The sequence below is a fragment of the Taudactylus pleione genome, unplaced genomic scaffold, assembly GCF_031769625.1.
Source record: "Taudactylus pleione unplaced genomic scaffold, aTauple2 ptg000066l, whole genome shotgun sequence".
NCBI classification, from domain to species: domain Eukaryota; kingdom Metazoa; phylum Chordata; class Amphibia; order Anura; family Myobatrachidae; genus Taudactylus; species Taudactylus pleione.
In genome coordinates this window covers 20,731,180-20,803,268 of record NW_028284468.1, presented here as the reverse complement: position 1 = coordinate 20,803,268, position 72,089 = coordinate 20,731,180, and the positions used below count along the sequence as shown (strand labels likewise).

Below are 72,089 nucleotides of genomic sequence, written 5' to 3'. Positions count from 1 at the left end.
AATACACCAAGACATACATCCCTAAGAAGTACAGGTGTGTATGCAGGGGCAGATTGGGCCACCGGGAAAACGGGATACTTCCTGCTGGGCCGGATCCCCGCTGGGCTGGAATGCCTGTGTCATTAGAAGCTGAGTCCCACTATCACTCAGCACCAGTGATGCGCCCGTGCTTAGGGCAGTGGGTACTGATTGCGGAGGCTGAGCTGTGTGGTCACATGTGTGAGCTGCTGCGGAGGATAATGATGAAGATCCATCTTAATTGGGCTGTGCAGCATCGCGGCACAGCCTGTATGGCCACAGCATCACATCCCCCACCTTGGCTGGCTCCTCCTCATGCTTAGCGCTCCTCTGAACCAGCCAAGAGGAGACATTGTGAGGCCACAGCACACCAGAGACCCCATGCTCAGTCTTAGACAGACAGAGAGTATGTTGTTTACTTTCACTTCCTGTCTGAGGCAGAGCAGCTGCAGAGAAATCAGACAGCCAAAGCACAAAGCTACATGAGTAGGAGGACCTGTCCCAGCCCAGCCACAAAGGATACAGGTAAGAACTTGAGGGGAGTGGCAGATAAATCTGAAGAGAGGGGGCTGATGACACTGCTACGGGGGGAGCAGAGACATGGATAGTGGGGGCTAAGGAGACTGCTGATATTGCTATGGGGAGGGGGCAGAGTAATGTGGCATTTGTGTTACATGATGTGTGGGGGACATGTGTTAAATGCCTCTGTTACATGTGGGGAGATCTGTTACATGCTTGTGGGAAGGCTTGTGGTGGCATTCCGAGTGATATACAGAGAGACATGAGAAAAGTGAGTGGGTGGGAGGTCTGAGTGGCATGTGGTATTCATCATCACTGGCCTATTCCCTTTCCAGTGTACAGTATGTTTATTGGAGTAAAAAATTGAAGAATTTGAAAGCACAGGTTTCAAGGGGCACTGTTTTTTTCAGCTGCCATGGGCGCCATCAACTGATTTGTGGTGTTATATGGAGTAGAGGTGACTGTATAGTGATACTAGCATTCCCGCTAGGCTGTTCTAGCAGGGCACGGCACCCTGCCCTCCTTCTGGAAGGCAAAAAGCGCCCTGCCCTCCAGAAGGAGGGCAAAAAGCGCCCTGCCCTAACAGCCTGTGGGAGCCGTCTTCACCTGTGGGTCGCAGTGTCCCGCGGGTGAAGAAATGTACGGTGACCGGGTCACTGCCGGAGAATAGACGCCGGGTGCATGCGCCCGGCATCTATTCTCCCTATCTGCAGGGCTTGGGTCAGCCCGGCGTGTCCGTAAGTGCCGGGCACGCCCCCAAGAGTGACGAAAAAGGGATGCGTCTTATAGACACGCCCCCTTTTCGATGACCACGCCCCCTTCTCAGCCCTGCCTCACGCCAGAGCTAGAGTGAACACTAGTGATACAGTATACTGTCTGAAGAGGATCCACTTCAGGCTTTGTACACTGACTCCATCAGTCACTGTCCAACGTCATGCCCTATTATCCACGTGGGCATAGAGGGTGAATATAATGTTGTAGCAAGCCACCAAGCCCAAAGCGTGGTGAGCAGACAACTTTCTTTTTTTGGTGGACTGTATGGGCAGGGAACTGCACTTCCACCCTCAATTCACGTCACTTCCAGGTACATAAACTCAAAGGGAAATATACCTTCCCCCCCTCAGTCCCTCTCTTTTCCTCTCTCTCTCTGTCCCTCATACATCTCTTTCTCCCCATGTCTCTCTCCCCACATGTTTCTCGTTCTCTCTCCCCACACATCTTTCTTCTCAACTTCCCTCTATCCCCCCACATCTTCACCTCCATTTCGCTCTCTCCCCACACATCTTTCTGCTCCATGTCCCTCTCTCTCCCCACATGCCTTTCTGCTCCATGTATCTCTCTCTCCCCCATATCTCTCTCTCCCCACTGTCTCGGTCTCCTGCCACCCAAGCAATAATGACGAAAGCACCCTGGTCCTCCACCAATTGCAAGGAGGCCCACTCTCTGCTCAGACCATGTATCTTAGACCTGCCCCCCCTCTGTGTCCATCACACAATCAAAGCAGGAGTGTGGCCCACTCCTGGGGATGAACTCTGAGTGAATGCACTGAGGTAACTTCAGTTACAGCTCTCCCCAGCTGCGGCTGCCAGTCAGACGATGGGGAATTAGAACATGGGCTCAGAGACTCCACTTTAGCATTTTGTGTTTAGGGTTCTTTTATGTCTTTGATTGGGCAATGAGCAAATGCCGGAGACTCCTATCCTATTGCGACAGCAGCACTGTGTATAGGTTGTTGAAAATCAAGACTATTGAGGTAAATTAATGGGAGGAACTTTGTATGTACTGCGCTTATAGCTGTGTAGCATGAACACCCATACAACTGTGGTTGGGTGTTGTACCAGCTTGGAACTCTCTTCTGGTGGGAAGTGGTGGATTTGGCATAATGGGGTAGATGTATAAAGCAGTGAAAAGAGTGGAGAAGTGAGCCAGTGGTTGCATTTATAAAATTCTTTCTAAAATAAAAATAAAGTTATAGGTAGAAGCTGATTGGTTTCCATGGGTTTTCCCTCATTAAAGGCTGCTTCAGAAATTTCCTGGGCTGGTTCTGCTTCCCAATCCGCCCCTATGTGTATGCATCCAACTCTCATTTGGTTGAATCTCCATGGGGGATGCCACACTTTTGTGAACACACCCATACTGTACTCAGCCTTCCCTATTCTGTCTCTCCAGAAGTAAGGAGACACAAGTCTCAGATACACGCAAATCTAGATACAGAGGCTTATACTGTAGGTACATATGCATAGAATGGAAATGTGTATAATTACACTAAAAAGATTGCCATATGTCCAATGTTAAATTAGTCCCACAGCAGCTGGAATTGCTCCTAACCCTACATATGTCCTTATATGTTGTATGGGGCTAATTCAGAGATATGCATTAATCCAATGGTCTGCACCAGCGCAAGACCCATACTGTGCATGTGCAGTACGGGTACAGCATATTTGATCGCAGACCAGCATCAGACTATTACAGATTGCCATTTCTGGGTGGGGAGGGGGTGGCAATAGCCTTAGATTCCCCAAACGGAGGTGTGACACCACTGTTGGGGGGGAGGGAAGAGACCAGGATTTCCGTCGGCTGACAGAGATTTCCTGGCCTCTTTTGAGCAACTGCGTTCGCCGGCTTTAGTGATCCCATGGTCACTCAATCCTTCAGTGGGTTACACAGATATTCTGATGCTGCATCCATGGATGCATCTCGGTACAGTAATGCATGCAGGAGACATGATGCCTCCTGCTGCCTTAGCATAATAGTACTATCGCAGCTGTTACCATGGTAGCAGCTGCGATAGTAATACCGTTGGACCTTGAATCACCCCCTATATGCCCTAATTCCTTTATATGGAGATTTCTTTCTTACAGAGTAAGCATTAAGAAAACGTCAAAACAAAATCAACAAAAGCAGACAACAATAGAAATCCCCATCTCATAAAACAGTTGTCTGCATTTGGACATCCCTCACTATGGTGGAGTGCGAGGTTCCGACAGAACCTTGTGGCTAATTGAATCAGCATTTCACAATACTACTGTACTGTAAATAAGGGATATGCAGTATGTTGTTTTCAAGCATAATATTTATTTGAGCACATATGGCCGCATTCAGAGATGTACTTAAACCCGATGGTTTGCGTATATCTACAATTTTAGAAGATTAGCGCATGTGCAGAATTTTCTACTGAAAGATTTCTCACAGTTTCCCAAAGCCCATTAGGGGGTGGTGAGTGGGTGGGGCCAGTAAGCATTCCCAGCAAAGGGGGTGTGTCACTCCATTTTCGGGACGTGACGGGGGCAAGGGTTTTTGAGTCTTCCAAAGCTGACTTCCTGACCCTAGCTTAAGCTTACTCAGATGAGTGATTACTGTGACCATCGCGACCATGCTACATCTTCGCCCACAGGTCGGATTTTTTCCTACACTTGCCTCCTGCTGCATTAGCATACGTTAGCATGGTTCCTACGTCCAAAGACACAGAAGTGATTCTAATTGCATCCATCTCTGAATCAGGCCCTTTATTCTTAATAATAACTTCAGTTTGTACTTTTCTAATCAAGTTTATTTTTCCAATAAAATGCTAGTGTGCAGTTTAAAATAATTGCACATATTGGGCACAGTTATATATAATAACTTTTACTCAAACGCATGACTTAAGTGACACTATTATGACACAAAATTAGATTAGTCATAGGAATATGTGGGTGGTAGATATTTAACACGTCACCCCTGCACTACTGGGTGGAAATCATTATCTTTGCAGAAAGCTAACAAAGTACGTGTTAGGTACAGTAAGTGTAGGAATTTAGGAATTAAAATAAAGAATGGAATATTAAACTTATTAAACTTTTCACGTATTGTAGATGGGATTTTTAATAAGTTTTTGAAGATTGTGAATATATTGATAATACATGGAAATGATGAAAGCTGATGGAATATTACTGCTAATTATTATAATGAAAAGTTGATGACATGATATTTATTACATTTAATCAATATGCATTGATCTGAAGAAAACCCTGCTAGAGATTCATTACAGAAAGATGTACTTTTAACCAATACATGTACAGTTCATATGTACTGATTATTTATGATATACCATGCGCATATGATTCAGAGGTTCACAAAGTAGCTGCTGTGTCTTTTTGCAGAGCTGCGGCATCGATAATATGCACATGCTAGTTTCCGCCTACCCCTTGTGTACTAGTGTACATCCAAATGACCAAGCCCCGAGACACCCACTTTTAGCATCCGTGTACACTGCAACACCGCCAGTGGTTCTTGACAATCCACCACCGGCACACAACCACGTGCACCATCAACATTTGCACCAGCCCTATGGCAGATGCAATGTCTCCATCTGAAAATGGTCTCTATGGCTGCTGCTCTGCATATGAGAATGCAACAGCTTTCAATGTCTCATCCGTGACATTCCCATAACACCTCCATGTGATGGATTTTTTGCTTGGATTTTTTTGCCACCCCCCAGTTAACTCCCAGGAATGCCCATGGTTTTCCCTCACCATTTCTGATACCAGCTGCCCCATACCAACAGCACATTTGTGCGTACACTCATTGTAACACATACACTGTATGGGTTCCCAGAATATTTTGTGCATGCTCAGTAGCAAATAATCACTCAACTACATGAACATCGGCATAGCGTTTACTTAGCGTGCACCTCTGAATCGGGCCCATAGTCTTCCAGGATATGCTATATAGATGTGCTACTGTACACTGACCTAAGGGCTTTTAAAACAGCCTGAGTCTATTAGACCCTATAGAGACCTAGATCACTTTCCAGACCCTATTGTACTTTACAAATGTCTGTTACAATAATACAGTAGTTTGAAGTTGGCTTTAATTACTTTTAGCTCCTATAATTATGTAAATACTATGCAGTAAACTCATCCCAGATTAATTCTTCATTTATCTTCTTTTTGTTCTTGTTTACTGGTTTCCTTCTTACTTTTAAGCTTACATTATCATGTGTGAGTTAATGATATTTTTATATAATAAAACAAAAAATAATATGAAAGTATTTTCAAATTCCACATTCAATTTCTCTCTCTTATGATCGTAGTTATCAGTTTTACATTTCCTAACCCAGGTCAGTCAACCAAACTTTCTAATTATAATAATAATAATAATAATAATAATAATAATAATAATAATAATAAAAAACAAAATCATAATAACAATAACAATTGAAATAAACTGTGAACAAAAAAGTGAGGGTTATATTTGCAGAATAAATAGAAAAGCCATTTTAAGTCATACATTTCAATGATTATTTATCCTACCCATGAAAGTAGCAGGCAAGACAAACATCTCGGATTCACTACATAGGTTGCACTGGGTGAATAGACAATGTCTGGACAAAATTACCCATATTGGGGGTACTAGAGAATACTAAAGTGAGATACATGACACAACTGACATACAATGACACAGAACAGAAGGTGTGATAGCCCTGTCTCAGTGAGCTTACAATCTAAAAGGTCTGGGGAACACTTGATGCATTAGGGGATAGAGTAACAAATATATTATCTTGTGGGGAGTTTTTACAGTAGGTGCTGGCGTCTATTGCGAACCAAGTGAAATCGACCCATGCCCTTCTGGGTGTCCCTTAGCCCATTGACCAGAACCGGCCAGCAAAGCTAAGGATACACTACACTCCAGGGACAAAGGTGACCACCTCAGAACTCAGGCCAATATAGTATCGGCAGTGGAACTCAGAACTCGGGCCAGTGATTGGAGTCTTATACTGTATATGCAGAGCCAAGCTTGAAGAAGCAAGTACTCTGGCACTGCTCTGACACAAGACCTGGAACCTGGTGAAAGAACTCAGGCACTGAGATTTCATGATAATAAATAGGGATCTGCCAATCACCCTGGTGTTAATACTGTATTCTACACACTGACAACAGCCCTGGAACCTGCACACCTTCCACAGCCCCAGCCAACAACACACATGTCATGGGAGAGCAAAAATGGCTGTTGAAAGCCATGTTTATTCAGTGCTTTTATGAATGTATCAGGCATTAGGTGGTCAGGCATTAGGTGGTACAAAAGAATTTGAAAACTAGACACGTCATATATCTACAAGGCGTTGTATTTTAGTATCCACGCATGCGTTACTTTGTTAAAGTTTTCTTATCAGTATTTAACAAAAAGTGTAGTTGGAAACAGATATATACCCATATTTATAGGTTGTGTTTGGAGCTCACTGGTAGGATGGTATAAAAGTTCAAGACAAAGCTAATTCATCAGCTTTTGCCTAAGACTGATCTGCAGACAGTGACATGGAATTGTTATCTTTTAATCCAGCTTCACGTATGGGGATTGAGTCTCCTGGAACTAGCGTTTAACCATTTATATCCTAAGCAGTTGAGTTAATGAGTAAAGCTACTGTAAGTGACATTTTATAATATACTTGTTTTATTTTGTAATAAATATCTTTTTAACTGAGATATTTGTTTGTTTGGCTTGATTAATGTCTTTGTATCCAAAAACTTTATCTCGTTCCACTGAGACCAACACAGCACAGGGAAACCAATATTCTTTCAGCACAATAATGTACAGCTAACTTGAGACAGACCTGCGGAGAGCTTAGTGTAACAACTCAGTACAGAATAAGGCTTGCTAGAAATGTCCCAAAAGCAACGGAGGTGAAACACACTGGCAGGTGGTAGTAAGCTGCAGATGGTACTAGATGGTAATGCCTGCTTTATGGATGTTGGAGTCAGGTATAGCAATGGTATTTGGATGGAGCTGTATGCAGTATGTTGGCTGGAGTGCAAGTAACAAAGTCCACTTAAAATAACGTAAGAAGCAGAGGAAGCTGGAGGTGGTAGCTAAGCAGCAAATAAGAGAAATAGATTATAGTTCACAAGGAACACAGGAAGCAAGAGACAGGAGTACTGAGACTTGGAGCCTAGAACTATCCTGGAAGGAATGAAGTTGTTCAGGCAATGTGATGACTCCAGGTGCAGGTTTAAATAGGGAGTGGTTCAGAGTCATTGGTCTGACAGACCAGATGAGCACACAGGTGAATCAGGTGGTGGCTGCGGAATGTCTCAGAGGTGCTTTGAAAGTAGAAATTAAGGAACATCTGGGATTGTATGGGACGCTAAGACCCTGATTTGTGACAGTGTTCTTGAAACTGCAGAATCTTGGTCTTGCAATTTTCATAATATTCATATTCAGGTGTCATATTTTGCATCAATGCCATTGCAACCTCCTTGTCATGCACCTGGACTCCAAAAGATGTAAATTGACATGATATGAACAACATTTTGTCAAAGTAATCATTCATGTCTCTGCATGCACTCAGTTTGGTAGCATACAGTACAGTGTATGCCTCAGGTGTATCCTTTTCATCAGACCTTTATCTTCATATGCTGCCTGCATGCCTATTCGCATGTTGTATGCTGACATTTTCCAGTGAATTATAGAATGTATGCTGGTCCATAGTTTGGCCAATGGTTCTCATGGCTCTATCTACTTCATCAGTATTTGGATTGTCCCCTGAATCTTCCACAACTATTCCCACTTTAGTTGGATTTTCATCCATGTGGTCTAATTTCTGTGCCTCTCAGTTTTACAGAGCTCATGCTGGCCCCTGCACGGTACTTTTTTTTTCCTTGATCCAAATAAAAGACTTTTCCATTTCTTCATATTCATGATGATGGGCCAATTACATATTGGTAGAACCTATATGGTTGCTGTAGTTGGCAGTGGAATTTGAAAATGATGTTAGTCCACACAGGCATCCTTAACCAGTATAATGGTTTATTAGTAACAGCTGTAAACACAAGGTTAATGCGGTGATGGTGGCTAACAGTAATAACTGTTAGAAATATGTGCATACACGTGCGGTGATATGGCAGAGTTTATGTAGTAATTGGAATATGTGTATACAGGTGCGGTGATATGGCAGAGTTTATGTAGTAATTGGATTTAAGGGTAGGCAAAACTTTCTGTTTAGGAGAAAGCTTAAATTACTCACCAATTATTTGAATGTTATATTTACCAAAAAAGTAGCACTGAAAAAAAATAAATCTTAGACAACAAAGCATCAGGTTTGATATACCAATAGTTGTGTTAAAATACACCAGAAAAATAATACTTTTAATGGAAAATGAATCTATGATTTATACATTATTTTATTCATTTGTGTCTTAGTTATTATCTTTTAATTTACAAAGTGTTGAGATACTACAAAGCTGTCATGCTGGGAGGCGGGTCTTTGAAAGCCAAGGCCTGAGGTTGCGGAAAGTAATGAAGGTGAGGGGCCTTGGATGTACGATCTCCGCATCCACGGATCTTGGTCATTGGCAAGACCTAGTCAAGGCGCAGAATCTAACCCACGGGGAGGTGTTCACCAGTGACCCCTCCAAGTGGGATATGGGCTTGAGCTGCACCCCATAAGCAGGTCACGGTCCTTTGACTAGGTGACCAAGCCCCGTGGGAAAAAGGAGAAGCAAACACTCGTGGCCCAAGGGTAAGATGCCAGAAGGAGGCACGTAGGGACTGGGGTGGAACCCCTGGTTCGGGATACTGTACTTGAGGTACAAGAGAGCGTGCACTGCTGAGTGTGACTGCGCACACACCTTACCGGGTTGCCGGTCGGAGAGAATGCACCACGGTGCAATACAGTGTGAAACAGGCAGCAACAATGGAGTCCAGTAATGAGGTGGGTAGTGGTATTGGACCCGGACTGTGATGGTAAAGCACTGGAGAGGTGGATGCATATAACTGCACTCAGGCTGCGATGGTAAAGCACTGGTGAGATGGATGGTATAACTGCACACAGGCTGCAGTTGTAAAGCACTGGTGAGGAGGATGGTAGACTGCACACAGGCTGCGATGCTAAAGCATTGTTGCTCGTGAAAGACTGTCATGCTGGGATTAGCTCACTGGAAGCAAGGGAACCTTGAACAAGAGACCACTAGTAACACTAGCAGCAACAATGGTTGTTCAGGCAATTACCTGATACACAGGAACCAGATTTATACCCCTGGAAGCCTGCTGATTGGTCTACAGTGTCAGCTGACTGGCCAGACTGCCAGGGAAGGAAGGCAAGTCACAAGGGAAAGTGTCATGGCGGCGCCCATGACGGGGACTCCTAACCCCGCGCACCAGGCCGCCTGGCACACCAGCATCAGGGAGAATGCTCAGCACCTCCCAAGTCACCGCACCAGCCGCCCGACTGCCCAGGAAGTCAGAGGAAGCCGGTGGGATGGTAAGGGATGGCCGATCCCCGGCTGGACTCTGACAACAGCTCTGTACATTGGTGGGATCATGACATAACACAATAATTCTTACAAAATCATCAGATCAACTCATTGTTCATTCTACCCATCAGAGTACCAAGCAATGCAGCCATCTTGGGTGCACAATATAGGTTATAGTCTGCAAGCTAAGAAATACATGGAAGTAAGACATATATGGGTAAAATAAAACATTTCTAAAAGATTGCCACTGAATAAATTGGTCCATGAGTTGATCATCATGTCTGTGAAAGTATCAGGCAAGGCAGCCATATGGGGTACACTACATAACTTACAGTGGTGTGAACATAATTGACACCAAGATTGCAGACCACAGTGACATGGAAAGGATCTGAATAAGTATTATTCACCTGTATAAAAATGTGCAGTGCAGGGATCATTATCAGTTTTGTAAAGCTGACAGGTGCAGAAAATTTGGCTACAGTACATCGAAGTTTGCTTTGGAGATACAGTTAAAGTTGGAAAGCTGTGGACAGTTACTAGCAACCCTGGTGATAATCCTAGCTCAGAAGAAGTAGAAAGAGGTATGGGGACATTAGGTTTATCAGTGGAAACACATGAGCATACCATTTTCCACAGGAAAATGACCACACATGATATGTGGGTGACTTTATAAATGGCTTATGATGATAATGGGGTAATGAAAAGTATTAACTTGAGGCACACATTATATGCAACAAAGCTTAGTGCATGTATGGACATGAACAAATATATAGACAGAATATTATCCATTTCTCAGCAATTGATTTAAGTAGGCATCATAATAAATGATGAGGATACTGCAATGATGATGCTGCAAAACCTTAAACAAGAATACTACTTTTTGATAGTGGAATTAGATTCTAGTACTATGAAGCTAATCACAGAGACTGTACATGCTAAATTATTGCAGTTTTAAGAGTGCTTACCTATAGAATCAAATGCTGGAAATTCTGTTATTCTATATTGTGGTACATAGCACAAAAAGTAAAGTGGGACAACGTGGAACATGAGACCTCAGAATGCAGATCAAGTGTATCAAGTTGCATCTCATCACCAAAATGTGACAGCAGGATTGAGGCTGCATTAAATGTAGCATACAGTCATAGTAAGAACTGTTGGTACATGGACTTAGGAGCAATAAGGCAATTTATCTGTAATGAAAGTTGGTTTAAAACATTAAAGCCGTGTGAGTCAGTAAATATCAGAGGGATAGGAAATAAGGTCCTAAATGCCACAAAGGTTGGGACAATTACTGTCTGCTTGAAAGTTATGACAAAGCAATTGTTACATTGAAGATGTACTATTTGTGCCTGATCTAGGAATTATTCTAATTGCCTTTAGAGTACTTGAATGAAAAGGATATAGAGTCCAATTTGTGAAGGGTCATTGTGGACAACCAAGGAGGGCCTGTAATTGTTGCAGCAACCCAAGACCAACAACCCAAGACCAAGAACTATATTTCCTTTATAACAGTGAAGTATTATGCAATGGTAGCTATTGAATTCAACTAATGCTGCTGTGGCACAGATGAGTAGTACCCCTAGGGTACGATGGAATATAGAGGCTTTTAGATGCATGATGAGATCCATGACAAGAGCAGCATGTGAAAGCTGCATGAAGGGCAAGCAAACTCATTGTACCTTTCCCAAATTTGCATTCAGAGCACAAGTGCCATTGGAATTAGTGCAAAGATATGTGTGTGGACCAATGGAGGTAGAATCCATGATTGGGAAAAATTACTTTATGACAAAGATCGATGATGCTACTAGGATGATGCATGTTCACTTTCTAAGGAACAAAAGTGAAGTAACAGACAAGTTCAAGAGTACAAGTGCCTCGTAGAGAACCAAACAGGTCTAAAAGTAAGATATGATAATGGTGGAGAATACAAGAACAAAGATCTAGCCAACTATCTTAAAGGAAATGGCAAACAATAGCAGCTAACTATTGCCTATTCACCTGAACAAAATGATGTGATAGAGCAAATAGGACAATAGTTGAGAATACTTGAGCTATGCAAATGATTCAGGCCTTGACAAAATATTTTGGGCAGAATCAATGCAAACAGCTGTTTACCTAAAAGACTTAGGGGGCCATTCAGACCCGGTCGTTAATGCCAATGCGCTCGGATCGGGTCGATGGCCCCCCACAGAGCATGCGCACGACGGCGCCGGCGCTGTTGTGCGCATGCGTGAGACCCGCTACGACCGACAGGTCTCGATGTTGATTGACAGCTCGCCCTGTTTGGAAGGCGGGCTGGGGGGTGGCAGCCCAAATGGGGGCGTTCCCATGGGAACACCTACCATTTGGGGTGGCCCCACTGACATCACTAGTGATGTCAGTGGAGAGCTTCCGGCTCAGACAGAGCCAAAAGCTCTCCGGGGCTTACGACAAGGGAGACCCTGCCCTAGGTTCTCGTCGTAAGCCCCGATGGTCGCGATGGTCTTGACCATCGCGACCATCACCTTAGGCGACCGTAAGGCTGTGGGTGTGAACCCACAGCCTTACCACTGCAAAGGAGGACATCTTGAAAATTCAAGAGGTCCTCCCCTCATTCAGACAGACCGCACGCTCTGTGCGACCGGCTCTGAATGAGGTCCTTATTTCCTACAGTGGCAGTTAATACAAGAAACCATTGGAAGCATGGGCTGGTATAAGAACAAGTATCAATAATTTATGTGTTTTTGGAAGTAGTGCCTATGCTCACATTAACAAAGGAAGACACAAACGTGATCCTAAATCCATCAAATGCAATGAACGCAAGTTTGCCAGTGCATTTCGACGCCATTGCAGGGGCATGCACAAATTATCCCCTGCGATACCAAATGCTGCCTGAGGCGTCATAGCGTGCGCATAAGTAAGAAATTACTGAGTAAGGTCAATGCTTCTCTAACTGTCCGATGTTACTCAATGTTACCGATTGTTTCACTATGTTCACTATGTTGGTCAAGTATACAGATGTGAGTAAGGGGAAGTGGGCATCCTTATGTCAGGCTGCATTCGCAATGCGAATGCAAACATTTAAATATCACCGCTGATATTAGCAACGCAGCTGCATGCGTATAAGCAGAAAAAAGATCCAGAGTGAATCAGGCCCTAAGTGTGATGTAGACATCTTTAACCCAGAGAAAGTTAGTGTATTGCATATATCCATAGAATGCAGTGTTGCTAACATGTTGATGAAAAGTTGGACTTCTCATGTTTTGAATATCTTCTTGACGGACTGCACACTGAAACATATTTTAATGTTGATGCTGTCTATTGTGTTATGTTGTCTAATCCTACTTATCTCTTATTGTAGGTGAGACGTCTTAAGTTGTGTGATGCTCACGTTTTATTGAGTGATGAGAGGCAGTCTAGAGCGGGGGGGGAGGTGTTGGATGAGAAATGCTCTGCGCTGCCTCCATCCATTTAGATGAGCCAGCGGTCTCTAGGATACAAAAGGATGGTCTGACCTCTGAAATGCACTACTGCACATGTGCACCTCCATAGTACATGGACATGCTCCTGAGACTCTCTGTGACATTAGTGCCATTGAGGCCCTCACAGTGTGTCCCAAATCATCTGTGCCACCACTGCATGTCACTAAGAGCATACTGATATGTCACCAGAAGTATAGGCACTGTCATCACTGCCAATGCCCAGCATACCCTTATAGCTTCAGGGTGCGTCCAACACACAAACTCCCTTGTATCTGTTTTACCCTGTGCCCAAGCCACCCGTTAATCTACCTGGTTAATAAACCTAAGAGGTGGTTAAGTTGCTTCCTGTGTGGACTAACTGACCACTCGCACACCTGCTGCACAACCCAGTATGCAACACTAGTACTCCCTAGGCACAAAGTACCATTAATGGTCACACTCTGCTTAACTGTATTAATATTTTATGTGCTGTCCCAGCCAACTCTGCTAAACACTGCTAATAGTTTTATTCAGTGACGAGGAGATTGCTTCCACTTTGGCTCACCTGGCACATAAAAAGAAATGGAGGAAGGGTGGGGGGAACTGCACCTGTTTGGGATCACATGACAAGTAGAGCTGATAACTGCAAAGGGATGTGGCTCCCGGAATGGGATTGTAATGCCAGCAACTGTTTAGCCCGACAGGAGGAAATTCCGACAGCGGCAGGTAAGTCACCTAACCCTCCCTTCCCTCCTCCTAACCATAACCCTACCTAAACTCCCAGCGTAGTGCCTAACCCTAAGTTCCCCCTGAGGGTGCCTAAACCTAACCCCCCCTCCCCCGCACCCTAAACCTAACTCTCCCGGGGGGTGCCTAAACCTAACCTATCCCCAGTGGCGCCTAACCCCCCCTTCCCCTAGCCTAACCTTAACCCTCCCTGGGGGGGTGCCTAAACCTAAGTCCCCCCAGGGTTGCCTAAACCTAATCCCCCCCCCTGCAGCTAAGTGCTAGGGACTGTCAAAACCGGATAATTGGCGAAGACAGAATCTGTTTGCAATCAGAAGCACAATGCAATTCAGTGCTGTTTTCCCCGCATACATACATTTAAAAGCAATGGTCCCGTAACGCAAAAAGGATAATTATTACTTGGTTTAAACGCGATGTCAGTATACTGTGTAAAGAGATGTTTTCTGTAACTATGGCTTAGTAAATGATAATTGAACTGTGTTTGGAACCGTTCTGATCTACCTTATTTCCACAGCATTCCGGTGACATCAATATGAAGATCAGAACATGCGGCTATGAAATATGAATGTTAGAGAGAATATCTATTTGAAATGTTGTTTTCCATAGCAGCTTAGATTTGCATGTTGGGGGATACAAAAGGAGATTGGAGACCTTTTGTATCCATTTGGAATTGTCCAATAAATGCCCTGTAACAGAATTCTAACCTTTACCAAAAGACAATAACATGGTGTAGGCCTATTTACATTTTTCTCCAAAGGACTGGTTATTCCAGTCTAAACAATAGAGCTAGCTAGCTGGGAGTAGAATCTAATTCAGGTAACCAAAAGGATACTCCCTTTCTGATGACCTCACAGGTAAAAGGGGGCGGGAACATAGCATGCACACACTTGGAGAAACAGACTGGGACACACTTGCAATTTTTAGAAGGAAGAGAGAGGTACACTCCCTGACCAGACAACGGAAAATGGATCTCAGTTCCCCTGGGTTGTTATAGCTGAGTATAAAATGTGCAATATTTAGCCTATTTGGGTGTCTGTAGCTATGTGGTGTTAATCTGTTATTAGCTTAGCATGGTGTGTGGTTTGTAGTTTTCTAAGGATATTCATGGGTCTGTGTTGGCATACAGTGGATGATGTGTTGTCTGGTCTGTGCTTTTCATCTGCACTGTAGGGTACAGTGGTCTGTTGTCAGCATGCAGGAAAGGGATTGATTGTGGAATTGTTGTGATATTTGTGAATGATTGATGCTGGTTGATTGAGATACTCTGTGTTCTGTGTTTGGGCCCTGCCATGTGTTCTGTGTTTGGGCCCTGCCATGTGTTCTGTGTTTGGGCCCTGCCATGTGTTCGAACGGTATCTCTGCTTGGGAGAGATGGGCTTTGTGTGTGTTGTATACTCATGAATGTGATCATAGTGTGGTGTTGTGTGAGTCAGATGGGTATGTTGTCTGCGGTTTGTTGGAGATGGCTTGCCTCCATGTGGAGTGAACAAGGGAAATTGTGATTCTGCCCAGTTGTGGTGTTGTGTGGGTCAGATAGGTATATTGTCTTTGTTGTGGTTGTAGTCATTGATGGATGATTTGCAGCTTGGTGCAGGATGGAGTTTGCCTAGGGATCATGAGATTTGCAAACAAAGGAAAAACATGTGCTTCAGCCCAACCCCCCCCCCTCACACACACTCCATCACCAGCCATCTTGAACATGTGCTCTCAGCAGACATTGATATATCTCTCATTGTATTTTAATATGTCTCTCTCTCTCTCTCTCTCTCTCTCATTGCATTTTAATATGTCTCTCTCTCTCTCTCTCTCTCTTATTGCTCATTGTATTCTCATTGTATTTTAATATGTTTCTCTCTCTCTCTCTCTCTCTCTCTCTCTCTCTCTTATTGCTCATTGTATTCTCATTGTATTTTAATATGTCTCTCTCTCTCTCTCTCTCTCTCTCATATTGCTCATTGTATTTTGATCTTTAATAACCATTTTATGTATTTTAACTGTACCTTATGACCTAATGTTTGTACAATTTATTTGCGCTCATTATTAGATCATAGCGTTGTAACATCTGTACTTTTACCTGAATAATAATCTTTAGCGCTTCGGACCGCTATTCAACTGTCTCGGTATTTCATTAATGGTATAATCAAAATAGTGACATCTTGTGGTTTTAGAAGGTATAGGCAGGGTTTTGTCTTAGAGGTTCTAGGCAGGTGAATCTTAGAGGTTTATAGGAAGGAATATATTAAAAGGTTTATTTTTAAAATTTTTAACATTTACGAATTTAACAGGACAGCCGGACTCACCTCGATTGGTCTGGCGTTCTTCGGCACTCCGGCGTAAGGATGAAGATAGCCGTCAGTATTTCTACGCCTATCTTCTGTCCCTTGCTGGTGTCGGGATATAGACCAGTGGCATTTAGTCCGCCAGTCTATTAACTACATCCTGTTGCTCCCATCTGGGCTCAACAGATATGTGGAGGGAAATAATCGCACCCATTCTGAAAGCAATTTCATCCTACAGTCATAGCACCAGGGGAATTGACGACTGTGCTCTCATTGGAACATTTCTCAAGCTTTTTGTCCTCATCTGTATGTGGAGCACAATTAGTTCACATGCACTAGTCATGAGTACTGAAGCCTTGTAACGTATGTCACTCTCAAATATCAAGGTAATACCCCAGGAGTCAAAACATGCTTTCCTGTCCAGGGCTTCTCATTTCCACTTTGTAGTACACACACTGAACCCTGCTATACACACAAAACATACAGCAAACATAGAACCTGCAGAGAACATATATGGGTCCTACACAGAACATACAGGACACATACATAAATAGAACCAGCAGACAACATACATGAGTCCCACACAGAACACACCTGATGTACATATAGAACATCCATGGAACTCAGAGAACACAGTAACATGGTTCCCGCAAAGAACATACATAGAACAAACCTGCTGCAGAAAATACATGTTCTACAATGTAAACAAAACATACACAGAACATGTGTTTCATTCTACATGGAACATACATGTTGCACAAATAAAACATGCATGAAACCTCCAGAACATGCATGGAACCCACATGTGTGTCCTCGGGATCACATGGGAAGCTTTAATTGCATCTCAGGTCACCATGTCAACCACACAACTCAGGCTGGATGGGCTAGAGTTGGCTCCTTGTCCGACTGCTCCTGCTGAGGCCACTTATCGACAGACAGCTCACAATGAGGTGCAGCAGAGTGGTGCATACTCTCTCTCTCACCGTCGCCCCAGGACTCTCACTGACACCTCCCAGACATCACCCTCACCAGGCATAGCGGAGTACGGGATGCACACACCTTCTCCAATCCCATCACTGTGGTTGGGGCTGGATTCACCCTGAGCTGGGTGGTGGAGCCAGAGTTATGTCAGATTAGAAATCACATTATTATATTACATACTAGATCCGCCCCTCAGATTACAGGAGGAGCTGCTGCTGGAAGAAGCCCAGTATGTTATCTCTGTAATGGCTTCCTGATTAGGAGAAAGTATTGGTTTGAATGTGTGTATAACCTATGTTACTCAGAGGATATCAGGGAACATTTCAGTGAACCTGATCAGAACTGGTTCAGTAGTTCTCGAGTGTATCGCAAACATACTTATAAATGAACAATTTTATATAATGAATCTTTTGGCATACTCAGCAATTGACTTCCTACTGTATGTTGATTGTGTCAAATTGCCATATTAATGGAAGGTACCTTGCAAAATACATAAATTCAGAACTTATATTCATATTTATTAGAGGAAATAAACCATGATAACATTTTATAAATATAATTGTGGTGCCCCATAGATATGGGGACACCCTTCTGATAGTGAGGATCACCTCTTGTCCCCCACTGTCACTACTGTTCCCTGGAAGGGGTGTACAACATAGTATTGCAATATCGGTATCTACAGCCCCTGTAGTTTTTATTATTAAGTGCAGCCCTATGGCAGCTGTTAGGGTGAACTTTCAGTGATCTTTCTCTCCTGGCCTATACTTAGCACGTGCAGGAGAGTCTGGCAGATCCCTGACAGGCCAGTAACAACTTTAGCATGGGAAAAATGTCCTGCACTATTTAGAAGCCTGAGTTGTGGGGTAGATTAGTCCTTGGGTGGTATGTGGCTGGGGGTCCTGGCCACAGACTGCCCAGGGAGGTCCCTTGCTGAAAGTCCCAGAAAAAGGGGAAAGACTGTGAGGACCCTGGCTGCGTATGGGCTGATGCTGCGGCTGCTATCCTGGGACAAGTAATGCTGCTGGACTGCATTGGAGTACTCACCTGCCAATAGGGCGAGTGAAGCATGCCGGCTATTGCCGAGAACCCCACTTAAGTGACTGATGCTGCCAGATCAGAGAAGATCACCGCCATGGGACATTACCTGTATCTGCTGCTCAGAAGACCGGTGATCAGTGGATGGGAGAGGTGCAGAACCTGCCGGGATAGCCCACTTGAAGAAATTGGAGTTCTGAGGGATTAATAAGCTGGTCGCAAGGAGGTAAAAGAGCCACTGCACAAGAGTGAGAAACCCTGGGGCTAGTTAACACTGGTAGACTGTTTTTTATGGTCAAGAAACAAGAACCCAAAGTCTGGCGCTCACCCCACAAAAACAATAGAGCTGTTAATTGCTAATAAATGCTAGTAGGTTGGACTGATGCTTCAAAATCAAAATAGGTTATACCATACCTTACCTATCAAAATAGAAAACATCAGAAAAAAAATTGAAAAAGGAAACGCTGTCCAAACATTCAGTAAATAATTTAGCAGTTTTAATAACACATTTAAAAGCTAGCATAAATAATTACTCGCATAAAACTATTTAATATGTATAATAACCATATCCCCTAACGACCTTGCTGGACCAGATATATGCAGTAATTGGGGTTCTAGAAGATTCTACATGCATCTATCCAAGTCCATTAATCCTTAACCAATGTTTAAGATGTTCAGCAACAAAAAAGTTACCTATCCACTGTATAAACAACCCAATATTAGTCAGTAAGTATAAATGAACCGTTTCAGACTGTAGCCGTGTATTCCACTGATGTTATATAGTATCAGACCAGATTAACACAATAGGCCAAATGTAATAGGGTGAGAGTTTAGAAAATGTGAGAGTTTAGCAGTAAACTCTCACATTGGTTGAGTTTTATCTTCAAAATGGAAAAACATCTGAATGAGATTTTAAATCGTGAGAGTTTTTTAAGTCTGAAAAAACATGCAAGTTCGCTCTGTTACTTTGTTTATGGACTTTATTACATTGGCAAAGTTTAAAAAGTGTCAGAAACACTCACTTTTCTAAACTCTCACCCTATTACATTTGGCCCATTGTGTCCATTGACGAGTATCACTGCAGATTGTAAAGTCACTATGCTAAAGTTTAAAGCATGCAGCACGGCAATGTCTCAGCCAAGAGAAAATAAACGCCAATCACTTTCAACGGGACATTTCTCCCGGATTTGCTTATTAGCAGACCAACAATATAACATATGTTTTTCTCAGGAAAATGTAAAGTCACTATATTGGTGCTTATTCATCCATATATTTTGTAATGAGAGAGTAGAAATTGTTCATGTAATCAGCAGGATAGATCTGAAATGGATAATGTGGTGCACTCACATATATCTGATCAATTTCATTCGTGTGCGTGCAAGCCTCCTTAGCGCTGTTAGTGGTGTCCTTTTTTCAATTGCACGACAGCCGACCAATGTTTGCATTCTGTTCATGTGTATGTATCAGAGTGCACGGCTGCTGCGATCGGGTAGCGATTGCAGTGAGCACGCAGAGTGATTGATATAAGTGACCGCTTGGGGGTGGAGAGGGGGGGTGGTCGAAGGAACGCAGGTGTGCCTGTGCGTTTGAACGCCATTACAGGGGTGTGCATAATTAAGCCCCTGCGATTGTATATGCTGGCAGAGGTCTAGATGGCGACAGGAAGTTTAGCAGTCTGTGAGGCAGGGTCAGGTCAACCACAACTGTGCGAATGGTTCCGATGTTACTTGATGTTACCGATGTTGTTGTTGCCTTGTGGATGCATGTCATGGGAAGTGGTCGGCTTTATACAGTGATGAACGTATTGGTATAGTGCTGCAGTTGCCGTGCGATTGCATTCATTAGCATATTTTCGCACATAGCGGGTGCGTGCAAACGCAGCCGCGCGATCCGTGCTGAATCAGGCCCTCTCTGCTTAAAAACCATTACATTGCAAGGACTGTTTTTCCCATAGCTACTTTGGTGCACTACAAGTACTATAATAGCCTGCTTGTTATTGAACTCTCTGCTTAAAAGCTACTATATTTCAAAGACTATTTTTTCTGCGCTACCTTGGTGCACTACAAGTACTACAAGAGCTAGCTTGTTATTGAACTCTCTGCTTAAAAGCTAATACACTGCAAGGACTGTTTTTCCTGTAGCTATTTTGCTGCACTACAAGTAATACAATAATCTGCTTGTTATTTGACCTTCTACTTAAAAGCTGTTTTATATTGTATGGACGGTGGATTGGTTTTGTGTAATTGCATTGGTTTACTGCTTTCTCGTAAAGCCAGTTATGTTAATCTTTAAGTCCAAAATATAATAGCGTTGGATGCTCCTTCATTGTTTGGTCATTGTGTGTGCTAAAAAGGGGGGAAAACTACACAGGCTTCCTTCTCTGTCACAGTGTGCTGTCCCTGAGCTATTGTAGCGGCCAATGTACCTGTGCCTTGTGAGTACTGTACATCAGGAGAAGAGAGAGCAAACAAGGGTACTACATAATGAAGATAAGTGAAGCAGGCTCTCCCACAGGGTCAATAAAAGGTCAATATCCCCACTCTATAAGTGAAAACATTAACTATCAACCTTCAGACCCAGCTGCAAATATATTTATAAATATCATTATTGTTATAAATGTTACTCCCTAAGACATTTGATATATCAGAAAGCCAATTAGCAAATGTAAGGAAGTTATTGACAACTAGTGGATTCCTATTATATTTTTAACTTCATTTGTTATGGTCTACACATACAGTAAGATCCAAAAAGAGTCACTACACGTTCGACAGTAACATGAGTAAATAGTACATTAAAAGCCATAGTCAATTATTCTTAAACAGGTCATTTTATGAAGCATTCCATGGAATATTGACACTGTAAATATAGCTGTTTGTATGATTTCTTCAGATTGTCATCTACCTAGTTAATTCTAATATACTAGTAGAAATGTAACTGGAATAAGGTGGAAGTATTTAAAACAAACATTTTTTAGAGTTAATAGGAAAATATTATGATGTAAACAACCTTAATATCACTTTTTATTTCTTATAAGAATATGGGCAGACAACTCTTATAACCACTACATTTAAAACTAAACAAATATAGAACATTTTTATTTTTCCTCAAGCCCTGCTGTAACAAAAATGTAAAGATATTTATAACAAATGTTTGTAATAACTGGGATTTAAAATGGGATATATTAATTAGAGCAGGGGTATTCAACATGCAGCTCTCCAGCTATTGTGGAACTACAAATCACAGCATGCTCTACCATAGTTTTGGTATTAGAGCATGCTGGGATGTGTAGTTCCACAGCAGAGGGAGGTCTGCACGTTGAATACCCTGAAAAAGAGCATTATTATTAAATAACATGAGACTTCTGGAAAGCATCAGATGAAGTCCATAAAACGGTGATAATGGACAAAACACTTTGGGGCTGCGGATTATAAGACTAAAGCCATGTACACACTAGACCATATGCTCCATGAGCGATATCGTCTAGTGTTTTCCCTGAACTGCCAGGCTCAATGTCGTTAAAAATATTGAGCATACACACTGAACGATATCGTTAATGATATTGTTCAGTGCCTGCACCATCTGTCACTGATACTTTGTACCAGTACCGGCTGTCTTGATCAGGCTCTCACCAATGGCATACACACCAGGCGATGTGACTGCATCTCTCCCCGATTAAAGTTTGCTGACAGCCTCAGTGTAGCTGGCAGAGGGGCGCAGAGTTAAGTGCCTGCGATAAAAGTGCCCACGCACAGCAGGGAGGTAGAGCTGGCATCTCCCGCTCTAGGAATGATGTGCTGCTGCTGCTATAATGGTGCCCGCTCTTCACGTAGCGAGGCTGCTACATAGGGGAGATGGGAGCTGCTCAGGTGCTGTCATCGCTGCTTCATCCCTGAACCTGCACAACCTGACGATATTGTGAGGTTGACCTGCAGGTTCAGGCGATGAAAGACATTGTTAACGATTCGTGGGAGCATGCATCGTTAATGATGTCATGCATACACACTGGACGATATTAAACACGATGAACGATATAGTTATTGTTATCGTCCATATTGTTCAATTAATCGTCTAGTGTGTACTCAGCTTTGTCCTCCTCACTAGCGACGTTCCCATCAGATAAGCTTGTTTATTGTACACTATATGCTGCTATTATCTGTTTCTCTCCATATGAGATTTGTGGTTGTTATTGTTGTAGAGTACGCATCCAAGAAACATTGTTGTACGCTGTATGCCGATCATTATATTGCTACAGTATTGATGGAAGTCCACATCAGGTGTATGTGTACCTTGGGAATTTAATCTGTTGTTCAGGTGTTCCGTAATGTATTTTCTATTTGTGGAGCACAATGAAGTTGGTAAACATACCCCTAAACACAAGGTTTCTTGTTTGGTCCTTTGTGTTGTCAGTATTAAACTATTTTATTTTTTCTCTTTATATACATGTCATATGCACTATTGAGGAGAAAGATTCTGCTGGTGCCTGAGGAACAGTAGTCTTATGCAAGGCACTTTACCCACATGTACATGGTATGTGCACTGCTATGAAAATGTCAAAATTTTTATTTGTCTCACTAAAATACTACACTTAGAGGGCACCATGTGTCTTCATTCACCTGTTGAATCTGCAGGATTCTTACTACAATGTTAGCCGCTGTGAACTTGTGGAGTGCTTTTAGTTCCCTAAATAGTGGCAAATTTTGGGGGGACTACTGTATATCCTGTTTGTATCGTAGCGCCACATATTATAGATTTATTTATTAACAGTTTCTTATATAGAATAACATATTTTGTTGCAATTCACAATTGAAAACATTAATAGAACAAACTGGGTAATAATAGTGTGATACCCCTAGAGGGTACAGTTCAGTTAATATATACAGTTAAATAAGATTATAGTTCATATATGTACTTATAGTTAATATATTTACACTGTTCTTATGGTAAAGCAAAATGCTAATTTATGTATTTACACATTTGGTAGGGCAGAGAGCTGCCCACATATATAGGCCTGTTTTGACCCCTTACCAGTGCCGTAGCAGGACGGCAGTGCACCATGTGCTGCACTGCCACCCCTCTCACTCACCCCTGCCCCCTCCTCCCCCTTGAGTGCTTACCTTTTCATCTGAAAGGCGGATGGAGGGCGGGGATCTTCAGCGACATTTCTGGTATGCGCCGCGCAGCACTGCAGGTCTCTTCCTGCAGACCTTTCCTGAGCCGGGCAGTTCATGGCTGGTGCTGCTAGAGGATTTGGCACCGGCTGCAACACCCTCCCTACAGCCCTGCCCCTTACCAAGGGGAACTTGGAACGGATGCCCCTACTGGACTATAGCTATTAACGGGCACACGGCAGGGACGTCTTAGTGCGGCCGCTGTATAGGGGAAAACTGTCCCCATAGAGGATAAGGGGAGCGCTGGGGAGAGCAGCACAAGCTGTGAGCGGGAAGGACCCGCACACGACTCCCACTTTCAAGAGACGCTCGCAGAGGCTGCCGGTAGGAGGAGCAGTCCCTGAGGTGAAGGGAGAGTGGGACTTACTGGGTGGCACTGTAAAGAGCCGCCACCGCCGTCCTGAGGTAGCGGCCATGGAAGCAGGCCAGGACTGCACTGACCGGAGTCAATGCAGGGTATGGATAGCGCTGTTCAGTGGAGCAGCTGGGTGGTCCCAGCGGTGACCAGATGCTGTGAGCGGGGCGGAGTTGAGGCATACGCCTGCTGGTAAGAGGCTTCTGGGAGGGAGAGAGCTGTCTGAGGGGGACAGGAGAGCGGTTGTGGCCAGAGGACTGAGGCCCTCATTCGGAGGCACTCGCAAAAAGCGAGCATTCGTTCTGAATAAGGGCGGCCTCCTGGTCGTTAGTTAAGCTGTGGGTTACCACCCACAGCTTAACGACCGACCACCTTGATGGTCGCGATGGTGATCACCATCGTGACCATCGGGGCATGCGACGAGACCCTAAGGTTGGGTCTCAGCAACCGCAAGCCTCAGGGAGCTTTCTGCTCTGATGGAGCAAGAAGTTCCCCACTGACATCACTGATGATGTCAGTGCGGCTGCCCACAAAACGGTAGGCATTCCGTTTTGGAAACTACCCCCCTGGCCCGCCAACAAAACGGGGCGAGCTGACGCACAACATCGACAGCCACCCCTTTTGTAGCTAGCTCCAGAGCGAGAGAGTTTCTCTCTCGCTCCGGGGCCTGCGCGTGTGCAGGGCTACCCATTGACCCAGTTGCGAGCACATCGGTACTTGCGACCGGGTCTGAATAGGATCCTGAGTGAGGAGCTCCGCACTTACCGGAGGCTGTGTGAGAGGATCAGGATCTGAGAGGAGCTGCCTGAGGGGAGTGCAGGAACTAGAGCTGATAGGAAGCTGCCGGGGGCAGAGAGAAGCATCATCGGAAATGCCCAGATTCCACCCCCTGCCTGGTGACTGATAGCTGGTCACAGCCTGCAGATGAGATCACTGTCAATACACCCTGAGGTACTGATATTGCTATGCCGGACTACAGAGATCAGGTCTGTCAGCCTTATAGAAGTTACACCCAGCACATTACAGGCACTGCAGATTGTACCCTTAATCAGAACTTGTGGGAGTGAATAGCTTACTCTCCCAATAGAAGAACAGGAAAATAGACAGTTATACATTCAGCTATTGTTCAGGCAGTTTTATTCAATAAATCCATAAGCTTAGGGTACAGCTGAAGGGACCACTACTCACACTAGAAACTACTCCCTCAGGAGAGATAGAAGTTAAAAGAAAGTAAATAATTGCTGTGAGTAAGGAACTGCACCGAGGGGAAATATGGCTAACCCAGCTAATATAGTCACATACCCTGCAGCTACAGAAAAGAGAGCCAGTTTATTTTAGCTAATTTGAGAGACATTATAACACTATTGAGGGATTGCATCCAATAAACTGCATTGGAACTCAATATAGGTCTGTGAAACTCTGCTTACCCTGTGGTAGATGTAAAGAGACATTAGAAAACTAACCAATGTTAAACTAACTAAAAAATGCATTGAGGAGCAGCTTTAGAAATAAGGAAAGGAAGAGAATTTCCAGGCCCAGGCTTGCACTGTCCAAGTACCAGCACAACTTGAATAAGTTGCATAGGATGACAGTATAAACCTGGACTAAGTCAGACAGTTCCTCACTGTTTCAAAGCAGGAGAGGAGAATTGACTTTATTCTAATGTGCACCAACGTAAATGGGGTACTGGCCAGACTTTGAGGGAATTGAAAGTCCCTAGGGAAATTACTAGCATGCAGGAATTGTTTCTTGTCTGTCCTAACGATCTTCTTTTCAGCCTAAAGAAAGAAGCGTTCCAGATTAATAAAAGCATGCAAGGGACAGAGGGCCTGATTCAGAGTTGGGAATAGAGAGAGATATCTCTCTCAACTGATCATCTTGGTGAAACCATGCTGCACTGCAGGTGGGGCATATTTAAAAAGTGCAGAGATTTAGATTTGGGAGGGAGGTGTCCAAACTGACATCTAAATTGTAGAGTAATAATAAAGCTGTGCAGTATTTGTGGGCTACATGTAAAAGCAGCCAGTATTTACCATACATACAAAAAATATATGTATTTACACCCCTTGCATTGCAACATGGTGTGTCCAGGTACACAGTTAAGTGCTATCTCTCTCTATTCCCAACTCTGAATCAGGCTGAGAGTGTATTTCTCATATTCCAATGTATGCAGCTTGCTGTAATGTATCTTGTTAATATGTTACTTGTTGTGCAAAATTGCTCTTTCATGAAATTGTGAATAAATTCACACTATTATTCAACTGTGAGTCGGTAACCTAAGTGTCTGAATCTTACTGCATTTAATCGGGAGCAGTTGAAGGGGTAAGAAGTCGTCACTCCAACACCACACTTAGAACAGTGCACCCTTAGCGGGGTGTTACAACAAACAGGCATTGTGGTGGGAAGTCCCTGCTCATATTATATATATATATATATATATATATATATAGTGACACAGTCAGGATAGGGGTCCCTCTCCTGGGCTAGATGGACTCCATCTTTACACACACAGCAGCCATAGAAACAGGATACAAGTCTGGGGTTCTCATACAAGCTGGTCGGTGCCAGTCTTTATTGTGCCAAATGAATATAAACATAAACAAAACATAAACATAGGTCCTATCCCAGCTGGGCACTAGCTACACAGCAGATTCCCTCTCTATAATAATGGTAGGGCCTACTGCCCTCACCATCAACAAAACATGTGCACAGTACTTACAAGGATTATCACCAAGTGTCTCTGAACAGGCTAGTCTGCCTGCTCTCCCAGGTGTGAGACACTCAGCCACAAACAAACCATGCTTATATTAGCCATTTCCAGCTGCAAGCCCTAATGAGCCTGTTACCAAGCTGAAAGGCCCAAACCCTGGAGTGGCCTGTGGATGGAGCCCTCTATCTCCTCACATCCACGCCCCCAGAACCCAAAATGGCTTTTCCAAAAGCCGATACTCTGGTCTGCTTACAAAACAGACTTCTCCTGGGGTTTTTTAGAACACATAGGCCAAAAACCTAGGACAAATGTACCTGCCATTGACCACTTTACCAGTGCTTCTATCACTATATATATATATATATATATATATATATATATATATATATATATATATATATATATTACCGTTTACCAATATAAGGATGACAGAAACTATTGCCAGCAGTAAGATAGGGGCAGGTCAAAATATTTAAACACTTATAGCAGCCATTCTTAGGTCTAAGAAAATGTTCCGTATCCTTCTGGTTCAGCCCAGTAATGTCAGCCTTAACCTCCCTAGAACCTCTTGTAACCTCTTGAGTGTTACGCCCCCAGTTTATACAAGAAAGAGATGGTGTCAAGTAAATAATTTTGGTGCTCAATAACACATGGCTGACGTAATGAATCAAGATACACATCTCCAGGAAAAAACTTTTGTCACCTAGAAATAAGAAAAATACGATTGTGAAAGTATGCCCTGGTTAAAACGTTTAATGTATTAAGTAATAATATAAGGTTGACTACAAAACAGTTATGGCCTATTGTTGAGACAGATTTATATTTAAATCTCAGGGGCATAACATCCGAGACTGGGTAGTTTAGGATTTTTAGACTGGACACACTTGCGCCCAGGGGTCTCAATGAAAACCTGGGGCTTCATTGTTTTATGTAAGAATGTTTGTGTATTTAACGTTTTTTTGTATATAACACTTTATAAATAACACTTCTGTGTTTATACTTTACTTGTCCGCTCTTTTCCTGGTGCATGTCCCTTTAATTCATTCAGAAATCAGACCAGCTGCAGTTTGCCTGATCTCTAATGATTTGATACACTTATTATGTGATTTCAGTGTTTCTGCTGATTGTTTGGACATTACATTCTGCCTACAGTATGTGCTGCATTTTGAAGGGTTGTAGTTTTATACTGCTGATTTTTACAGCTGTACAATGTTTAGAAGTCATTCATGCTCAGATGCCACCAAACTAAAGTTTACATGAGCGTGATAGCCCCAGGGCCATAGCTAGGGTAGTGTGGCCGGTGCCGTCGCACAGGACACCACAGGTCAGGGGGCGCTGTTTGGGCCTGTCAAATTTCTGTTTATTATCATTCTTGCTTGTAGCTTCCACTTATTTCATCCCCAGCATCTCCTGGCCTCTCCTATCTCTTTCCTGGCCCTTCCCTATGAAGTCATGGCCCTTTTTGGGTGCATTATGTCCCTTAGAAAAATGATAGGGGTGCCAATGCTCTTTCTGGCACAGGGCACCAAAAAGTCTAGTTATGGCTCTGGATAGCCCACTGGGTGGGTGTATTGCCTTCAGCAGCACCAACAGCAGCAGCATCTAACAAATTCCAGCTCATTCAGAGGAAGGCTACTCTCTGTATGAATGGCTTCACTAAGAGGCATTGCGGTGTCAACCTCAAAGAAAAACTCAGGAAAGTCATTGAAAAATGGCTTACCCCACTTGGATTGTCCTCAGAATTTGTGATTTCTGACAATGCCACAAATATTGTGAGAGCATTACATTAATTTCTGGACAGTTTCGGCATTCAGCAGCTGCATGTAGAAGATTGCAGCACCTGCAAAAACAGTTTAATTTGCCCTACCACCAGCTAAACCAAGAGGTAGTAGCATGGTGGAATTCCACCCTTTATATGCTTCAGCAGATGTACCTTACTCCAGTGCAGTGGAGAATACTTTCTGTGTTGTGCAAAGTGCTGAAACCCGTCAAAGTTGTCACCTTTGAAGTGAGGGCCTGATTCTGTGAGGATCATAATTGCAAAGCTGCACTCCTCCGCCACAGTTTACAGAAGCCAGGAAATCTCTGCCACCCAACGGAGATCTTGGCCTCTTCCCTCCCCCCAACGGCAGTGACACGCCTCCGTTTCATGTAATGGAGGCTTTTGCCGCCCCCTCCCCTCCCCCAAATGGCAGCAGACTGTCAATCACTGACAGTCTGCTGCTAGTTTGCAAGTGTACTCGTAGACCCGTTCTGCACATTCTGGGTCTGGTGCCTGTGCAGATTCCCGAACTTGTAGTTCAAGTCCTTCACTCGCATTGCCAGGATCCAGGGGTTGTCAACATCTTAAAATCGGATCAATACATTTTGGCAACCACACTAGATCCTAGGTTTAAGTCGAATGTCGTGTCTTTCTTTCCAACAAACACACATCTAAAGAGATGCAAATAGCTGTGGGCAAGCACTTTGTCAGCTCAGCAGCACGTGACACGGCAACATCTACTTCAGTTTTTCCGGCAACTGCGGCTGCCAGGAAAAAATTCAGCTTTCCTAAGAGACCCACTGGTGATGCTGATGAGTCAACACAACATTTAGACATCTAGGGCCTGATTCAGACCCACTCGCGAGCGGCTGTCCGCTCGCAAGTGGGTCGATGTTATGGACTGAGCATGCGCACGACGGAGGGAGCTCCGTCCTGCGCATGCGCCAGACGCGACGAGCGAAGGTAAGTCCTTCGCTCGTTGTGTCCGATCAAAGGTTCGTGCTGTCAATGTTGATTGACAGCACGCCCCCTTTGGTGGGCGTGCCGGGGGCGTGCCTCCCTGACGGGGGCGTTCCCACGGGAACGCCTCCCGTCAGTAGCCGGCCCACTGACATCACTAGTGATGTCAGTGGGAGTGATTTTGGCTCTGATAGAGCCAAAATCACTCCGGGCCTTGCGGTTGAAAACCTCAACCGCAGGCTCCGGCTCGCAAATTCGACGGTCGCTATGGTCTCGACCATCGCGACCATCACAATGCACGCTCGTATAGCCTGTGGGTGGTGACCCACAGCTATACGAGCGTCCAGGAGGACGCTCCATGAAAATGGAGCCCGGCCCTCATTCAGAGCGTGCGCTCTGCTCAGAGCGTACGGCTCTGAATGAGGGCCCTAGTCGGGTCTAAAAAAGTTGCCTAAAATTTGTGACATGGTCACCTCTACCACGACTCCATCTGATTCGGTCACCATTCAATGAATGGTTGTGGTTTATTTTAATAACAGCATCCAAATCGGCATGTCAGATAGTCCATTTGTCTACTGGCAGGGTAAAAAGGTAATTTGGAGGCCCTCGCACACACTGGCTTTGCTTTACTTAAGCTGCCCACCCTGTGTACTCAGAAAGTGTTTACAGAACAACCAGGAATCTTGTCAGTGATAGTGTAGCAGGCTACTATACTGTTCATCAAAATGAACTACAAATTCCACAAAGAAGACCTTTACTGGCATACATCAAAGTCCAGAAATAATATACAAACTCCACACAGTTAGGGTGGTGGTGGCGGGAATTGTACTCAAGCCTTCAGTGCAGGGGCGGATCTAGACTGTTCTTTTGGGGGGGTGAGTTAATGATTAATTCCGACTCCTCCTCTTTCCTGTACTGACACCTCCCATTTTTAGTCCCAGCTCCTCCCCATCACATGTTTTTATTGTTGGCCACATTGATTTTTACAATCAATATATGTTTAAGTACCCCACCCGCATACCCCCGTGACCCCCCTCGCAGCAACCCCCTCGTGACCCCCCTCGCAGCACCCACGCGACCCCCCCTTCCTTTACTTTCACTTACCTCCGCTGCTCCGGGGATGTTCTCCCTCCGGGCTTCGGTCAGCTGCTCTCCCATCCTGCACTGTGACCCGGTCAGCTGTTTAATGCTGCAGCTGACCAGGGTCACAGTGCAGGAGCCGGGAGACCAGCTGACTGGAGGGAGGAAATCACCGGATCCCCGACCTTCGGTCCCTGGACCGAGGTAAGTTTTTTTTTTAATAGCAGTGATCAGTGTGTGGTATATTTAGACCACACAGCTGATCACTGGGGTGGTCTAAACAGCCGATCACAGGGTGTGAGGAGCTGGCTGTTATCTCTTCTTCCCCGGCTCCTGGGTGACAGCCTGTCACTGACACATACCCCTGACTGGGAGGCGGGAGCGCACTTACACAGCTTCGATCACAGCACAGCCTTTATCATCTCTCTCCTCTAAATGATGCAGAGGAGAGAGATGATAAAGGACAGACTGTGCTAGGGGGGGGGGGGGGGCGATCGCTCCAATCGCCCTCCCCTGGATCCGCCACTGCTTCAGTGATGTGAAGCAATAATGCTAACCATAACACCATTTGTGCTGCCATTATATGTATATAGATTGTGGTGTAGCTGGCAAATGATCCAATCTTTCAATGTTTATAAGATTCACCATGGATGGATTTGTAATAAGCAAAAACATGATTATTTTTATTGAGGAAAAGGCCAGCCAAAGAAACTTGTTGCAAATCGTAGCTGATAGGGTCTCCATTATGTCATCATGCAGCATCATGCCACATGTGTGACACAGCTACCCATACAGCATTCCTCCTATAGAAACATAAAGTGCAAATAACCCATCACCACAATACATCAAACCACAAAACACCTTTCTCAAAGATACTGTACCATCTCATTCAGCCTGATGCTACAACAATTCACAATGCTCCCTCCATCACGTTGGCTATGTACTATAGGCGCCATTAGTCTTTATACCAGGGGTATGCAATAAGCAGCCCTCCACCAGCTGTTGAACTACACATCCCAGCATACCCTGCAGCAGTTTTAGAATGGCCAAATAGCAAAACTGTGGCAGGGCATGCTGGGATATGTAATTCTGCAACAGTTGAAGGATGGCTTATTGACCACCCCTACTTTATACTATAGTCCACGTACTGTAACACAGGCCTTCTTCATGAGGGTAGACTTACACTGGCATAAAACTTGTTGGTACATAGAGAATATGTTATTTTATGGACAGGCACTAAAGAACAGTTTGCCACAGCCATGAATTTTCTTAACTCTTCTGATGGTACCATCAATATCGGTGATGTTTCCATCAATTTTTTGGGATGTGACAGGCAGTACCAGGGAGAGGCTAGTCCAGGCCAGTGATTAGCAGAGAGATTGCTTCCAGTGGGAAGTAGCATATATAAATTTCACTGCACTATAATTTTTAATTAATGAGCCATAATTTTAATGTCATTGGTTTCTTACAGTAAAATAGCTGCATTTTTTTTATAGGATCCTGGAATAGTCTTGAGAAAGTATTCTGACTGCTTTTGCAATGTTTGATGTATTTACTGTAAATTTATTGTATTGCATATTTTTTCATAAGAATCTGTTTCCAGTAGTTTTTATTTATGTTTATTGGTGTATCATGGTGATATTTACACTTTCTATAGCAATGTCCTACAGACAGCCATCTCATGTCTATGTTGTGACTCTGGGTGAGGACATGATGGTAACCTGGTCAGACGCTGTCTGCAACCTGTATCTCTACCTGGGTGTTTTCTTCAATAAAGGTAAGCATGTTTTTGCATACAGTACTGTATTATGTATACCTGATGAAGGTTACATTATAAATAGTAATACTGAAATGTAGGATCAATTGATGGCTAATATTTTTATAATTACATTCAGACATTAAGTGCCGCCCACACCACAAATTATTTGCAAACTCTTTGTCCCTGTCATTTTGCATGATTTTTGAGGGAATTTGCTTTAAAATATAGACCCCTAGATCTGACTTTTATTTTGCTTTTTGTCTTTATATTTATCAGTTTAAATAATAAAACAAGGTAAGTGTTAATGTTATCCCAGTAGGATTGTATTCTATATATCTTAGTTTAGCACAAAATAAAATATGTATCAAGAACAGTGACCAAATTATTGCACTTTATGATACACCAATATCATATTTCTTTAGAGCTAAAATTACAATATCTGTTACAATTTCAATTATCCTGTTCTCTATTGTATGAATAGTTAACAGTATTTTGTTAAATAAAATGACAGACTAAGCAGCGTGTATCCCTGCTGAGAGTCAATTGACAGGGTCCATTTATAACAAATCCCTGCAAATTGTTCCTAATAGCAATAAGATAAGTAGAAGTATCAGCAACCGCAATTACTATATTTCAGTGTAAGGTGAAGTGTATAATTTCCATGTGTAATCTCTTTTTTTAATGTTCTGTTTAATAATAGATTTGATTCATGGCAACCTGCCATTATTTAGCTCCAAGATAGAAAGCTAAAGGCTGGCCTGACTCATTGAGGACAAACAGTAGGCCGAGTACACATCAGAACGTTGCGTATCCTAGCCGACTTTACATCCGATGGAAGGAATATCAGGCGGCCGTACACACTGCACGATCCAGTGTACAACCGTGCGACATAACCTTCCATCCCCCATTCACCTGCATGCCGTCGTCAGCGTGGTTGGCCCTTCTTATGTGCAGCACATCAGATGGGATGACATCGCTAATGACGCACGTGAACGCGAGATTGAGTGTACACACTGAGCGATATATAGACGATATGTCGTTCCAATTTGCCTCAAAGCTACATACCATCCAATATATCGCCTGATGTGTACTATTCCTTTAATTGTTGAAGGTACTGTATGTGCGGTATGTAGTCATCAAGTCAATGTTCAGAATGTCCGCGCCAGAATGTCTATATTCGCGATTACTGTGGTTGCAGGTCTACCCACTAAGATGTATGACAGTAAAGAAAGCAGAGACTTATGAATGGTATTTTCTCTCTCTTATAGAGGAAGCTGTGTTGGGCATAATGCTGTTACGCTGTGCCGCAGGACTGTATTTAACAGGCATGAGGCTGTTATCAGGGGAACTGGGCTGCCTGTGGTGGATATAAATTTGCTGTGCACAGCATTTATTTAGGTTAGTTCTTGTCATGCTACATACATTTGTCATGCTACATACATTGTCATGCTACATACATTTGTCATGCTACATAAATTTGTCATGCTACATAAATTAAGAGCATGATTGTAAATCTATTTGTTCCACAAAAAAATGCATCTCACATAAGATTTTTTGCACTGAGCATCAACTTATGGTAATATTTGAGTTCAGTATATCTTCCACCTGCGATATGTAAGTCCATAGAGATGCAAGTCAACCATGTCCCCTAGAGATGTAAACAATTCCGACTTAATGTACACCTTTGAGCTTCCATAGGCCTGTAGACAGTAAGTTACTGATTTGATGATGCTGATGATACATGCTGCAACTCTGCGCCAGGTGTATAGCTATATGCCAGATTTATAGTTACACAATATGGTATAACAGTATATTACTTTCTACTGGAAAATATATTTAATTTTACACCATAATCCCTCCACCCCTACACCTTCTAGGCCCATAAAGAATGTGGTCATACTATCAGGGGTATTCAATATGGAGCAAAAAGTCAGTTTCTGCGAGGTTTACGCTCGAATGACGTCATTTTTGCCGCTTTCACTTTTACACCGTATTCAATTTCGAGTTTACGGAAAAAAAATGCGTAAACTTTTCGCCGCTATGGATTTTCGCCAGGTGATTCGTTACCTATTGAAATTAATTGGATTTCGCCATTTCCGTATTCAATATGAAAACATCGAAAAAGTATCAGCGTTTTGAAGTGACTTTTCGCCATTTTTTTTCTGCCAATCGGAGGGTGGTGAAAAGTCCCAAAAAATTTGGGGGGGGGGATTTTCACCTGTGGTAGAGGGATTTCAGTAATGGCTGTATTTTTTTTTTGCAAAACGAGTTTTTGGGAGTCTTAAATCAGCGTTTTTAATATTACCTCACAACACTTCCTGCTTTTACCTCAGGGGTATTTCCTATCACTGACAGGAAGTCAATCACTCCTGGGTAGGGGACATTCTGGAAGAAGCAGCATCTGTGCAGTCAGCTGTATTAACTTTGCATTTTCCAACACTTTTGAGGTATTTAATTTACGAGAAGTAAATTTTTTTACACCAGCAACAAAGATGGAGCAGCATACTGACACCATCTGGATGTTCATGGTCCGTGCATCAGTGGAGTCTCGTCTGGCCATGGACGAAGGTGGTGAACAGGAGGCAGCTCCATCGGGTGAGTTGGTCCATGAGTCAATTCCATGCCTGCGTCAGTTTCGCACTAGACGTGAGCTGGATGGTCTTCCCGAGGTAGAAGTGATAAGGATTTGTCGCTTATCTAGCTCGTTAATCTAAGCACTATATGATCAAATGGAGCCGGACCTGCAACCACAGAAGCGCTCAAACAAGGCAGTCAGTGGCATGTCAAAGCTCCTGGCTGCCTTGCATTTTTTTGCATCAGGCACTTTCCAGCCAAACCTGTCCCAAGTCACCGGTTTTTCACAACCAACATTTCGGGTATTTTAACGCAGGTCCTCAAGGCATTCTTTAAATTGATGACCCAGTACATTAAACTTCCTGATCAGGGAGGTGAATGGAGGGAGACCAAATTTGATTTTTTTCAAATTGCTCAGTTCCCCAACATTCTGGGCGCGATAGACTGCACCCATGTGGCTGTCCAACCACGCAGACATTTGGAGGAATGTTTTTGGAACTGAAAACATTTCCATTCCCTGAATGTCCAAATGGTTTGCGATGCCAACTTAAGAATAACCAATCTTTTTGGGGGCTTTCCTGGGTCGGCCCACGATTCCTTCGTCTTAAGCCAGTCGACATTAGCTCGGGACTTTGAGAGCGGCAAATTCCAGAACGGCTGGCTGTTGGGTGAGTAGCATTTTTTTTATTTTAAATTAAAAATGTGTTTGTTAAATTGTAAAAGGGCCTTATCCTCAATGCAGTGTATGTGATATTGGCTATTTGCGTGCTATAGGAAATTTGGGGTTTTGTGACGTCTATGCACATTTGGATTGTTTTGCAATCATACTTACTGAATGCAATGTATTTGTTGATTTTGTATGTACTTCTCAAAATAAATTAGAATGTACTTTTTGTTATGTTATTTTAGAGGTACAATGGTGGGGCATTTACTCAGGACCATGATTGTGACCCGCTTGCCAGCGCACAGCGCACAGCGCTGGCAAGCAGATCAATGTTCCCCCATTGCACATGTGCACCCTCTGGTGTGAGCATTTCCGTGACCTGCCAAGCGATTGAACTTCAGTCGCTGTGGGTCTTGCTACTTGACTGGGTGGATGTTGATGGTGAGTGACAGGTCGCCCTGTTTTGGAGTTGGAGAGGGAGTCTGAAAGCACAAATGGCAGATGTTCCTTTTGGAACGCCTGGCATTTGTGGGCGGCCCAACTGACATCAGTCATGATGACAGTTGTGGACTTTCTGCTCTATTAGACCAGGGAGTTCACTTGTCCTTTGTGTGAGCTGAGCCCCTCCCTCAGGGTTTTGCCAAAAGAAGATGATCGCAATTATCACAACAGTCTCCAGGTGGCTCGCACAACCGTGGGGGGTAACCCACAGCATTGCAAGCGGCTGTTTGAGGCTAAAAATGACACCCTCATTTAGAGCCAGCAGTCGCCAGCAGCAAGTGCTGAATTAGGCCCTCTCTCCCTTTGGGTTAGTAGCCGTATGGTCATCTCTGTGCCAAATTTGTAAAAACTTTAAAAAGTTGGTCCCTCATTAGCAAATTAAATTATGTGGTTTTAAATATGCTAACTGCATGGATAAGTGCAAGCTGTCAGTTGTTCTTTTAGGCTGGTTTAATTATTTAATTTTTTACAATCTTTTAAACATAAATCACTGTGTAGTTTTTGATAGCTCATAGAATATTTCTTTATTAACCTTGTAATGATGCTGTTGCACTGGGTTAAAATTTTTTGGCCTTGTAATTTTTCGTATTTGCAGCCATAGATTTGTCTGTTGTATGGCAATGGAGATATTCATTGCTATGTAATAGTTGTAAATAGTGTGACTTTTGAATTTTGCTTTTTCTCATATTCACCATGATGTCATTTTGGATATGAACGTTTGTGAACTTTTCTGCATCCTTAGGAGATGCTCTAAAAGGTTTACTTTTTGTGTAATTACTTTGGCATTCTGTTCCCAAAAGTTCAATTTGGTGCCTTATGTTTAAATAGTGTCAAACTTTTCATCAGGGGGTTGTGTAATTATGGTCATTTTTTTTGGTTGTTTATCCTTTTTTTATTGCAAGTGGTGCATATCTTTAAATTGTATTCAAATTTTTGTTTGTTTTTTTTTTCAGTGGTCCTTGTTCATGTGTACTGTAATCCCCTATGTTAACTCATGTTTTGTGGTTGTAAAGGCTTAATTGAACATTTCTGTTTGGTATGATTGGCTGTGTGTAAACGTAATTGAGATGCTTTAACTTCATTTTCTAGCAGATTTTTTAAGAAGTGGGGGTGGCGCTAGAATTCATTAGCATGGGCAAAGAAGTGATCTTGGATTATGAGGATTTTCATGCACAAAGTTTATGCAGACTCTAAACTGACGCTAATGTGAATGATAACATCTGCTGGATTACAATGTTTGTACATTTGACAACATATTTTAATAGCAGACATGTAAATTGAGTCTTGAATTTGAAATTTGCTCCTTTTCAATAGTTGGAACACTTAAATTTGTCTTCACTATGTTAGTCCATGTGATCTTGGTTGAACAAATGTTGTTTTTTTTAAGCAATACACAATTGTTTTTTTTTTAAAACCCAGGTTTTAAATGCAAATGTGTTAAACATCGTCAGGAAAATTTTAAAAATCTTACGTTTGTTATTTTAATTTGGCTCCAAATAATTGATGTTGGTACTTGTTTTCCCTTTTTGTTTTTTTTTGTTTTTTTTTGTTTTTTTCAAATCACGTTATGTCATTGATTACTCCAAGTTCCTTTTTTTTTTTGTCTTTTAGGTGATGCGGGTTACCCCAATAAAAGCTGGTTGTTGACCCCATTATACAATCCCCAAAGTGATGCTGAGAAAAGGTATCAGGCAGCACACATAGCATCGAGGGGTGTAATTGAAAGGACCTTCGGTGTGCTTAAAAGCTATTTTCGGTGCTTAGACCATAGCGGCGGTGTGTTGCTTTATTCACCAGAAAAGGTTTGCAGCATTATTAATGCATGTTGCATTTTACACAACATTTGTGTTGCAAACCGTTTTCCGGTGCATATTGATCCTGAGGTTTGCCAGGATGCCTTTCCTCAGCACCGCCGGAAGGTATGGACAACGGAGTCTTTTTGTGCCAAGGACTCATCGAGGATTTTTTTAATTGTAAGTATGAAATGTTTTTTTACCAAGTAAATGCTTTTTAATTTCCAAAATGGGTTCATTTGAAATACTAATATTTTTTTAATTTTTGTTTTGGTTGGTGTCTAGCTTGATGGTCCTTTTGGATTCATTTTTTTGGAATTCTTGCCGCTCATTTCTTTTTCATTTTGAAGATTTTGTTTTTTTTCCGCCAGTTGTGGAAGTTGTGTTATGTTAAGGTTGGTTTTGATTTTGAAAAACATACCTAAAATGAAATGTCAAGTACAATGTGTCTTTCTTTTGTAGTTCTGTTCCTGTTTCAAATAAATATTTTGGGATGGTTGGTTGATGTCTTTGTGCGATGGGAGAAAGTATCCTGTGGCCTCTGCAGTCCCCCAAACAACCTTATCCACTCGGCTTCCAAGACTACTTCTTGTCAATGCCTCCAAAATGAGGGTCTTCAGCCTGCATGGTTGTTTCCAAGGCTCTGCGCTAAGAAGAACAAAGACGCAGCACTTTGAACATGGTGAGTTGAAGGTTTTTGGTTTTTTTTTCTTGGTGCAAATGTAAATGTCTTTTCTTAAAGTTTCCCATCCTTTTTAGTTTGCGTTTTGTTTTTCCCTGCTACTCCTATGTTCATCTATTTCAGTTAATCGTGCTGTCGTTCGAGGACCTACCCATGGAGAGTGCATGGCATCTGAGTCCAACAATGCCCTGGCTGGCATTTGTGCAAATGGTAGAAAGTATCCTGAGGCCTCTGCAGTCCCCCAAGCAACCTTATCCACTTGGCTTCCGTGACAACCTCTTGACTCAGCATCCCAAATGAGGGTCTTCAGCCTGCATGGTTGTTTCCAAGGCACTGTGCTAAGAAGAACAAAGATGTAGCAGCAGTGGCATAACTATAAATTTTGCTCCCCCATGCCAAAAAAGTTTCAGGCACCCCCCTTCCCCCCGCGCCCAAAGATCAAACACACCCAAAGACGACGTTTAAGGCGTGTGGTTACATGATACAGTAACGTGCCTTACACATTATGACATACTAAGTAATGCCACTTATAACACAGTGTGCCACACTGGAATGCCCCTTACAACACATTATGCCACACAGCAATGCCCCTTACACATGCCACACAATAATGCCACGTATAACACATAATGACATACAGTAATGCCCTTATAACAAATTTATGCCATGCTGTAATGTCCCTATTTCACATTATGCCACACTGTAATGCCACATACAATACATTGTGCCATACAGTAATGCCCCTTACACATTATTCCACACAGTAATGCCCCTAATAGCACATTGTGCACACAGTAATGCCAAATACACATGATGCCAAACAGTAATGCCCATTACATCCCACCCTGACAGATCTATTTCACCAACCCTCCTCTCTGCTCCTGCCAGTCTGTCACCTAAGCTCAAGACAGGTTGCACAGTTTTTATGTCCGTGTAGAACCAGATTATTGAGAACATAGTTTATAACCTGTAAACTGCGTGTATCAAGTTAGTGCCCCTTATACAATGCCCCCTGTAGTTGTGCCCCAAAATGCAATGCCCCCTACTAGTGCCCCTTACACAATGCCCCCTGTAATAGTGCCCCTTATGCAATGCCCCATGTAGTAGTGCCCATTATGAAGGGCCCCCTGTGGTTGTACCCATTAAAGTAGTGCCCCCTTAGTTGTGCCTCATATGCAATGCCCCCTATACTAGTGCCCCTTATGCAATGCCCCCTGTAATAGTGCCCCTTATACAATGCCCCCTGTAGTAGTGCCCCTTATGCAGCGCCCCCTGTAATTGTGCCCATTAAAGTAGTGCCCCTGTAATTGTGCCCATATGCAGTGCCCCCTGTAGTTGTGCCCCTTCAAGTAGTGCCCCCTGTAGTTGTGCCCCTTCAAGGAGTGCCCCCTGTAGTTGTGTCCCTTTTAGTAGTCCCCCCTGTATTTGTGCCCATTTTAGTAGTGCCCCCTATAGTTGCACCCATTTTAGTAGTGCCCTCTGTAGTTGCGCCACTTTTAGTAGTGCCCTCTGTAGTTGCACCCCTTTTAGTAGTGCCCCCATAGTTTTGCCCCTTTTAGTAGTGCCCCCTGTAGTTGTGCCCCTTTTAGTAGTCCCCCCTGTAGTTGTGTCCCTTTTAGTAGTCTTCCCTATAGTTGTGCCCACTTTAGTAGTGCCCCCCGTAGTTGTGCCCATTTTAGTAGTGCCCCCTGTAGTTGTGCCCCTTTTAGTAGTGCCCCCTGTAGTTGTGCCCCTTTTAGTAGTGCCCCCTGTAGTTGTGCCCCTTCTAATAGTGCCCCTTCTAGTAGTGCTCCCTGTAGTTGTGCCCCTTCAAGTAGTGCCCCTTCCAGTAGTGCCCTCTGTAGTTGTGCCCCTTTTAGTAGTGCCCCCTGTAGTTGTGCCCCTCTTAGTAGTGCCCACTGTAGTTGTGCCCCTCAAGTGGTGCCCCCTGTAGTTGTGGCCTCTCCAAACATCTCCCCCCCGTACTTACCTGACTCTGCGTGCTGTCATCAAGGCTGTCTCTCCCGCTGCCACGCGACTGGATCTAAATCGATCCAGCAGACATGGCCACGGAGATCCCCAGGTCACGGGTGATGTCATGACGTCACCTGCGCACTGCATTACTGGGAACGCTGGCCTCTGAAGTGATCGGAGGCTTCCTTAGCCTCCGATCACTTCAGAGGCCAGCGTTCACAGTTGCAGGGGCATAACCACTGCCCCCATCACCCCCGAGCTACCCGGCGCCTCCAAGCCACCGCGGGGGCTGCGGGGGCAGTAGTTACGCCACTGCACAGCAGTCTTAAACAGGTATGCTATAGTCTGAAATAGCTAAGATGGCTTATGTTGTAAAGCAATTTGAGATGTGTTTAAAATTATTGTGTTTAATCTTTCCCCTTTATTTTTTAGCTGTACAAATGTATTCCAGAATAGACAGCTTCCTTTGAAGACCCACCCTGTGAAAGTCACACTCATGAGATTAGAAGAATCTCCTGCCTGGCAATTTTGCTTTCGGTGAATGTATGTTTAAGCCTATGCAGTCCAAAAATCCACTTTATTAACTCTGCTACCATAAGTATTTCTTGCTACACCAATCAAATAAGAGCTTGCACCCTGCTTCTATGTTTCCAGGCTCGACGCTGATAGGACGTAAGATGCTGCAGAGTAATGTTGGTGAGCTAAAGTCAAATAGAGGCATGGAGCTGTTGGTCTTTAGTAAATGTGCAATTTTTATCTCTTTTTTGATTTTTTTTGTTTTGTTTTTTTGAGGGGAGTTTTGCCTGCTGTCCTATGGGACTTTGGCCCTCATTCAGAGCCGTACGCTCTGAGCAGAGCGCACGCTCTGAATGAGGGCAGGGCTCCATTTTCATGGAGCGTCCTCCTGGACGCTCGTATAGCTGTGGGTCACCACCCACAGGCTATACGAGCGTGCATTGTGATGGTCGCGATGGTCGAGACCATCGCGACCATCGAATTTGCGAGCCGATGCCTGCGGTTGAGGTTTTCAACCGCAAGCTCCGGAGTGATTTTGGCTCTATCAGAGCCAAAATCACTCCCACTGACATCACTAGTGATGTCAGTGGGCCGGCTTCTGACGGGAGGCGTTCCCGTGGGAACGCCCCCGTCAGGGAGGCACGCCCCCGGCACGCCCACCAAAAGGGGGCGTGCTGTCAATCAACACTGACAGCACGCCCCCTTTGATCGGACACAACGAGTGAAGGACTTTCCTTCGCTCGTCGCGTCTGGCGCATGCGCACGACGGAGCTCCCTCCGTCGTGCGCATGCTGAGTCCATAACATCGACCCACTTGCGAGCGGACAGCCACTCGCGAGTGGGTCTGAATCAGGCCCTTTATTCCATATTGCTTGCTGTTTGGCTGGCCATCGCCCTTTGGACAAATAAAGACATTGGATTACTAGAATGATCTACTTGCCTTTTGAGTAATGGCAGTAATTATCCTCATTCTTGTGTAGTACCGTAAGTATCTATTCCACATCGCTTCTATGATGAATTCTCCTCTCAGTATCTAAATGAGGCCCTTCACCCATGGCCACATGTAACCACCCTCTGTGCTCACAGCATACATAAAGCACCGTTTTGAAACAAATCATGGAATGTTCTTTAGACAAATTTTGCTGTTGGTTTGTAAGGATATTTGTAAGCACCATTTGTTTATGTTTTTGGTCTAAATAGTAGGTATTGTCATGTAAACTTATTATGGTCTTTTACACTATTGTTACAGTGTTAATCATTTTATATTTTTATATTTTTTTAGCTGATAATGGAACAAGTTCCTTGTGAAGATTATGACCATCAAATTACTCCTTTCGAAAACAGATCCATTTGATATGTCATCCTCAAGGAAGAGAGACTGCCTGGTTGTGACCATTGGAATTTATGATTATTTATCTAGAACTAAAGGTATTTTTTTTACATTTATTTAGCAAATGTGATGTCTTATCAAAATACACTTGCCAATTTAGCTGTCATAGAGGGCTTTTTTTTGCATAATGTGAAACTGTTTATTATTGTAATAAACAATTGTAATAAGTTTTAATGGGAAGTAACTTGTCTTCACCGTTGGGAGTAGTGCGGTATTTTTTTTCAAAATATTAATTGATTTCTCCAGGCACAACATGTATGGCTGATGTTAGCTGCATCCCTGGATAATTGTGTCTGTACATTGCAATAAATGGCAAAGTAGTTTTTAGATATGATCTCAGTAATCTCCATTTTGGCCACTGAAGTTTGCCACTTTTGAACGTAATGTTACCCACTGTAGCCTATGGATATTTCCGTTTTTATCACACCAACGTAGGTTTCCCCAGAAATTTGTGTTCAAAGGTCTTGGCTCATCTTAAGTTCCTGGCCATCTACATGTGCAGAAACCACTGAATGGTGTCTGGCAACAAAGTATGTCCAGTCTTATTTTTTAATAAAGTTTAGCAGCATAAACAGGTTAATAATTTCATTTTGGGAATTATTTTTTTGACAAAAAGGCAACATTTACACCTACTGAATAAATGGCATAGCTATCCTATTATTGTCAAAATAATCAACGAGGCCTATGTTTTCATTTTGTAAAGAAATGTTTACTATGTGGTTTTCCTCACAACTTTTATTGATTACTAGATTTATAGTAATTTCAATATAGATACCTGAAGTTGAATTAATGCATTAAACATTGTTGGCTACTCACCATGCCTTAGATGTTGAAATTTAAAAAAAAAAAATTATCTTTTTTTGGTAGACCACCTTAAACAAATGATTTCAAGATTTGGATGAAGTCACTTATGTACCGGTGTTTTTTTAAATGGAAAAGAAACCAATTTTTCAGGGATACAAAATGGAAAATGTTTTTGTTTAACCATAATAAATACCATATAAAGTAAATGTGAACTGTGTGTAACATTGTGTAAATAAACTTCCAAGTTTTTATTAAAATTTTTGTTTGTGTTTAATTGTATTCAAATTAAATTTTTAGGATTGTTACACTTTTTCAGTTATTGTATGAATCTATTAATTAAATGTGTAATAACCGAAAAAAGGAAAAATTTTGCATTTATCTCAGTGGTTTTCAGACTTATGTTTTGCAGTGGCATAGACTATCAGTTTTTAAAGGCACTCAGCCCTATGCATATCTTCTGTTTGTTTTAAAATTAAAAAAAAAATTAGTAATATGAAGTAAATATTGTTGAACTGTTATCCCTAATGTGAGTTATGTGGTGCTGGACAGCTTTTAAAAGGTCATGTATGACCACTTAATCAAATTACAATGTTGTTTAAAAGTATATTTTAGTCCTGCACAATTAAGCTACCGCAGCGCTACAACTGTCTAAAAGTTTACTCGGGTGCCCTGATGCACAGAATATAAATGACTGGTTTTGGTTTTTGTTTGGTAAGAATGTTTGATTGTGGTCAGATGATGTGTTTAATTGGTTACACCCCTGATTGTTTTGGGTTTTTTGTAAGCATTGTCTGTGAAGGTAGGGCCTGATTCAGCCACGCTCGCAAGCGCATAGTGCTCGCAAGGGGATCGATGGTTAGCCAGTGCGCACGCACGAGCCTCGGAGCAAGCGCATAAAGCACTTCCTCTGGCGCTCACATGCAAAACGGGTGGGTGTCGATGTTGATCACCTGGTCACCACGTTTGGAAGGCTGGGAGGCTGGCCAAATGGAGGCACACCTGCTGGAACTCCTTCTGTTTGTGGGTGCCCCTAAATACATCACTCGTGATGTCAACAGGTGAATTTCCTGCTGTAATAGAGCAGGAAGTCCCCTGGGTATTGCATCAATGAGACTCTACCGCAAGGGTCTAGTGGCAAGCCCAATGTATGTAATGGTGTTGACCATGGTGACCTTCACCTGGCCGCTCGCTAAAGCTGTGGGTGGTTACCCACAACTTAGCGAGTGGCCAGGAGGCCATCTTTATTAAATTAAATCAAAAATCTAGATTCAGAGCGAGCACTCTATAAGAGCGCCCGCCTCTCAATCAGGGCCGTAGTTCACCTTAGTCATTTGTTTAGCCTTCACAAGCCATCATACATTGGTCCCAACTGTTGTGTCCTTTCTGCAATGCCCCACTATTGCCCCTTATTCAGTGTCCACAGTAGTGGTCCAATATGTGCATTACCACTAGTATTGTGAGCAGTAGTAGCCTCCCCCCAGCAATGCCCCTTGTAGTAGGCTAACCCCAGCAATGGCCACAGTAGTAATGGGGTTCTGAGTAGCCTTCCCCCAGCTTTCCTTACACAACCCACTAGTAGACTCTAAAAATACTATAATAAAAATAAATATATATATATATATATACATGTCACTCTGTGACACGCCACCTTGGTGTACCTTGCTCAGGTGCCTTCCCTGGAGGACACCACCCCCAATAATATACACCCTGCAACAGGCGGCACAGGAAAACTTAGAATTTATTAGAAAAGACTGAGCTTGAATAAAGCAATCTTTTGTATTAAATGTTATGCCTCTGAGTACCACCTGTTGCAGGGTCTCTGTCTATGTATATGTGTATATATATATATATATATATATATATATACACACATATATACATGTACATACACACACACACGATAACAGCTTTGTATCAATCTTACATTTTTTAGTTCTCTAAGGAAGGGTTGGTTTTGAAAAATTAACTTTTAAAAATATCAAGAGCGCACTTGCTATTAACGTGTGATATATATATATACATATATATATATATATATATATATATATATATATACATACACATTAGCACTATGTACTCTCTGGATATTACCAAAATTCTGTTATTTAATATAGTTCAAGCCCTTAAAAAAGTGCGTTAAAGATTTTGTAATGTTTACCCCAAGTAAAGCAGCTAAGACGACACTCTAGTTTGAGGCTGATTTTGCATACATCCCTTTAACGTTTGGAGGCACACATGCCTCATACAAATGATGACCCGTGTGTGCCTCAAAACAAAAAAAGAATGCAAAATCAACCACAGAGTAAACTAACCTAATTTTTACTTAAAATATTAACAAAACACCCATAAAAAACTTACAATAAACTATCTGTATAACATTTACCAGAAACATTTTTGGAAAAAAAACACTTTAATTTTACTTAACATTCTTTAATTGATGACTAAATATAAAAATTTTATGAAGTTTAAATGATGAAATTGTTTTTAAATATATAGAAACACTTTGTTGAACATCTTTTCTTTCTTGAGCTTTTCTTCTTTTTATGACAGTCTGTAATATAAAATAAAATAAACATATCAGAAGGTAAACTTAAAAACCATCATATTACAATAAATGAACTCGTGAAAGTATCTAATAAATTGAAAATGTGCATTAATACTCACCAATGTTTATTGTATCTAAATGGTTGTATTCATGAAGTTCTCGCCAATAACGTAGTGGAAATACGGATCACCTAGTATGGCTCCTAGGGGAAAAAAAAGAAAAAATACAATTTGAGAGGAAAAAATTTCATATACACAATCAAGCATCATTAATAACATACAATCTTAGGATTACATTTTTAAAAAAAATTAAAAAGTGGGGTCAGAAAGAAAGAATATGACCATTTTTTCAATAAGTCAATATTTTGGGAGCTGTCATCATTTACCCACTTCACATACAATCCCATGTATGTAATTCGAAATGCCCAAAACTCCCATTAAGAATCCTGTTTTTGAGGGTGGGTACGGAAGAAAGTTGCATGTTAATTAAAATAATTACAAAATAAACAAAAAAGGAGTAATTCAACCTGATATTTTGTGGGACAACTAATATATTCAAGAAGCTCCTTCATCCTCCTCTTCTGCTCTTCTAACAATTGCTCCTGTTGGGTCTGGCGTTCTTGAATGGCGTGGTTGTGATGGTCGTGCCGGTGCTACCCGTTGGTAGATATATGGTGGTGGTTGAAACTGTTGGGCCTCCTGACTATACCATGGCTGTGGCGTTGCATGGGCATAGGCTCATGGTGATCCTTGAAACATTGTTGTTGTCCTGTGAGGTCCTAGGAAAAACATCATGTTCTGGGTAATCTGTTGAAGAGACATGGCGATGAGGCTGTTGCTGGTGGCGATGTCTCTCTGTGATGTGGCTTGACATTCTGCATTTTCAACCATCCTATTGAGTGCAGCGGACATGACAGACAGCTGATTTTCAATTCCTCAAAATCTCTCCTGGGTTTCCAGATGTTCCTGTCTTCGCTGTCTTTGTTCCTCTTGATATGTTTCCAAAAGTCTTCCAATGCTTGCATCCATTTGTTCTAGTCTTCGGTCCATGATGTCCCTGAAGCTGTTCTGGCGATCTTCGATGTCTTGAGCCAGTTCAATAATCTTGTCCACTTGTGTCGGTGGAAGGGGCTGCTGTACTTCTGCCACTGCTTGAAATTGTTGTACTAGGAATAAAACATAAAATAGAAAATCTCTTACAAAAAGTAAAAAAAACAAAACACAAAAATGTAATAACCTAAATATCCCCTGATTTTTAGGATACTTGCTATATGCAAACATCTATGGATCCGGTTGTGAGTGCTATGCAGTCGCAAGCGGGTGACAATCAGATCCATATTGATTAACATTTGTGTCAAAATGAAAAAAAAAAAAAGAATAAAAACAAGCAATGATTTAAACCCATATTAAAAAATAAACTATTCATTAGAAAATTTACATTTGAAGATATGTTTGGAACTTACCAACTGTTGTAGGTCTTAAAGGCATCATTTGTTCCACATCCACATCCTCTTCATCCTGTGATTCCAGTAGATCGGGTCTGAAGTAAGGTCCAATACTTGAAGAAAGACCTCCACTGGTTGATAGTCCGACATTTTCTATAGAAAAGAGAACAAAGTCAATTTTTAAAACAAAATTATTTTGAACATTTATTAAAACTACAATTATTCACGATGAGTTAAAAAAACAAACAAAAAAATCATAATATGGAGTCAACTACTATTTTTTAAATTGTAAATAGTTTAGAATGAAATTGACTTTACAAAAAAAAACTATAACCTAAAGGTTCCGAAGACTCTTGCACACCTATGCCCAAATCTTCTTGTGCTTCAAGTTCTTGAGTGCTTTCTTCCAGTCCAGGTCCTCTTCTAATTTCTTCAACAGTTGATTCTTCTAATTTGGACAAAGGTTAAAATAATAAAAATTAGGCGTTCTAAAGTTATAGAATAAAATACAGAAAAATTAACATTCAAAACACTTCAGTATTATGTTTAATATGAATTACGATTAACTGTGTAGGATCCTCCTGGGAGACCTTTACCCGTGAGCAGATCACAAATTTTAAGTAATAATTTTAAATTCGCTACTGCAGACAAATAAGACAAACTATAATAATTCATTTAATTTCAAAAGCAAATCAAAATATACACTATTAGTAACAAAGCAACTTATTTTTTGTAGTGTGAAAATGTAACCCTCAATCCTTGTTAGAGTTTGGCATCTTTGCTCCACAGATTGTACGACGCTCGCTTGTCTTCCTTCTTCTTTTTCTTCTGGACGCCTGGTAGGCCTGATCCTGGTGGTCTGGTCTGCTTTGTGCCAAGAACTCTCCTTTGATGATTTTCTAGCTGTAGTTTTTTGTAAAAATTGACATTGTAACTAAAAAAAATTGCAAATTAACAAAAAAAATACACAAAGCAAAAAAACTTACTTTTTTCAACTGAGGTCCCTCTGGGCACATCTGGAGCATTCATACTTGTCCTCTGAACTTTGGATACTGCTCCTTTGTCTTCAGTTCTTCCTCCAGTGTTCTGGTTTCTTCTTTGAGGTGTTGTCTCTATTTTTATTAGAATAAATATTCTTGTAAATATTGTCAATGTATAATGAATAAAAAATAAATAAATACTACTTACCGTCCACACGAGGAGTAGCGCAGTCACGGCTATCTATTAAGCCACCGACACCAGTAACCATTATTGGATTCATCTGAATGCGGATATGTTCCTCCCATGGCAGCCAATGAATGGTGAGTTCTGGTCCACCACCGGTTCCTCTCTCGTGCTGTCTCTGCTTTTTCATCTACTCCTTTGTTTGGTGTTTGCAGTCTCCGTACCTATAAAATAAAATAAAGAAGTCAGGTAAACATTTTAGACCTATAAATCTAACATCATAAGTTTTTCCATGAATCATGCAAAAATTGATCCTTGAAAAACTAAAAAGTAATTATTAAATTTAAAACAAACATATAAAACAAAATACTTTAGAATCAGAGTAAGACCAGTGATGTCTGTAAATTCCATTTTGTCGAATGCTACAATCTGTCAATAAAAACTACAAACATTTATGCTTTACGTTTACCTCTTCTTGCAAACGGCTCCATCACGTGTTCGGCCAGATGTTGCTGTAACCCTGGAGGCAATCTCATCCCAGATTGCCTACTTCTCCCTTCCAGTGGTTCTCTGTGCTCAGTCGCCGAAGATCTTCCCGTAGTGACGGTGGACTCCATCAACGAGGGTGTTATTTTCGGCTTCACTAAAGCAAATTTTTCTTCTTTTAATTGTTTTATCTGCTGTCTGCAAAGTCTCTTCTGTCCGACGCTAAAATGAAAATTAAAAATACATTTTAATTGTGCTGATCAACATTTTTTAAAACATAATTTTGAAATGTAATATTTGTTTTGATAAAAAAAAAAAAACAACATGCATTTTGAATGTGACACCAGGAAAATGACGTCATTTGAAAACTGAGAGGTGGGAAACAATCCTTACAAACTAACAATATGGTTCTTTTTAAAAAAAAAAAAAAACCCACATGTGAACTGTCAGTTGCACCAGCCAAACAGCGGGTGCACTACAGTCATTGCGGCCGCAAATTGCCTAACGGGACATGCATGCTCCGTGCACTGCCATCAGAGGCTATTCGGGAGCTGTTGGCACACATACTAATAGCTGGTCTGTGGATTTTCAAATTTAAAAAAAAAAATGTGAAAATAATAAAAAAAATAATGTGAAAAACAGCGCCAGGATAAAGGCGAGTATGAAATAACACTTGCAAAGGCCAGTCAACACGAAATTCTACTGGACAAGGGGACCCAAAACATCTGGTATAGGTAAATACTGTATATGTGAATGGGTATGTGTGTGTAATAAAGTTAAACTGGACACGATGTGTGTGTTATTTAATTTTTTAAATATTTATTTTACAGTGAAGTTACAGGTGCCGGATGTCTGCTGGCACTTGTAGATCCACAGGTGCAAAATGGCAGGCATGCTGGCACTTTTAAATCCACTGTAATGTGCTATTGTTTCCCTTTTTAGGCCCCACATTAACCCCATACTCACAGCTCCAGGGGCATGGGGAACAGGGCCGGGCTTCAGCGTAAGCCTGTGGTGCTTGGGAGAGGGGGGGGACTTTCTTTGGGGGTCCCCAAATCCCCCAATATCACCGGCTTGTGCTGACCGACTTGGGGTGCTAAGGCTTTGTACCTGGAGCCACAGTGATTGGGTCTCCGGCCTGTGACATTACACCCCAGTCTTTTATATCTAGTGCTGGTCTTAAATATAGGGGAATCGCCATGTATTTTTTTTCCACCATATTTAAAAACAAGCACTAGCCCCTGTAGGCTGGTGTTGGTTTCTAAAATACCGAGGAACCCTACACATTTTGTGCACCCTATTTTTAAATATCACCACTGGCTGCCAAGTCTGAGCCTGGTTTGGCATTTGAGGGGGGACCCTATGTAATGTTTTTTTATTTTAATTTATAAACCGTTTTGATACAGGTAATACACAACAGGTTTTTTCAAAAACAATCCAAGGGATACACCCAAAGATGTGTAGACATGGGGGATCACTATGGGTAGCCCCATTTTTAACTCCTAAAGGAAGTTGGTGTTTATAAAAGCCATGGCAGCTAAAAAATTAATGGCAAAGCTATTTAAATACCACAATGTCATTTGCAGGCAAAAATGGGGTACCCATAGTGATCCCTGAGGTCTGGACATCTTTAGGGGGTCCTACAATTATTTCCAAACTTAATTCTTTTTTTTTCCCCACCATCCTAAATCGCCACTTCACATTTTTCTTGCTTTAAAAATGAATACTGTGCTAAAGTAGCCATCCGCCCGATAATTTTTCCCAGTAAAAGCTCCCATGTGGAGTAAAAAGTCAACGCCAGACTTTTTGCTGCCATATTGAATACCTTTCTATAAAATGTATTTTGGATTTTGCAGTCAAATTGCATTTGGAGCTTTAAATCATTGCAGGACTTTTCCTAGCATATCGGAGCTTTTCCTGGGATAAACAATCTTGCGCGCGTCCACATTATAACTGGTGCCCTGGTGAATTAGGATCGACGATTAAAAAAAAAAAAATCAATGGTATTGAAAGAACCCCTAAAAATTTCTAGAGATGGGTGATCACTATGGATACCCACGTTTTTTCATGCAAAAGAAAGTGGTGGTTTGCATTGCCGCAGCAGGTATTTTTGCCCCAAATTGAAGAAGGCATGCAGAAGAGCACAGGATTTTTTTTTGAGATTTTATAAAGTGGTCCCTTCACATTTAGTCAACTTCAAAAAAGGGTACAAGTAAATTATTATGTCCCTTAGGGTATTTAAAAAAGGCAGCTGTCGCTAATAACCTCTTTTAGAAAACACCTGACGCATATTGACATGAGAGCCCTGAACCTAATTCCTTATCTTTAAAATCTTTTTTTACTTTATAATTTTTTAAGGGCAAATTAGATTCATATTTATTTGGGGTATTCCTATGCTTAATTTAAACATTTTTAGGAACATAGTTTATTTTTAAATGAAATTGCCAGGGGTGCGCCCTATTTATTTAAAAACTGCACCCATAAAACCAAATTCGGCAATTTATTTAAACCAAGTAAAAGATGGTGAGAAGTTATCACTGTTTTTTTTTCAAAGATTTTTCAAACATGCTAAAAATCTATGAAATTTAATACGGAGATAATTTAAATAGGCAAAAATGAGGTCATTGGGGATAATTTATCCCCAATTATGAGTTTTTTGGTCCAAATTTAATACCCCTATTAATTTTTAGGGATACTCAATATGGGAGGAAAAAGTCTGTGCTGGACTTTTCGCTCCACATCGGAGATTTTCCTGGGATAAAGTATCGGGCACGTGCCCACTTTATCCCCGTATTCAATTTAAAAGCTACGAAAACGAGACCCGGCGAAGTAGGATCGACGCAAAAAAACCCGAAATTTACCGGGAAAAAATTGTAGGACCCCCCTAAAGCTGTAAAAACATGGGGGATCACTATGAATACCCCCGTTTTAGCATGCAAATGAAAGTCGGGGGTTTTAAATAGCGGCTGCAGGTGTTTTTTTTCACAACTTTGAAGAAGTGATGCAGAAGAGCACTTAGGTTTTTTTTTCATTATTTTAAGTGGTCCCATCAAATTTGGGGTACATGAAAATTGGTACTAGCATATTTTTAAGTCCCTAAAGTCTTTATTTAAAAATTCTGCAAATATGCACCTGCCACTAATAGCCTATTCTCGAATACACCTGCCGCATACTTGCAGAATAGGCCTGAACCTATTTCCCTATTTTTAAACACTTTTTTAACTTTTTTATTTTTTTTCACCCCAAATTTTTAAATAATTTTTTTGGGGTGTCCCTATTTTTTTTAAAAACTTTTTTTGACACAGTTTATTTTAAAATGACATTCCCAGGGATGCAGCCTATTTTTTTAAAGCCTGCACCCTTAAGCCCCAATTCTGCACTCTTTTTCTGCACCTATTCAGTGGTGAAAAGTTATCCCCGTTTTTTTCAAAGACTTTTCGAACCTGTGAAAATCTTTGAAATAGATTACAGGGATAAATGAAATTGGCGAAAATTACGTCATCGGCAAAAATTTATCACCGATTCAGACCTTTTCGCTCAAAATTGAATACCCCCATTTGTGTGAAAAAAAACATTACCTCCGAAGGCTGATCTCCACGGTCCTGTGATGTCGTCGTCCTCACCGTACCACTCTCCCTCTGTCTTGACCCATCTTCCTGTGACACCTGCTACTCGTCACCGGTGTCCGGAGTCTGATCAGAGGATGAGGACGAGAGGGGTACTCGGCCTCTCTTCTCCCTTGGCATTTCTTCTTTTCTGTTCCTGAAAAGATAAACAATTATTATAAATTTTTTAGTGCTCAAGGATATTATATGCAAATATATTTTGAAATGTTGCTCTTAGGCTAACGCATGAAAAACAATTAGAAAAACCTATAAGGGTGTATAACTAAATTTTTATTAAAATAAGTCAGTGTGCTATGGGCAAAATGTAAGAAGTTATAATATACAGGCCAAAAAAAATGCCACACCCCTCATTTTTTTAGTATTAAATGTTATCATGCAGAGTGAAGTTAGCAATATTTTTTTTTGTGGTAAATGCGGCCTGCCATTCATGTACTTACTGCGGTTTGTTACCGTCAGGGCCGTTGCTAGAGTAGTGCGTCCGTTGCCATCACACAGGGCACCACAGGAATGGGGGCACTGTTTGGGCCTGTTAAATTTCTGTTTATTATCATTCTCACTTGTAGCTTCCACTTATTTCATCCTCTGCATCTCCTGGGTTCCCCTATCTCTTCCCTGACCCTTCCCCATGAGGCCATTCTCCTTTTTTCTTTGTGCATTCTGTCCCTTTGAAAATTGAGGGGTGCGCCAATGTTTTTTCCTGCCACAGGGCACCAGAAAGTCATGGTACATAACACGGTAAACAGAGCCATAGCTAGACTTTTGCTTACAAGTGACAAGGGCATTGCTGCTGTTCACTAAAAATTATCAGAGTTCATGGGCCGGGATGGACTTACAGGCAAGAGGTCACAATTTATTAACAATGTTTATTGTGACAGTGTCAGGGTCAGGGTGCTGCTAGTGTGCTTGGCTTTACAATACAAAACTTTAATCTACGGCCCTCCAGCTGCTGTAGAACTACACATCACAGCATGCCCTGCAACCATTTTGAACATAACAGCATGCTAAAATTATGGCAGGACATCCTGGGATCTGGAGTCCAACAACAGCTGGAGGTCCATAGGTTAAAGACCCGTGCCATACATGGTGGGGTCTAGCGGTGGGGGGGGGAGAGGAGAGGGGGCAATTTTCTAATACTGCAAAAAAAATAAAAGGGTCAAGGTGTGGCTAAGGTTAGGGACTCTAGGGTATAGGGACAGATTGCACTTACCTAAACAAATAGAAATAGGACAGATCTCTTCCTCCATGGGCTGGCTCCTCTGCTCCCAGTCGCTGTCTTCTCTCCTCTGGATCCTGGATTGCTGGTCACTGCTGCTGCTGTCTCTCTTGCCAACTTTGTTCACCAACAGGTGCCCTTGTCAGCAAGCCAAATTGATCAGGGACACTGCACTCTCCACATTGCAGGCTGATCAAAATGGTGCCTCACCAACAGCCAATCAGAGCCTTATATACCCGGGGGGAAAGGGCACTAAGCCACCGATAAGTTACCCGCCCCCTTGCAAATCCTGCCTTATGTTGACGGCCCCGTCGAAAAGTCTCCTCCTCCCGATTCACGGCATTGGCTACTTTCCGCATCTTTGGGCGTTTTGACTATTTCAAATTGAATATGGGGATAAGCCACGGCGCGCGTGTAACTTTTTCGCTATTTAAAACTCCGATGTGTGGTCGAAAACTTCGACCAACATAGACGGCGAAGTTTACGTTTTCAGATTGAATACCCCTGTAAGACACCTACAATAAGTGGGCACGGAAATTTTTTGTTATATAGTTTTGAAATGACTTGAGGTAGGAAAAAAAGACATATCTCAGCATCAGAAGGAAAAGCTCTCTTCACTGTAAGAGCAGCCAGGATGCAGAGCTCACATTAACTGGCAGGGACAATGTAATAGCAGGTTCATTGGTTAGTTATAAAACAAACTTGACATCTGTCTAGAAAGAACAGTTACTCTTATATAACATTATGGGATAAAGCACTACTATGATAGATTCACAGTTATTTTGATATATATTATATAGTGTCATTCCTACCATGAAAAGATTTTAAAACCTTGTCTCAGGCAGCAGGAATATAGTGCAGTCAGATGGTTCTAAAGCGGTTCTAAGTAACCTTACTTGTTAGATTCCAGCCTAGTTACTCTTTCCACAGTACTTCCATGCCTATTCCATGACCCCAGCGCTGTGAGGCAGAAGTTCTAACAAACCCCCATAGTGCTATCCTTTGAATCAATGGAGTTCATTGTAGTTACTGTAAACCCCACATGGGCCCTTTCCAGTACTAATGAATACAATTGTAGCACTGGGTAGATTAGAAAACATGAATGCAACCAAGCAGATACTATAACATTTGAAATTTTTAATAGTTGAATTTTAATTTCATTAACTTATGCATAATTCATTATTGCTGCAGCATATAGATATAATGAACATAAAGTGATGAGGAGAGAAAATTCTATATCATTAGGAAAGTACTCTGGGGCTCCCCCAAATGTTAAAAGTTGGGTCTGTGCAGTGTTAGTTCTTGTAAAATCAGCATAATTGAAGCAAAGTGAAATCTTTGTTTTCTTCCTTTGTTGATTCCTCGGACTAGTGACAGTATTGGTGTGAGTGCATTTGTGTATGTTTGAGCCCCTGTGTAACTTTACCAGCATCCTTTGCACACAGCAAGGGAAATGCAAAGTGACACTTTTATAATTCTGGCACCTTTGGTTGGGTCGAAGGTAACAAGTTGGATATTTTAAATCTGTTCCAGATAAAGATACATTTAATACCCCAGTCACCAGTGCTGGATTACTAATGGGGTGACCAGAGCAGTTGCCCAGGAACCCCCTCACATAGGGTCATCATGGGTGTGGTACCTGAAGAGGTGCCCAGAACCTAAATCCTCACTTGCTCTCGTCTGTGGTACCTGTTATTGCGGCAGCATCTTAGACGTGACGTAATGATGTGTGTCACTGCTGGTCAGAGGGAGGCTGGAGGAGCTAGTATAGAGTACTGGAGCTGGAGTGGAGACAGAGCGGACTGGAGGCATAGAGGAGACAGAGGACTGGAGTAGCATGGGGAGGTATGAGGTAAGTACAAAAGGATAAAAAACATAGAGATGGAGAAGTGTACGCATTTCTGCGGTGTACCTGTCTGCTGTCCATGTGCTTGTATCAAATTTAGCTTGATAGCCATCATCATTATCAGTGCACATCAGCCCTTTCCCTGGTGCAAAAGATTTGTCTGGAAACAGGCGTAATAATTCTGTCCTGTCTGAACTCAGGGCCATATTCAATTAGAGGCGAAAAGTCAGAGGCCAGACTTTTCGCCGTCATTGCAGGTTTTCTTGGGGATAAAGTATTGGGCGCGTGCCCGCGTATCCCTGTATTCAATTAGGAATCGGCGGAAACGGGACCCGGCTGAAAGGTAAGTAGTCAAAAGTCCTGTCAGTTTTTGGGGAAATCAGGCTGTCACTTCCCTAAAGATGTACTAACATGGGGGATCACTATGGGTACCCCCGAAAAGCTCTGCTAAAGGTATTTAGGGATTTTAAGCTGTCTCTACAGGTGCTTTAATGTGTCTTTAACAAAGTGGTGAAGAATAGCATTTAGCAGCATTTTTTTGAAAAATAACTAGTCCCATCAAATTTGGGATACATGGAAATGGGTGCAAGCATATTTTTAAGTCCCTAAAGTGAACTTTTAAAAATTATTAGAAATCCACCAGCCGCATTCTAAAAAACACCTGCTGCATACTTGGGGACTCCCCTTGAGCCTATTTTGCTAGTTTATAAGTTTGTCCCCCAATTATTTTTTTTTGCCCCCAAAACAAAAGTAAATTTTTTTGGATATCCTGTTGAACTTTTAAAACATTTTTTGACACAGAATACCTTTAGGGGACATTGCAAGGGGTGCAGAGTACTTTTTTTTACTTTGTACCCCAAAATACCAATTCTGCACTTTTTAATGTCACCTAATCATAGGTGAAAAGTTATCCCCAGTTTTTGCCAAAGACTTTTCGCACCTGCGAAAAGTCTTTGAAATTGAATTTGGGGACCAGTGAAAATGGTGAAAATTATGTAATCGGCAATAAATTATCGCCGATAACGGCTTTTCGCAGCCTAATTGAATACGCCCCTAAGTGTCAATGTCCCATTATCAACCAGCTACACCCTTCCAGTCACAAATGGTGATACAACTCAGGTTTGTACAGTTCTGCATCACCCATTGTTGTGTTTTTGATGGGTATTTTACACCATGCATGGGGAAGGTGAACAGTGGGCCTGATTCAGAGCCGGACGCTATTTGCGCTCGCTCGGTCAGAAAAAGGGTCCGACTATTTAAATTGAAACATGTGTCCGCTATTTTGTAAAGACGCCCCCTGGCCGCTCGCATCCTACGTCATCTCTTCTATTTATTTGATTAATCGAGTACATCGAAAGGCATCTGAACTGCTCGCAGTGCTTGTGGTAGGTTTATCCTACCGCAATCATGCGAACAGTTCAGGCTAAGAGACAACCAAGTGACGTGGTCGATGACGCTGCTTTGTTAATTATGCACACCCTTAAAATGCCCGTTTTGACCGTTTGGCATGCCTGCGTTCGGATCACCACTCCCCGTTTTCAAGCACCTTCCCCTGTTACCACCCACAAACGCCTCATCCTGTCACTCAAATTAGCAGGCACTCGCTATTTTGCGAGAGCTCGATTTCCGACCGCAATGACTGGTTGGTGCATGCGCATTACAACCCATACGCATGCGCAGTTGTGCGAACACATCGCTCAGAGCGAACGAGCGGCCGCTTACGAGCGGCTCTGAATCAGGCCCAGTATGTGCTATAAATGATAATGATTGCAGTTATGGCTGGAAAAACAGTGGGCGGTGTGACTATACAGTATGCGTGAAGCTGTGTGGATGCTTGCATTGGCACAAGGTACTGTAGTAATAAGTAAAATACGTATGACGCTGTACGGATGCTTGCATTAGTATAAGGTCAGGGGCGGATCCAGACTTTTCTTTTAGGGGGAAAATTTAATAATCATGACTTCTCCCCTTTCTGGTCCCAACTCCTCCTCTTTACAGGTGTTTTTTGTTATTATTTTTAGTTTGTCTTGGAATTGGATGTACTAAGGGCAAAAAAGTGGCCAAAACTTAGTTTAGCAATGCGATACATTCCGGAGCTCAGACCCGATGGGTAATGCCAGAAGACTATGGCTTCCATTGACTTCTGGGTCATAGTGCCTCATTGGCAAAGGACTGCTCTTACTGAGAGAGCAGTCCTTTGCATTTTTGTTCATGCATGCCGGCGTAACTAATGGCGGCATGCATTCGAAGAGTGATGGGATACATTACAACCCGAATGTGATGCATCCTGCCCTAAAAGAGCTGTCCCATGTGAAGTTATGACTTTCAGGTTGATGACAGTTGGCCAGCGCATTCAAGGAAAACAAAGGATTCTTTCCCGGTATTTCTGCCACAAGAAGCCCATAGGCCTATCGAACAAAAGCTCTGGAAAGTTTTGCTTTCCGGAGCTTTGTGCATATTGGAAATGTGGTCAAAACTCTGAAAATTGCATCTCCCCTCCAGAAATGTGCAGGCAGTTCCCCCTGTACAATGCCCGGGACACATAACACCAGACCTTGCTAAAAGTAGGTGCCGGATTGTGCCAATAGCCATGTGCCAGGTGCCCATATCTGCAGTCACTTACCTGGGTGAGGCAAGGCAGAGTGTACATGCAGTCTGTTGTACAGAATAGAGAGGGTGTAGTGTGGCCAGGGAGAGAGAGGGGACAGGATCACGCCTGCCTCTTCTATTATATGTCCATATCTGCAAACTGCTGCTGAACTTACAGTAGTCCCCTCCCTCAGGATCCCGGGAAAAGCCCCAGCACTCGGTGCCTGGCTTGTGCAGGAGCTATGTGCCCTTAGTCCAGCTCTAAGCTGGAAGCTAGCTGCACACAGAAATATGTTTCTGGATACTGCAACCCTTCCCCCCACCACCACCACCACCACCACCACCTCCGATCGCCGTTCAAGGCACAGCAGTAGCCTGATCATGCAAAAAGGCTGATTTGTCTCTAGATGAAAGGCTCCTGGGGGGTGTGTACAGCTAAAGGGAGGAATGGGACTTTAACCTGTTTAGTGCAGGATTGCTGAAACATGTTCTAGGAAGCCTGGGGGGTGATCACCCTAAACGCCCTCCCCCCTGGATCCGCCACTGCATATGGTACTGTAGTAAGGTACTATACGCATGAAGCTGTGCGGATGCTTACATTAGCATAAGGTACTGTAGTAAGGTACTATATACATGAAGCCATGTGGATGCTTACATTAGCATAAGGTACTGTAGTAAGGTACTATACGCATGAAGCCGTGCAGATGCTTACATTAGCATAAGGTATCGTAGTAAGGTACTATACGCATGAAGCAATGAAGATGCTTACATTAGCATAAGGTACTGTAGTAAAGTACTATACGCATGAAGCCGTGCAGATGCTTACATTAGCATAAGGTATTGTAGTAAGGTACTATACGCATGAAGCAGTGAAGATGCTTACATTAGCATAAGGTACTGTAGTAAAGTACTATACGCATGAAGCCGTGTGGATGCTTACATTAGCATAAGGTACTGTAGTAAGGTACTATACGCATGAAGCCGTGCAGATGCTTACATTAGAATAAGGTATTGTAGAAAGGTACTATACCCATGAAGTCATGCAGATGCTTACATTAGCATAAGGTATTGTAGTAAGGTACTATACGCATGAAGCAGTGAAGATGCTTACATTAGCATAAGGTATTGTAGTAAGGTACTATACCCATGAAGTCATGCAGATGCTTACATTAGCATAAGGTATTGTAGTAAGGTACTATACGCATGAAGCAGTGAAGATGCTTACATTAGCATAAGGTACTGTAGTAAAGTACTATACGCATGAAGCCGTGCAGATGCTTACATTAGCATAAGGTATTGTAGAAAGGTACTATACCCATGAAGTCATGCAGATGCTTACATTAGCATAAGGTATTGTAGTAAGGTACTATACGCATGAAGCAGTGAAGATGCTTACATTAGCATAAGGTACTGTAGTAAGGTACTATACGCATGAAGCTGTGCAGATGCTTGCATTAGCATAAGGTACTGGAGAAAGGTACTACATGCATGAAGCCGTGTGGATGCTTACATTAGCATAAGGTAATGCAGTAAGGTACTAAATACATGAAGCCATGTGGATGCTTACATTAGCATAAGGTACTGTAGTAAGGTACTATACGCATGAAGCCGTGTGGATGCTTACATTAGCATAAGATACTGTAGTAAGGTACTATACGCATGAAGCCGTGTGGATGCTTACATTAGCATAAGGTACTGTAGTAAGGTACTATACGCATGAAGCTGTGCAGATGCTTACATTAGCATAAGGTACTGGAGAAAGGTACTACATGCATGAAGCCGTGTGGATGCTTACATTAGCATAAGGTACTGCAGTAAGGTACTATACGCATGAAACTGTGTAGATGCTACAGTAGTATATCCATCTGCTCAGACCCTCCGTACTTGCAACCACTTTTTCTGCGACTCAGCAACTCAGAATCAGAACCATTACGTGTAAGTGTAAAAGTAAATTTAGAAATCTATTGTGGTTATACATTTTTTAGCACCTAATCACATAACATTCTGGATTAGCATCTAATTTGCATAAATATTACATTATAAGCTTATTGAAATCACTATTGAAATTTAAACCACCCAATTATTAGGGAATTATCTAACAAAATAGCACATTTTCATCCTTATGCTGGGAACCATATTTGTACTTGCATATCCAAATTCTCAAGGCTCCACTACCGTACTCAGAGTGCATTTTGCAGAATGGATAATTAATCAAGCATATAATCAAAGCAGAATAATTAGCAATGTAATTAATTTGTAGTTGATGTGCTCCGTTAGGAGTATTCTTTTATATTATTAATAAAGGGCTTCTGAGACACTTGTAGTGTATAAATTGACAATGCTGGGACATGTGTGATTTCATTGTGTGGATATGTGCGACGCATTCATTGTACCTGTGAATAAAGCTGGGCACCTTTGAGCAGCAGGTTCTGCATGATACAACTTTGATAAACTGTAAAGTAACACAAAACACATTTTTTAATTACAGTACAAATGATAACATATTCTACAGAGAGTGCCAACATTTTTTAAACTGTTGCTCAGAATATTCACCTTATTTTTTGTATGGGCATGAAATTGTGCATTATTTTATGGTGGGATTCCCCCAATCATTTGTGCACTGTCTCAAATTTCTATATCATTCTTCTGCCAGGACTTCAGTATTATATCCCAACCATACCAGAATGAGCTGACACCATCACCATCTCAGCTCTAATAATAATCTAGAAATGTACAGTGCCAAATATATAAATACGGAGCCTGATGCAGCTAAAAGTCACTCGAGTGTACAGTACTGTGCAAAAGTTTTAGGCAGTTGATTAAAAAATGCTGCAAGGTAAGAATGCTTTCAAAAATAGAAATGTTAATAGTTTCTTTTTATCAATTAACAAATGCAAAGTGAATGAACATAAAATAAATCTGAATTAAATAAATATTTAGTGTGGCCATCCTTTGCCTTCAAAACAACATGCAAAAAAAAACTTTATTCATTTATTGAATTGTACCAGGCAGCCGCCGGCAAGCGCCAGCGGCTGCCTGGCCCTGGACACCGTCTAGATTCTATCCCCTGAACACAGGTGGCACCCCCTCGGCTGGCGCCCCTGGCGAGTGCCATCCTGACCAATGGGTAGATACTCCGCTGCGAAAGTTAAACCAGGGTATAATGCACCTTGGCAAAGATACATTTTGTGTTACATATGTGACGTCGTTTTTGGTCCTCGTAGCGGTTAATACACACGTGGTACAGTTAAACCAGTTCTTAGATTTATTGAATCAGGTAGAACAACAAGTAACATATGACACGGTGATAGCACAGCTGTAACAGCATTGTGCAGAATATATATGTAACAGCAGCTTTGAGCTTAGGGTGTTGCTGGGAATTGTAGTGCTCTGGGTGTGATTGTGATAAATACAACGGTGGGTGGCAGCACTGGTGCCCTACATACTAGCGAAGGTGACACAGTGTACTTGCTGTTTGGCATTGTGGCTCCGTATGGTGTGAGTATACTGGGTCCGTCCGTCCACATAGAATGCCAGGGAGTAAAGAGGCGAGGAGATGCTGCACATGTGCAGTAGTGTATGTCAGAGATCATGCCTATCTAACTGATCCCAGCAAGTGCTAGTGACCGGTGAGTCAACCTACCTTGTCAGGGTACTAGGAGGCGGCAGCACAGGAGCACACTCCTTCCATAAAGGTGCAAAAGATAACCTCCAAAGAAGCATTTTTACTCTTACATGTAACAGCAGATCCATCATCACACCTTCATTGAACTTTAAATATATAATGAAATGAATAGGTTTAAAAGGTGCAGATCTAAAACTGGCTGCCACACCTGATAGCAAAATGAACCATCTAATTCTCAAAGACAAATGGAATACAAACAAATACATCAAGCAATTGGCGCTTAGTCTGTTTCACACATTTCTATTACCGAACCATATATTATTATCATTATTATTATTATTATTATTATCCTTTATTTATATGGCGCCACAAGTGTTCTGCAGCGCCTTACAAAGTATATAAACAAATAAATGAACAAGAAGCCAGTGACTTACAGTACAATACAATGGAGGACAAGGACATGGTTTATACACATTGCTGCATTAGCGATTATAACACTTAATATTAGCAGCAGGGAGTCAGCAATAAAGTGTTAGGTGCCCTTGTGGGGAGTAAGGAGTAGAAGAAAGTATAAGTAAGGAGAAGCACAAGAGGGAAGAGGGCCCTGCTCGTCTGAGCTTAAATTCTAAAGGGGAGGGGCTGACAAACAGGCGTGACACAGATGGGGCAGACAGGGAGGAAAAAGCATGTTATATATGTTGTACTGCATGTTGTATATGTTGCTATATATAAATTCATCTTGCTTGTTTAATTCATGTAAACACACTCTTTAATATGTTGGTATCTATCATACTGTGATTGTAAACAAGCATTTTGGGCTAACCCATGGCTTCTGATGATAATTCACTCATACTTAGCTACTGTTTTTTCTGGTCACTGTGAAGAATGGATGAATAGGGTTATTATTGCTCAGCCCCCATGGCTCAATGCTGCCAATCGCAGCATAATTTTACTAGGCAGTAGGCAAGATGTGGGAGGTGAACTGTTCTTTGGGGATTGCAGGGCACTCCCCAAAAGCCATTGGTCTACTAGACATTACGGTAGAGTAACCAAGTAGGGTTCAGATGCCTGTATGATATTTGGAGTGGTTTGGTGCACTGTCTGAAGGGAGGAAAGAGCATGTAGTAGCAGGTTAGGATGAGAGCTGATACGCTTTGATGATTTGAAGTCCAATTCTGTAGCAGATGTTGTGTAGCAATCTTCAAATGTATCTCCAAAGAGGTTTCACCAGAAAATATGCAAAATAAAATATTAACAAAGTTTTGGAAAATAAATTACAACGGGGACGTAACCCCCTTTTTTACATTTATAAGGGGTATTGACTGGAAGCAATGTATAAGAATAAGTCCACCACCCTTTCGAGATGTTAGTCAGAGAAGTGCTTATATGTAGGCCTACATGTAAACGGTGCAGTTAACTCATATAAGGTATCTTTAAGAGTGCATCATGTTCTCATCAGAGATTATGTTCAATAAGATTCAAACAATGCTCACATGTATAAGATGAGGTGAAAACATGTAAAGGTTTCTTTAAAACTCATTATTATCACCTATAGTTACCTTTCCAATAGACCTCACAGCCATAATCCACAGAAGGTGCTTACACAGGTTTATGTGAAAGAGCTCTTTATTCTTGCACATCAAGGTTTCTTTGTACTAGAAATCACCACTGATCCATACTTGTGATAACTCCATATCATACCTCCCAACTTTGCAGAACGGGAAAAAGGGGTGTGGCTTCCAAGAAGGGGGCGGCACCAACTGAAAATGGGGCGGAGCCTTGCGGCTTGCCCCCCGTTTTCATCACTATAGGGGGCATGCCCAGCACTCTCACAGATGCTGGACAGCCCCCCAGGCTCTCCCTACACTAGTGAAAAGATGCCGTGCGATGCGCACAGCATCTGTTCACCATTCTGCACACCCGCTTCTCTGCTAGGCAGAGCAGCGGATGTGCTCTCCCCAACTTCCCCCCCACCGCGGGACACTGCGGCCCATGGGCGGGACAGCGGGACAGTCCCAGAAAAACGGGACTGTCCCACTGGAAGCGGGACAGTTGGGAGGTATGCCATATGTACACAAAAAATATAAAAAAAAACCTCATGGTGCAGCAATATAATAAAAAAGGTTTCATTAAATAAAAGTAAACATGGGTAAAACTAAAAGTGAACATCCACACCAGAGCTATATAAAGAAAGGATCTCTGTGGGGTCTATTTACTAAGCAGTGTTAAGAGACAGAGTGAAAAGTGAGAAAAAAGTGATAAGGTGCCAGCCAATCAGCTCCCAACTGCCATCTCACAGGCTGTGTGTAAAAAATGACAGTTGGGAGCTGATTGGCTGGTACCTTATCACTTGTCACTCTGTCTCCTAACACTGCTTAGTAAATAGACCCCTATATCACCAGTCCGCGGGATCAACAGTCTTGATATATCCACAGTTCGGACATCCAAAGGGCTCCAGGCGATATGAATGGCTCACCTCCCACTGTCCAACGCGTTTCGGAGCTTCCTGGCATCTTTTTCAAGATCCTTCATTGAACTTTGCTTATGCTAATTCAGAAATCTGCCTTTTTATATTTTTTACATATCACAACAGGTAGTGGAGACAAAAATTGAAAATCCAATAAATTACTTAAAATGCATTAGACCACTGCATGTTGCCAATACAGCTCGTATGCACCATGACATCTTAGTTGATTCTGATAGGTGCAGGAAGGATAGGATTCAACAGAATTTGATCACAATAAAGTCCCTGAACTGCAGCCTGTTCTATGATTGTAGAAAATCCTGTCTCTGGCATCATTACAGAAAATATTATACATTTTTTATGCTTGTTAGCAAGGACATATGGAAACCACCAGTATCATTGTCATCAAACCATCGGGCAATTACACATGCTCTGTGGGTTAGGGCATTGTCACCTTGGAAGACACACCTCCCATTAAAAAAAAAATGTTGAAAATGGGTTGATGAAGATCACTCAGTAGTACTAAGTAGCAACTAGCATTGATATTGCCTTTAAAATAAATAACTGCACATGTACAGATGTGTCCTACTACTCCTCATGCACTGTGGCTTCAGTTGCGCCAAGCAGCCCCTCTCAGCATGTCAGGTCCCGAGTGACTCGGCTGCGCTGAGCGTCTTTCTCACTTAAAATGTATGTCTTATTTGCATAAATAAAACAACTGGAAGTGACAAAACTGCCTTTCTAGATTACACTGATCAATTGGATGTGTGACATTTGTACATCTGTGCGCGAATGAGTCTGGTTCTATATACGAAGTGCTACGATGCAGTAGCTGCAGCTTTCTCATGACAAGTTCCATTGTGCTTCTGCTGCAACACTGTACATGTTTAAAATAATTCCTATGTGGTTTAGTCACAGTCCAGCGTATCTAGTATATTTACTAAACCTTGGATGGAGATAAAGTGAACAGAGATAAAGTAACAGTCATTCAGCTTCTAACTGCCATGTCACAGGCTGGGTTTGAAAAATGACAATTAGGAGCTGGTTGGTTGGCACTTTATATCCCTCCACTTTATATCCATCCAAGTCTTAGTAAATAGATCCCCATGTACTTAGCCTTGGAAAGAGATAAAGTGGAGAGAGATAAAGTACCAACTTATCAGCTCCTAACTGTCATTTTTCAAACAGTCTGTAAAGTGACAGTTAGGATCTGATTGGTTGGTACTTTATCTCTCTCCAAGGCTTAGTACATCTACCTCTTAGTCGGGTGGAAGGGCTTTAAATGAATAACAAGCTGTTTAGATGTGAGGTGATTCTCTCACATGAAGGTTTACATTTTAGAGCACAATTCCTGTATGGGATGTAGTCAGCATCCCGGCATACGGGATGCCCTATGGTCTGAAATACTGGCTCCGAAATCCTGACAGATCGGGATCCCGGCACCAGTATCCCGACCACCAGCATCCCGAAGGGTAAGTATATGGGTGTTAGGTGGAGGTTATGGTTAGGTATCGGGATTAGGGTTAGGCTTTTTGGGGAAGGTTGGGGTTAGGCACTGGGTAGGGAGTTTTAGGATTTGGGTGCGGGGAGGGGGAGGTTAGGTTTAGGCACTAGGGGGAGGGTTAGGTTTTGGCACCGGGGATGGGGTGTTAGGTTTAGGGTGCGGGGAGGGGGGAGGTTAGGCTTAGGCATTAGGGGGGGAGGCTAGGGTTAGGTACCAGGGAGGGAGGGTTAGGCTTAGGGTAGGGGTTAGAAAAATACTTACCTGTCTTCTCTATGGGTGTCAAGATTCTGGCTGTCGGGATGTCGCTGTCGGTATTCTCACCAACAGCATCCCGACAGCCTGTACTGTATGCTATATATGTTGTAGTGTATGTTAAATATGTTGCAATATGGCAATACATCTTGCTTGTTTAGTTCATAAACACACTCTTTAATATGTTGCTATCTCTCATAATGTGAATGTAAACAAGTGTTTTGGGCTAACCCATGGCTTCTGATGATAATTCAGCTCATACTTACAGTAGCTGCTGTTTTTTCTGGTCACTGTGAGGAGTGGATGAATTGGGTTATTATTGCTCTGCCCCATGGCTCAATGCTGCCAATCACAGCACAATTTTACTAGGCAGTAAGCAAGATGCGGGAGGGTGAACTGTTCTTTGTGAATTCTGGGGCACTCCCCAAAAGCCATTAGTCTCCTAGACATTCCAGTAGAGTAACCAAGTAGGGTTCAGATGCCTGCATGATATTTGGAGTAGTTTGGTGCACTGTCTGAACAAATTCCAACTAAATATTCATAAACCACTATTCTGAATAAGCCTTTATAGTACAGCACTCCATAAAATGGACGTGCTTTACTCCAACAAAATAGAAAAATAGAAAGATGCTAATAATTAGGAAAGCACTATAAGTGATTCTTTTCTCCACCTTTATATAAAAAAATCTTCTGTGCAGTTAAGATTGATCATTTTCAATCTTCTTAAGCAGGTATTTTAACAGCTAGATGTACCACAGCCAAGATGTTGTATTTAACTAAAACTTCTTTAAAATTGTTGCTATTAATAATATTTGACACAAGCTATATTATTTTAATAATCTTTGCTGTATATATATGATGATGAGGGATTTATTGAGCACCTGTGGAGACATTGTAATTAGAAATACCAAACAGCAGGGGGTGAAGATGATTAAAACTGTCTGAAATTAGTAAACTCTGATGTTGGTTTCAAGTTGCTGTAGTATGATTCAGTTGTGATGCAGAAAGACAGATTAGAGAAAACTTGAGGTGACTAAATAATTAAAATTTCTTGCTTGCTGTTTTTCTAGTATCAAGAGAGGCAACCAAGCGGGAGAAACAAATGAATACACTACACAAGAAAAGAAAAAGAAGGAAGAAAAAAAGATACTTGTTATCAAAATGATAACACACTTTGGCTGCAATATCCAGACAGGTTTAATTATATTAACGATTTATTTAATGTTGGATTAATGGAGACTTCTGTGAACTTTTGTTTAAAGCTTTGTCATAGAAAATCATTAATTTGTTTAGTTAAAAGGTATTCAAGCACTCGTCACTTAGTAAAACAATAAGGAGTATCTGAAAGTATGATACATAATTAACTTGCAAGTAAAGCTCGATTCAATATTTTGTTGTGTTTAGATGACCAGCAATTAGACAATGGTGAGGTGAGAGGTAAGTGAGTGTGTGTATGAAGGAAGATTCATAGAAGATAAGTGGTCTGGCAGTCAGTCATTCCCGAACACTGCCAGTACTGCTGAAATCAGCTTTTTACCCAAACACTGACATTTTCTGGAAATATTTCTATGTTTTTTATATACCCGTAAAGTAGTAAGTCTGTCCCTTGCTTTGCCCCATCCTGCCCCCTGCTCTGTCCCACATACCCCATCTACTGCTCTGTCCAGCCCCTGCTCCATCTTGCCACCATACTTACCCCACTCCCTTTGGCCCAGCAGGTTCTCCTCCTCTAGAGCTGTCCCATCTCCCTAGCTGTAGGAACCATTGGTCAGAAGGTGCATGCATGATGGAGTCAGGACAGATCCTTTGAGTATTAATTTAGAGATATAAGAGTATTACCAGTAATAATTAAAGCAGAACAACGCCAATGTAATGACATCATATTTTCTTGATGGACAATTCCTGTACAATTGTGACTGATTAGAAGATATCTTTCTTATTCCCTACATTGTAAATCACCAGGCATCCCTCAGTGGTATGCGGTCAGGAAGCCAGCGGTCGAAATGCCGACCACTGGCCTCCTGACTGTGAAATCCTGGCTTGGGACTAATAATAGGCATCGAATCCAGATGCCTATCTCCACGCCAAAATCCCAATGCCTAGCATACCGAATGAAGGAGAGCCGGGCATCGGGAGCGGATAGCCGCGGGGGGGTTAGGTTTAGGGGCTCCCAGAAGCACTTAGGGGTAGGCATCCCCCGAGAGGGTTAGGGCTAGACTAGGGGAAGGGGGGGTTAGGGTTAGGCACAAGGGGGGGTTAGCATTAGGCACCCCCCTGGAAGGGTTATGTTTAGGTTGCGGGGAGGGGGGGTAGGTTTAGGCACCCCTGGGGGAGGTTAGGATTAGGCACTAGGGGGGTGCCTAAAGCTTAGGGGTGCCTAAAGCCGTTTAGGCACCCCTAAGGGAGGGTTAGAGTTAGGGGGGGAAAGGGTTAGAAATAGCTTAAATACTTACCCTGTTGGGATCTTCATTCTTCTGCCTTCCGGCATCGGTATTACATCCGCCGGGCTTTAGTTCAGCGGTATGTCATACCGATTCCCCCCCCAGCTACTGTCAGGCTGTTGCAGTAATATTACTTCTTTCTACAAAATAGTTACCCATTATTGCAGTACTTTTGTAATGCAACTAGTTTAAAAAAAATTTCTTAACCATAAATCTTCTCTTAAACTAGCACTTCTAGTTTTTCACTCTGTTGGATTCTGCATGGAATGGAAATGGAAAGAAAGTATATTAAGAGCCCTAAGGATCATTAAAGTGACATGCATCTCTGTTTGTACTTGCAACAGTAGAAATTGGACAGTGGATCAAAACGGAGCAAGCTTTAACATGTTGGTCTTTTATCTAACAAAAATGTAAAAATTGGGGCTGTCATTGGAAATCACAGATAGCTGACATCTAATGAGCACAGAAAGAGACCTGAAATTTCAAGTGAGTTCCAACAGGATACAAGTATATTAATCCTTAAGACCATCCATTGACTATTTTGCCTGACTACATACTCTATTTTAATAACTTTGAAAGGTGACATTCTGTATCATCATAGAAGGTTCTAGTTACATGATATATATTATATATATATATATATATATATATATATATATATTAAGACTGCTTTTGTATTTGTTTTGTGGTTGTAAAGAGTATGCTGTTGTACTTTTATACTGTACATATGTACATATATGGCTGTAAAAACATTAGCCATTTGAGCTGTATGATTATGACTATTGGAGTGAATATTTTCGATTGTTGTATGCATTTATGTTCATATAGCCATGAAGAATATTAACTATTTGAGTTGTAGGATTGTGGCTATTTGAGCATTTATTTGGGATTGTGAATACAGAATATTTTGGAGGGGAAATTAATAGAAATGTATATTATAACACAGGAAACTAATTTCAATTAAGCCCCTAGACTAAAGAATGCTCATTAAGGCTGAAATTAACTCCCTGTGGGAAAGTTAAGGTCATATATTTATTTTTGACCTAATTGTTAGGTGCTCATATCGGCATATTTTCAAGAGACGAGTTGTGTTCATTCCCATGGTAGAATCTGTATAGCTTTAAAAATAATCTATTCAGAGAATCCTCTACATCTGCGTGGTGTGGCATAATTTTAGTGGTATGTACTCATATATTATATCTAAAAAGAAAATCTTATTGTATAACTGAGATATAATGATGTGACTAATTGGATTATGAGATCTTTATTTATTAGTTTAAGTGAAGAAATAAGAAGTGTACTAATTATGCATAATTCGAGATTGTTACTTATTATGTAGTTTTATTGCTATCAATGTTATAGGGTTATATGTGAACAGTTATTTTATAAGTACTGTACTACTGAATCGCACAGTTAATTTGACACCCATGTTGTATTGTTTTGCTTTATTTTATCAAAAAAGTTACGCCTGAAGAAGTCCTTATAAGGACGAAACGCGTCTGGTTACTCACTTGGCACATTTTGTTGGGTTCCCACTGGTGGGAAACATTTGTAATATTCCCACAAATTGTGCTTTATTTTACATAACCACCACAGTAACTATTATGGTAGATACCTGAAAATATTTTATAAAAATCAATGTTTTATGTTCAAATAAATACACATATATTACCATTGGTATATTGATTTGTTTTTTGGGTGTCTTTTGGTGCGAGGGTTTGTTTGCAGCTGAAACCCAAAAGGAGAATTATATGGATGAAATAATTATGCTATTGATCTATGTCAGGGACCCGTACCCAGTATCCCTGACGTGGGGGTGTGAGCACCTCTGCTATAGACAGAGTGCCATAATACAAATACCTTACTTACGAAACTACCACCACCGATGGAACAATTTAAAGAGGCCACTGGTCCTCTATTATCCCAATAATTGCACAGGCTCAGCAACAAGATTCCCACTCAGTTAACCTGTTGCGTAACCTCTCCACAATTGCGCAGACTCTGTGTCCCAGACGACCACACAGTTCGCTGAGACCAACCCTCTGCTTCCCGTACTTAACAATATGTGTAGCGTCACTAATAATCTCTTCAAAGACTAGGTTTTGGAGCATATATGAAATAAACTAATAAAGAATACTTTATTTACACAAAAGGTAGTACAATGCTTAAAAAAAGAATGTTACCGAGAAAAGAATGGATACATAGGCACATACAGCAATATAAAACAACAATGGTAGAGGTAGACTTATGGAAAACACGCTGCGTTAGAAACACGTAGCGTTCTGCCCAGGAGGAATGGTAAGAAATGCAGAGACTGCAGGTTAAACTTCAATGCGACAAATTGATCCCCCAGTTGAACCCAGAACATAGGACTTCAATCCCTATTATTAGAAGAGTATCACACCTCAGGTGATGTCATCAGTCCGCTCTGATTGGCGGATTAGATAATTGGAGGTCAGGAACCTCCCAGCTAAGTTTAAATCCCTTTAAACTTATAACAGAATAAACCTAATAACTTCCCCTGTGGATGGACTACCTACAATATGGGGTGTTCATCATAGTGGTCCATATTTTATCTGTTATACAAGTGTAAATATGATGTGGTTGTCATAGTGCATTCCTGAGATATCTCATATCTTCAAATCTTTATGTCTCAGTGATCTGGGAATTGCACACAACCTGGATATGGAGTCCAGTTATATGTATATAACTTCCCAAGCTTCCAGCTATCACTGATACAACAATTTTATCACATAAACCATCCAAATATGACTGATCATTGATCTGCCATATCTCATCAGCCTGGTTTCTATGTGTTTTACCCCCTATGGTGCTGAATGTCTATAGATGCAGACACAAAGGCTGAGCAATACACATGCCCTGGCGACAACGTTATCATAATTGAAAGGAAACACAGATAGGCTCTAAGATAGATAAATCTGTGTTGTATTTCCTAATTTCATTAACAGGGAACTTAGCCTGTCCCTGTTAAATACATTACCTGGGCAATACTTTAACCAAAAGGTTTTCTGACTTGTAAACTTTAAAGAATAATTATCATGTGAGTCCTATGACATTTAACAATTCTTAAAATTAAGCTGTGGCTCCGAAATGTGAAATAGGCCCTTTCAGGAACATACAGAGCTAGGTGCTATTTGCATGTCAAAGGGTTAGTTTCCATCTTCCCTGCCTCAAGGACTCAAAGAATACATGACCTAATAAAGACAGTCAGGTCTCCTGCCCTCACATTTAGAAAACTAGTTATTCTATGGCTTTTAATTACCAATCTGTTATGATGGGAGAACTATAATTCGCACTATGTGCCATATCGCTATATTCCTCACAGTCTACGTTCTCTGATACCGCTAAAGTCTCCAATAACACTAATTGAGAGTATCCTCAGATCTGGAGGGTTTTCTTCCACTGAAAGAAGTTACATGGAGATTTTGCTGTAAAGAAGTCTTGTGGGATACCCGTGTATATCACTAATTAAGGATCTTTTATCAGGAGTTTTTTATTATTATAATTAAACTCAGGGCCTGATTCAGATCCGCTCGTAAGCGGCCGCTCGATCGTAGTCAGTCGATGATGTCCAACCACGCATGCGTCGGTCTAATAGTGTGCATGTGCGTACTTCTGATTGCGGTAATTTTTCAGTCGATCGTAGACACAGCGAACAGGAAGTGACTTGTCAAATGTGATTGACAGAACTGTCTGTCTTGGGGTGGTGACGGGGGTGGAGATGGAAAAACGCAGGCGTGTCGAGGCATTTTTTGGGCGTACATAAATTATCTTATGCGAGCGCCAAATGTGAACGGAACAAGTGATACGTCACTGTCTGATCCAATTTCCATTAAGACTGCTCGCTCAGCTTGTGGTCTGGTATGGTCTACCGCAATGACAATGGTCTCTTCGTACTTCCCTGGGCTCATCGATGGTGTAGCGATTTATCAATTGAGGCCACAAAAACAAT

The 72,089-nt window shown here is 41.9% G+C and overlaps 3 long non-coding RNA genes across 4 annotated transcripts; all 3 read left to right on the top strand.

Moving 5' to 3' along the window:
- Nucleotides 1-22,708: 22,708 nt before the first annotated feature.
- Nucleotides 22,709-33,433, top strand: LOC148534525 (uncharacterized). Its single transcript, XR_015877639.1, has 3 exons — nt 22,709-22,773; nt 31,939-32,058; nt 33,309-33,433. It is a non-coding gene; the product is annotated as an uncharacterized LOC148534525 (long non-coding RNA).
- A 3,926-nt stretch (nt 33,434-37,359) lies between these two features.
- LOC148534524 (uncharacterized) lies at nt 37,360-40,381 on the top strand. Its single transcript, XR_015877638.1, has 3 exons — nt 37,360-37,752; nt 37,858-38,254; nt 38,378-40,381. It is a non-coding gene; the product is annotated as an uncharacterized LOC148534524 (long non-coding RNA).
- A 59-nt stretch (nt 40,382-40,440) lies between these two features.
- Nucleotides 40,441-67,882, top strand: LOC148534523 (uncharacterized). 2 transcript variants are annotated; one of them, XR_015877637.1, is made up of 4 exons: nt 40,441-40,750; nt 40,862-40,903; nt 42,006-42,151; nt 66,746-67,882. It is a non-coding gene; the product is annotated as an uncharacterized LOC148534523 (long non-coding RNA). The 2 variants fall into 2 exon arrangements; XR_015877636.1 differs by lacking the exon at nt 66,746-67,882 and adding an exon at nt 42,981-43,128.
- Nucleotides 67,883-72,089: the final 4,207 nt, after the last annotated feature.